Source organism: Crocodylus siamensis, chromosome 5 (assembly GCF_052110815.1).
Source record: "Crocodylus siamensis isolate JL-2025a chromosome 5, ASM5211081v1, whole genome shotgun sequence".
Classification (NCBI taxonomy): Eukaryota; Metazoa; Chordata; order Crocodylia; family Crocodylidae; genus Crocodylus; species Crocodylus siamensis.
This window is the reverse complement of record NC_143399.1, coordinates 82,135,985-82,208,073: the sequence shown is the minus strand read 5'-3', so window position 1 is coordinate 82,208,073 and position 72,089 is coordinate 82,135,985.

Genomic DNA, 72,089 nt, shown 5'->3' with positions numbered 1-72,089 from the left:
AGGGGGCAGGGCCTGGCCCTTTATAAGCAGTCAGGCTGAGGCCAGGAGGCAGGTCCATCTGGCAGCCTGAGCAGCAGGAAGCTCTGCTGCAGAGCAGAGCAGAGCAGTCGAGCGTCGGCATTATGATACGGGGTGGAGAGAACCCTGACAGGGAGATGGAGAATGGCCAGGGTGGTGCTGAACGTATGTTATAGCCAGGAGGCTTATTTTGAGTTACAGCCGGGTGGCTCATGGCTTTGAGTTGCTGTTGGGTTGTTTGTGTAAAACCGGAGGACCAGGTGAGGCTGTAGGGGAAGGAGAAGGCCTCAGGGGAGTGCCCCAGTTGCGTGGGGGTTCCTGGTGCCCTTGAAGGGCACGGCAATTTGGTGCCAAGGAGGGCACAGCAGGTGGTGCGCTGTAGGGTAGCGCTGTGTTGTGGGGTGTCCCGACCCCAGCCCAGTGGGGCGACATTGGGTGGAGTTAGTGGGGTGTCCTGACCCCAGCCCAGTGGGGCAACACTGGGTGGAGTTAGTGGGGTGTCCCGACCCCAGCCCAGCGGGGCGGCATCGGGCAGGGATAGTGGGGTATCCTGACCCCAGCCCAGTGGGGCAGTATTTGGGAGTAGAGCCCAAGCAGGGCATAGGACCCAGAAGTAGGGTCAGGGGGCCAGGCACAGCTACAGGCCACCTGAGCCCTGAGGGCAGGGGAACGCGAGTACAGGCCCGAGTGAGGGTAGGGGAGTGCGGTGAGAAGCCCTGGAGAGGGCGCGTGCATAAGAGCGAGACGACCCGAGAGGGGTCATTAAGACAAGTGTTGACACGAGAACGTCCGGCACCTGTGAGGCTTGGGGTGTGCTAAAGGGGAGGTTGGAGGCACGCGTAGCCCATAAGGCTGGGGTGCAACAGGTCACCCTTGACAGGATAGGGGCCAGTATAAGAGCACTGGGTCCAAGGGGCCAAGTAAGGCAGCCTCCCATTACTCCTATAGGAACAGCAAAGTCGTGGCAGGAGAGATTGAGGGTGCTAAACAGGCAACTTGGCACGGTAGGGGCGCCGGGGAGATCATGGCTGCTCCTGCGCCCCGCCCCATTACACACCCCAACCACCTACCCACCCCAAAGAAACCATATATAGAGCAAAAATAAAACACTTTATTAAAAATGATTTATTGAAAAAATGGGATCTTCCTCCCCAGCAGCTTCACAATATAAAATATATATTAAATGTAAAAAAAAAAAAATTTTTAAGTGCAAATATGAAGATAAAGTTATTTCTTTCACTCTCTCTTCATTCATTACTGGTTGCTACGAGTTCCACCCAAGAAAGTTTTATACAAGGAGGGGTAAAGAGGAAGAAGAGGAGGAGGATGGGGGTTTGGAGCAGAGTCGAAAAAATGTACTTTTGCCCCCCCCCACACAAGGTCGGTGGGACATATTACCTAAATATCACCCAGACACTGCATATCCTGGGCATCGGGTCTGGCAGGCAGTGTCCTGCCCTTGGACTTTTGGTCATGGTTCTGAAATGGAATGTGATGAAATTCAGAAGGTTTGCAATACTGAAGGAAGTCATTTCATCACTCACTCCAAAGTTTCAAACTACTTGCAAAAATGTACCATTATGATGATGCTACAGCTGTTGTCAGAAGCTATGGCCACTGTAGTGGCAGCACATGGCGGAGGGTGCGGGGGTGCAGGTGAAGGGTACATGGGGGTGGGGGCAGGAGGACAGGAGGGTACGTGAGTCGGGGCAGTAGGTAATACACTATAGGTAGCCGGGGGGGACAGAAGAATTATGAGGGGATAGTAAATTCAGTGATTATTGGCGTCCCCCATTTCTTTTTGTTAAAATAATAATAATAATTTTGCTGAGCAGATGGATGAACCTGTAGCTACTCCACTCCACTGCATGCTGTGAGGGAGGAGGGAAGGGTGAAAAGTGAGGAGTGAAGGAGGGTTAAAAAGAACACATAGTGGCACTTACTGGCTAAAGGCTGGAACACAGTGCCTCCTCATGGCAAAGGGATTAATTATAAGTCTTTAGAGTCTCTGGTTGTTTGCATGAACAAATGCACAGTTGGGGAGGCATAACTGGAGAGCACCACAAATTAACAGATCTCCAAGTAGTGTTAGTTTAAGTTGCTAAATGGACTTTTAGAGCAGCGGGAAATCTGGGTCATGCAAACACAAACACAGTTGTATCAGTGTAAATGGGAAATATTGTTTAGTTTACACATGCCCATAGTCACTGTGAGCAAAATTGCATTAGAAGTCCCTAACGGTGATTAGTGCAAGGGCTGAGGAAGGAACAGGGACAAAGTCTGTCAAGTGGTGAGATTTGTGCAAGGCCTTGAAGACAGAGAGAGGTGAGAGATGGTGGCTTCTGAAAACCAGTCCCTAAGTTTATGTTTGAAGGAGCTGTCTCTGTCACGTTTCTCATCAATATTTGCTCAAGGCAATGGGCTTTGTGAACACTTTGTAAATAAATTAAACTAAGAAAACACCTGACTCCATGTTTCCTATTTCTGCTCCAGATAAAAAACTGTATTGCCAAACCCTAAAATCTGCTGCCATTCAGCAAAAATGGCTGCAAAACACTTTCAGGGATGAATTTTTTCTAGAGGACTTTTACAGAGGTCAGACATCTGTCACTAGGCAAAGCAAATTCCTTGACAGAGTTCTTTAGGGTCATCTGAAAATTGAGAAGTCTAAAGGACTGACTCATAAACCCAGAAGACAGTTGTCAGCAACAAACTTCTAGTCCTTTCCCAAAATCTGATTGCTTATGCTTTTTTTTCTTTTTTCAGATAACCAAATATAGGCGGAAAATACCTACACCTTATTTTTCAGTTGGTTTTCTCCAGAGACCTGAACACTACATCAGGTTTCCATTACTTACCATTGTCTACTGAACAATCGGATCTTCAAATGTTCAGAGAAGAGGGTTGATCTATATAGAAGATAGAGGAGCTATCCCTTACTCCCCATCCACAGCCAGATACAATGGGATATTTTACCACAATCAGTCACTCAACCCATCTCAAAAACATGAGTTTAATATCCTGCTCTGTATAAAACTCTTAATTTCCTGCTTCCCCCTCCCCCCCGTACAGTTCACCCGTTTCACTGCACAGGGATCCTAAAAGACAACTGGCAGTTGGAAGAAGAGGACTGTTTCATCTGGTTATTTCCTAGCAGCAGGAAAGGTTACAAGCAGAAATGTCAGGTGCTCAGGTCCCACCACAGCCACTGACAGGCAGAAAGAAAGCAGATCTGCAAGACAGGCAAATACATCAGGGCATAGCAAAAGCATTCATTATTTGGGTGTGCTGCAGGGAATGACAAAGTCCCATGAAGAAAAAGTGCCACTAGCTGGCAAAGCAATGAGACAGAAGGGTCTGATGAGACCAGTCAGATTTAGCCAATTTAACAGTTATTAAAATCTCCATTTTTAAAAATCTGTTACTTGCAGAGAATCATAGAGAACCTCATGATTTATATTTAGCTCCATTAAATTCTTCATGGGCTAGACTGAACTGTGACTAAACCGCTTAGCCAAGGCCTTAATTTGTGTAATAGGACCTGGCAACATAAAATAAATGACTTTTACATGAAAAAAGATTCTAGAGCCTGGTACATCCACAGAATCTGCCAAATATACCATTAGTAGAGTCAGTTTTTTACAAGGGTTGGACAGGTTAGGAGGAAGAGCGATACTAAGTCATATAATAGCAATAGGTTATCTTATTTAAGATTCTGGGCAACCAGATAAGCAAGTAATTCCTTTATCTCTTCTATATGTGAGGAGAACATTGAGACAGTAATGGCAGCATCTACCTCGTAAAGTTTAGCTTCTCTACAGGATAGAAGTACCTTCTGAGGAATTCATACAATGGCTGAATGATAATCTGTAAAGGCATCCACAAGGTTTGGAAGATTTCCTACTTATTACCTCTGGTACAGACATGAGAAGATAATTACAAAAGGGGTGTGTGTGTGTGTGTGGGGGGGGGGTTAGTCCAAACAACCAATTTTCTTTCTTTCCCTCCCCCATTATTTATCTCTTTTGTTCTTCTCCATTTGGATTTTGATGATTTGACAATGAGGCTGAAAGAGAATGGGCCAAATTCTACTCTCAAGCTCACATAAACCTATATCTAGTATAATAAGACGGCCTGGAAAGAATTTAGTGGTATGCAAAGCATGAAGCATTTTAGTACCATTTCAATTATTATTATTATTTTGTTTCCTGTAGCATCCACAGTGTACTGTATACTAAAAAGAGGGCAGGGTACTCAACCCCAACAGCTCAGATGTTCACAGCTCAAAGTAGAGTTTAAAAGCATGCTAGGAAGTTCTTTTCCTGAAAAAGTATGCCATTTGGAAACTTATGTTTGAAAATGAATAGTGACTTGAGACTTATTTCCCATCCCCCTTCTTCCTTCAAGATGGAAGGAAGCTCATTTTTTCTTGTTCTAAGCATGACCTGTTCTGCCTCTTACACTTCTGCATTCTCATGTAATTCACAGATTCAAAAGGTTAAGATCCCTGCAGAGGTGCTGTGCTCTCAGAGTACAATGTAGGTGTATTTCTGTCCAACTTAGATTTCTTTCCAAGTTAACCACTTATCAATGTGTAATAGACTATCTGTATACGGTTTGACATTACATTCTTGATAAGTTACATGCAATTTATGCAATTTTCTGGGATTCTGTGACATAATGATGGTTTCCCGTGTGAATTAATAAATTAAGAAAACAAAAGTTTTTGTCTTATTTTAATGCAAGATTTTTAAAAGATTTTTTAAAGTTGTTGATGTAGTGTCTGCCTGAGAAAGTTATTTGCCTCTGTATTTTCTCCTCCGGGTGGATTATTTTATGTCAACATCCATTTCTGATGTGCGTGTTACAGAAGATAGCCTTCAATAAAAGCCAACTCATCTCATCTTGGACTTCTACAGAGAGATCTTGTATAGTGGAGAAGTTCTTAATTCATGGCCTGATCCAAGTGCAATGAAAAAACAGATTCTACAAGATTGCATAATGAAGTAGGAATGTATTTTAGCAAGCCTATCAACATGCAAGGAAAGTACCCTACAGACTCTGGTGTGCTTCAAAATTAAGAAAAGGGGAACCTAAGCAATTTCTCTTTGCCTTGATGCAAGGTAAAAAAAAAGAGGGATGCTCTGTTTCTTTTACCATCCAGCACCTTGTTATATTGCTTGAATGGCAGCATGAATTCAGTATGCTTCCCAACAGATTTTCCTTCTCTTTAGAGATTAATTTTTTTTTATTTTAGAGTCTTGATGCAGCAAATAATGAGATCATCAGAGCCACAGTCCCCTGAACCACTGTCAACAAAAGCAGAACTTGCTGTGTTATTATAAGCCATGTAAAATATCTTTTTTCTGACCAACTACCTTCTGCAGGTGTGGATTTTTGCATGGAGTTTTAGTCATAACTCTGCAAGGGCTGAAGACAAGGGCTGTGCAATTTTCACTCCCTTGTCAGACAATGGTTTTTCCATAAAAATAAAAGTGTCAGCATTGTGATGGCTCCTCTATAACTACAGCACAGAGTATACCTCAGCGAACCATTTTATAAACACAACTTCAGTTCTTTCTGTGTTTAATTTGGAAACTATTCAGTATTCCTCCCCATCCACCTTTGGCAGTTTTTGATTAAATATGTTGGGTTTTTTTACAATTCTAATCTGATAACTCAGTCCTGTCTCACACTGCAGCTTAGTTACTATTGCATCAAAGCTCATGCCCAGATACATACTCCTCTCCATCTTCCATCTGAAACATGTCACTATTGCATAAAATCTCTCTTTGGCAGCCAAGTCCTAAGGGTCTGGCACCCTTTTGAAGAGTCTTTCATTCAGCATGAGACTGTGAGCCCCTCACACAGTTACATGTGAAGAAGCTGGCTGGCTCAGCTTGGCACTTTTTAAAGGTCGCTGTAAAGATTAGTAATCAATCAGAGCAATCTTGTTAGCTAGAGCAACAGAAAAGGGTCTGTATTTGACCTTTTTTCAACAGGAAGAAAATTACGTTCCAGCAGCACGTTATTCAGATAGCCCTTTGCACTCCTTGTTTCTTTAAAAGAACAATAAATAGTAAAACTTAGTATTTCATAGTGACAAAACTGAACTTTCATAAGGCCCCTGCGTTACCTTCATTTTTACAGGTGAGAGAGACTATATGGCATGCTCAAAATCATTCAGGTAATGAATAGCAAAGTCAGGCTTAGAACCCAAGATTTCCTTCTATAGTTCCATTCTTGGTCACACTTTTATGGTGAACCTATGCATTTCCAAATTCCAGAATCTATATTAAATGTTATATATTAAATCTGAATTTTAATTGAATAAGTATTAAAGAGTTATCATTTCTGTCAGTTAACACAGTATGCAAAGTATATCCAGCCTCTACTCTTTTTTTTAGGTTTTCCCATCACTCGTGATAACAGTCATATTTATCAGGCTAATATACGAAGGCTAACACTGTCAAAAGGAAGTATCCAAAGTTAGGCAAATTAGTTCATGTGTGGCACTTAAACTCTGCCTTATTTTCAGAGGTGTTAAGAAAAAAACACTCTTACTGAATTTAGACCCCAAGGAGTAGATGAGACTTCAGCCGTAGGATAATCTTTCACTCAGTTAATTACTTCTCAAAATAATCAGGCCTTGCAGATTAAGTCATACAAGTGGAAATGACCTATTGAGCCAAAGTCATTCCTGGTATAAATTCAGACTCGAGTGGAATTACATCAGAAGTGATTTTGGTCTACTGTTTTGCCAAGTACAGTTTTTAAACATATTGAGTATGGGATGGCCGCAGCTTCCCATGACTGACTGTTCTACAGAGAAATAGATCTGAAAGCTACGGATGTTTTTGTTTTATCCCAACTAAGCATCCCAGTTCTTAAATCTTATCTCATTGCTCTTCATCATGTCCCACTTTCAAAACAATTAACGCTTCCTCTCTGATTGTTCCCTTCTTCACATATTTGAAGTGTTACCCCTTGCTTTTGAGAGAAATTATCCTCATGAATGTTATTCATTCACCTCTTTCTTGGAGGCTATAGTATTTTTATTGCTACCAAATTCAGTCTGAATAGTCAGAGGACTCTCTGTCCTTTAGCCCAAGTCCTTTGTGGCATGTCCTGCATGGATGAATGGAACATATAAACAAAATCCAGCTTAAATTCACAACACTCATTAGTTCTCATAACACATCTATTCTATCTATATGGTTTTCCATTCACAACTTTAGACAAACACAGCTGTAATTTTTCTCAGAATTTGGAGCTTCTTGACTTTAGGAGCATAGGGCCACAAGATTTCCCATTTACTGCATTTGTGTTTGCATGATTGAGATTTCCCGCTGCTTTAAAAGTCTTTTCAGCATGTTAAACTAAAGCTGCTTGGACATGTTTTAGGTTGCATTGCAGCCACTTACTGCCCTATCTACGGATTTGTGTCGTGCAAACACAAAAGCACTCAAAGATGTGTAATAAGCCTCTTTCTCCACCAGATGGTGCTTTGAACTGGTGTGACACCCAGCCCCAACCTAGGGTGGGGGTGCTACAAACCTCCCCAGCCTGTGCTGGGGTCACACACATGCTGCCGCTTGCAAGAAGCAGAGCCACCACGCTCTGGCCCAGTTAGGATAGGGACAGCTGGGGCCCCTCCAGTACAGCTTAGGGAGCAGGGGGCTGTGGCTTCAGGAGTGAGGGGAAGGGCTGGGTGGCAGGGGCTGTGGGTCAGGAGTCAGGGGCACCAGCAGAGCTGGGGTGCAGGGGGCTATGGGTCCCCTGTGCTGCATCCACATGGGTTTTTTAGATTTCCTCCCCCAGTTCATTTTCAACATGGCTGTTCCTAGGTAGAACTTCAGTTCCCAAAATACCTTGCAGTGATCATGTTGGTGCAGGGGACTGGGTCAAGAGTTTGGGAGCCTCCCGACACACGCACATGTACACATACACATGTTTTCCAAAGGGACACTGGCAGGGCTGGGGGCGGGGAGGGCAGGCGGCTGAGGATCAGAATTGTGTGTGTGTTTTCTTATAAATATCTCCAGTCTCTGAGTGTGATGGGGTGGGGGTGTTAGAAATATTATTAAAAATGCATTATGAATAGTGTTGTTAGAACAGCACAGCTGGCGGCTCTCCCTGGCGGGAGGAGGAGGTAGAGGAGAAGCTACCAAGGGCTCTTTGTATTAAGGTATTGCTCTCTTTGTTTTGCAAATTTACTATCTCTTTGTTACAGTAAAGCATATACTCCTTAGTTTTCTCATGTAGATAAGAGTAATTGCAATTTTTAATGATCCTGTCCTTGGGACAGAGAAAGTTTGAACTTTTGGTAACCTAAAGAGCTTTCTAAGCATGCGTAATCAGCTAATGCATATAAGCCTATCCGCCCCGCATACTTAAGTAGTTAATTATAATGCACATGGGACGTATGAAGTGACGTATTTACATATATGTTTGTATGAACCGGAAATGAGTTGTAAGAGTTCCTGCTTCTGCACACGTGCTCAGGAGAGAGGGGATAAAGCCTGCTGAGAAGTTTTCCCTGCGGGCAGAGTGTGGTCTTTTGTCTTCGCTCTGACCCTATTTGCAAATATACCTTTTGTGTTGCTAATAGCGTGTGTCTGAGAGTTCTTTGCCTCCCAAGAAAACGAACCGCAGCAATTTCTGCAACGGGGGGAGGGGGCAAAAATCTCTCAGCCTCTCTTGAGATGGAGCTCAGCTTGAGAATGGCAATAATTTCCCTCTTTGAAAAGTCTGAAGCAACTGTGACCACCGGAAACCTGAGATGACTCCTGCCTTTTGTTCAAGTTAATTTGCATCATCACAACCTCACAAGAGACCTGAGAGATTTTTATCACCTAAGGACTGCTTTTCCCAGAGGAGTTTTCCATCCACTGACTCCTCTGTGAAATCCTTTGAAATATGAACTACTTGTTGAAGCCCCGCAGAGTGATGGCTCCCTGCACTGGGCTGGAGAGGCACACAAAAGCCCATTCAGGAAGTGCAGCCATTGTGGGCCAACAATTAGCTCCACCCTGATGGATGAAGGGAAATTATTGGCAGGGCCTGGAAAGGCTGCGTGGGGGGAAGGAAGCAGAGCCTGGGAGAGACTGGATCCTTCCACCCTGTCCTATGCCTGCAGCACCCATGGTGCCAAGAGGTTGTCATCCCCGAGCCTCCCCTGAACTGTTAAAGGGTGGCAGCCCATGTCTGGGTGCATCCACTGCAGTGATATGCTGAGGGCACCTTTGCCCCCACTGCACTGACCTCAGCACCGCAGTGGGTGCTAGGTGCATGTAGGAGGCTTACTGGGCGCCCCTGTGAACCAGGCACCCCATTCCTCCTTGTCACTCTTTGCTGCTCTGCTCCAGAAGTAGCTGCATCACTGCAAATTTGGAGCCTTGCCCCACCCCACTAGCCATGCTATGGACCCCTCCAGCCAGCATGTGCCCCCCTCCCATGTTGTGGGGGGTGGTACAGGGGCTGTGGGGTCCAGGGAAGGCTTCACAGGGGCTGGGGGAGGCAGTGGGTGGCCGACAGGTGGTCCCATTTCTCAGTGCAGCTCAACGCCCCGCTGATGGATGAAAGTGACATAAATCCACTGCGGTCTCCAGGGGCATCTGAAGCCCAATCCTCTGGTGCGGGGGGGGCGGGGAGAGGGGGGCTGTGAAGCACGGCCCTCATTAGCACTGTGCCCCCTTTGCCAGCTCCCCATCTGGCCATGCTGGGCTCTGTGTGCATGTGTATGAAACCTGGGTATTTGGGGGCCCTGGCTGTGTGTCCCTGTCCTGGTGCATGTGTGCATGCTCAGGTCAGGGGATCACATTGTGTGTGTACATCCGTGTGTGTGTGTACATCTGTGCATGCACTGTGCTTGTACATCTGTGTGTGTGCACATGGGAGTCCCTTCCAGTGGGGAAATATAGCAGGCTGCAGATCCAGACGTGAAGCCAATCCAGCCACGCATGTCCTTGCCTCCCTCCCCCTGCACCAGCACCCAGCAACTGGTGATGGATGTGCTCCCTTCATCCTACCAGGACACAGGAGCCACACATAGTTGCCTGGTGGGGAGTGAGGGGCCATCACCCATGTCTGTGGTTTGTGACAAGATGATGGATGGATGATGGATGGAACTGGAGTTGTACACACACATGCACACACTGGTCCCCTGTACATAAACACTACATGCACATGGATGCATACTCTGCTCCCCCATGTACACACATGCACAAATGCATGTGCACACACACACTGATCCCCCATAGACACACACCACACACATGCACACACATGTACACCCTCTGCTGTCCCAGACTCACACATACACACATTCCTTCACATGCACAACACAATTTACACACAGGTGCATACACACCCACATCTACAACACTGAACACACACACATGCACACACTGGTCCCCCATCTACAAACACACACACACACACACACACACACACAGGTCCCCCATACACATAACACACACACACACACTCTGCTCTCCCATACACACATATACACACACCACACACACACATATACATATACCCCCTGCTCCCAACACACACATCACCCATACACACACACACACACACACGTTCTTTCACACGCACAACACAATTTACACACACACACACACACTGATCCCCCATATACACTAATATGCACAAGATAACAGATGGTATTTAAATAACACCCCCCCAACATGCCTACAACAACCACCCATGCACACGTGTGTGCGTGCACACACACACACACACACACACACACACACTATCTCATTTTCACAAACACGTGCACATTCTCTCACAGGCAAAGAAAAAATGGCAAAAGCCTGGACAACAGGCATGTACAGTCACCCCTGATCCATAGTCCCCTGCCACCCTCCCCCTACCCTTGCTGGTGCCCCAAACTCCTGACCCACAGCCCCCTGCCCCAACATGCTTGCCGCTATGTATTCTGAGAACCGTAGCTCTATCTAGTGGTGGCCATGTTGAAAACAAACCAGGAGAGGAAATTTTAAAAACCCACGTGGACACAGCACAGGGGACCCACAGCCCCCTGCCCCTCAGCTCTACTGGTGCCCCCTCCTGCCCCTGTAGTAGCCCCAGCCTCTGTCTCTGCCCCCCTTGCCCTGACCAAAAGTCAGGGATTTTGTTTTACTTGGCTGGTAGGAGCAGGGGCAGGGCAATCCAAGCTGGATTGGTATTTGGCTCACCCTGCTGGACTTTATGGGGAATTACACATGGGATTTAATTCAACTGAAAGCTCGTGGTGTGTAAACACAAACGCGACGCACCAAAATAACTCCGGTTAAAATTTTTAAGGCAAGGTAAATTAAAGAGGATCAAACCCTGTGGTGTGTACAAATGCCCATAGTTTCTTTCTATACTCCATGAGTGACACTGGATAACACATCAATCTGCATAAAATTCTCTCATGGCTGCATTTTAAGAGTCTATTCTCACCCCCTACTATTGGAATTGGACTCTTTATGAATGCAAAGGAATCACTTTCTTAATTTGTAGCTATTCGATATAATCTGCATTTGCCATCCATGTTCTAATTTTGCTGCTTAAAACATCTAAATACAGAATAACCATATTATTGTATTTTTCAGCAATCCTGATAATCTCTCTTCCCTTTGCTTCTTGACCATTGTTCAGTGACATGATGAAGCAGTAGATCCTGTGTAAAATGGATGTATATGGCTACTCAAACAGATGCTGAATTTCCCCCCTGGTTAGCACTGTATGTTGGTTGCAGTGTAGATAGTAATCTCTCCAGAAGAGGAGTTTAGGGCCCCTATGTGAAAGCCTATTCCTTCTGTTAGTGTCTCTCCCCATTGTAACTGTTTATCCCTCCTTTCCATTTTTAGTGTATCATCTTGCTGAACTGTATTCAAGCAACATTTCTGTTTCATGATGCAGCATTAAAGGCATCAGAAGGGGGTGAGTAACATTCCCACATCAAGAGGCCTCTGGCTACAAACTTGAACTCTCATTGCCCTATTGCTTGAAAAAGAGGGGGACATTCCTGTTGAGATGAGAGGGATTTCACCAAAGGGCAAATTACTTTTTCAGCTGGAAAACTTCCAGATGCTAAGAAAGAGTCTCTTATTTTGAAAAGCAAATAAATAAATAGACACTAACATCCATGTTATTCATACTGAAATAGCAGTCTTAAGGACTAATTGAAGACATTCCTAAATTCCTTTTGACTTGCCCAATCAGAAGGCCCCAAAATAGCTATACTGGGTTATTGGTGTGGTAAGAATTTGTAATGGAAATTTCATCCTAAAACCTTTGCAGATGTAGCAGTTCTAAAATACCATATTTCAGGCCTGCTGATAGGATTCTTTATATCGAGAATGTGAAATTACTGTGTATCATTATATTCGTGCTGGGACTGACAGAGGAGCAAGCTTTAGGAAATGGAAACAGTATGTAAAAATAATAAAAGTTCTATCATGTTAAAATTAAAACAGCCTAACTCAATGGATTTTTGGAGACATCATTGCTCCTACATATCCCCATCTCTTTGAAAGGGGATTAATTTCTTATTTGTTCAAGGGCATCATTAACCCCAATTAGCAATTTGCTCTCAGGAGACAGCTGCTGCCATACCCTTCATAAAATGGCCTTGATCCCTTGTGAACTGGGCTGGCTAGCTGCCTACCACTCTCCAGCTTTTATAGAGTGGTGGGGTCTCAGTAGTTTTGTCTCAACAGCTCTCCACCCTTCCACAGAATTTCTCCCACAGGGGCTCAGCATATATCACAGGTAATTTTGAACTAGTTTCCATGATGTCTTGCAGTCCAGCAAAAAAAATGAGCCCAAATCTAGTTGGATCTAAGAGACTAATGAATAAACCACTGATAAACTTACAGGTGGCTATCAGATCACCCCTGAGCCTGCGCTTTTCCAGGCTAAAGAGTCCCATGGCTCTCAGCCTGTCATCGTAAGGTCTGTTTTCCTGACCTCTGATTGTGTGCGTGGCTCTCCTCTGGACTCTCTCAAGCTTCTCCACATCCTTTTTGAATTGTGGAGCCCAAAACTGGACGCAGTACTCCAGCTGCAGCCTCACCAAGGCCAAGTACAAGGGGAGAATGACGTCCCGGGATTTGCTTGAGAAGCATCTATGGATGCAAGCCAGCATTTTTGTCGCTTCAGTAGCTGCAGCATCGCACTGAAGGTTCATGTTCATCTTGTGGTCAATGATGACTTCCAAGTCTCTTTCCTCCACAGCGCTAGCCAGCATAGCACTGCCGAGCCTGTAAGGATGCTGCAGGTTTTTCTTCCCAAGGTGGAGAACCTTGCATTTTTTGGTGTTAAACACCATCAGGTTCTCATCCAACCATTTGCTGAGCCTGTCCAGATCAGCCTGGATCACCCACCTGTCTTCTGGTGTGGATGCTTTTCCCCAAATGAAATTGGTTAGAACAGCTCTGTTCTACTGTATGGGTATAGGGGCACCTTACCAGTCCTTTCTTCAAACGTAGAAGTGGTCATGTTGCAACAGCAGGGTAGCACACTATATGCCCTTCTACATGAGACCCTTTACTGCGCATTAACCTAATAACACTGTGCAGTAGGCATCATGGCAAAAACCATGCTAATAGCCTACTTCACAGTGTTATTAGGCTAATGCACAATGGTATTTAGTGGTAACCATCACTAAATAACCATGTGCCAGTGCTACTAGTAACTCTAGGTACTGCACATTTAGTTAGTATTTTATTAAGGAAGTATCTAAAGTGAATTAATGAATGGGTATACATGCCCTATATATTGTTTTAAAACATATTGCAGCAAAATGTGGTGACAACTGACTTTTTCAGAACTTCAACTACTCATTTAGAAGTACAGTTGGACTGAGCCCTTCTATCCAGTCATTTTCCTTATTGCTATTGTACTGCCACGCCTAGACAAGCATTAGAGCACTATAGACCACACAGACCAGGTTTGTACCAGCAACAGGACATCCCCATACTGATGGGCAATAGGATTTTCTTAGCAGTTAGGGTTTGGGAAGTGCCTCTTAGCTCTAACTCAGGAGCATAAATGTTTTATTTTTTAACCTTTTCAAGTGCTCCAGGGACACCTGTAAAAAGAGTAATTGAAAAACCAAGGATTTTCCAAGTGGTCACACTGCAACACAAAAGGACTCTCTTGTGGACTCTCTCTTTGCCTTGCAGGGAAAAGTTGAGAGACAAGTAGAGTCAAGTATATGTCAAGGTTCATGTGAATTAACTGATGGAGTCAGGTACATGTATAACTTTGTCCTACATCTCACAAACATCCATCTGGTAAATCCCCAGCAGAGAGATCCATATAAAACCATTGTCTAAAGCAGTCCGTTCTCCTCAGCAAATCCAAACACTGCTGCTGAGATATATTCAGATAAAATATTCACTGATGCCTTGTCAATGTCAAGTGTTTCAGAAAAATAACAAGTTAGGGCTGAGACAATTACAAATTAGTGAAATTGTATCTATTGAGTTGAAAAAACCTTCCTCTTCCTCCCCCAAGCCCCAAACCCATTACCAAGGTTAGACTCTTTTCTCCCTTCCTGTCATGTTGTAAAAAAAAAAAGTACACTACTTGATGCCTCAATACCATGATGCAAGTGATCTGGAGAAAGATGTTAAATTAACAGTTCCTGCTAGCCCCTCCCTCTCTTCAATCTGTGCTCACTGAGACAGAAGTGCCTTGCATTCTCCCCATTAGAAATTGATTCTGATTTTAATTCCTGAAGGGGGTGGAGGAAGTGATTTTCCATTCTCAGTCAGAGAGCAAATATTAATCCAATAGCCATGTCGATTTAATTATTGCCTGTCAAGTGGTGGAATAGGCCATTCCAGTCCAACAGCAATCCTGTCCCAACCCTGCAGCCCCAAAAACTGGCACAAGAAGCAAGGGGGAGTTCCCACTTTTATACGGAAAATCACAGGGAAGGGATGGGCAAAATCTGACCCACAGGCTGCATCTGGCCTGTGGCAGACTTCATTTCTCAGAAGCCTCTGCAGCAGCTGCTCCTTCTGGCTGCTGCTGCAGGACCCAGCCCCACCACCTGGGCACCCAGGCCCATCCACCCCGCACCCACCACTAGGGGAGGGACCTGCGCAGGCAGGACACGCATATGGGCAGCTGGGATGGGGCCATGGCTAGGAGCGAGATGGGTGGGCGGCTCTGGGGAGACCTGGGGATCCTGGGGCAGTGACAGTGTGGAGCCAATGCCAGGGCAGGGGCAGAGCTGCAATCCACTGCCCATGTGCCCCTGTGACAAGCTGTCACAGCCCCTAAATCCCTCCCCGCCCTCCCCCCCTGCACTTCTGGAGGTGTCTACAAACAAGCTTTTAAATCATACAGTGCTCAAACAGCAGCCTGCAGCTGCCCCCAAGGCTGAGCTCAGCTCCTTCAGTTCACAGTCCTGGCTGACTGAGCCAGTGAGTTCTCCAGCTCCACTGTGCGTTCCTCTGTGTAGGGCTGACCAGGTCCCATGTGCATGCTGCTCTCTTCCCCTTACTCGAGTCTCAAGTGTCCTCTCCCTTTTTTCCTTTCCCCAAGCCCCTGGGAGTTTCTGGGACTTGTTGTCCAAATTAAGTCAGCACAGCCCTGCTGTTACACATATTTAGGGACCCACCAAAATAGCGATTTCACAATTTTCACGGAAACTGCGATCTTGGGTGGGACCTGCAAAAAAGCACAGGCTGTGCACTTCTGGAGGGCTGCCCCCTAAATAAAAACTTCTGAAAAATGAAATGCTGGCTCCCTCCTCATGGGCAGTGTGGCCTGGCCACATTGCCCACTGGGAAGGAGGAAGGGGGCTGCCAGCACAGTAAGATAGCTGCCATCGCTACCCCTTACCACTGATTGGCTGCGAGGGCTGTCCATCATATCCAGGGATCCAGGTTTTCTATTTCCAATGGAAAAACAGAAAACAAATGTGGATTTTCCCTTTCAACGGAGAAAAAACTCAAATTTTTCATTTTAACAGAGATACCTGCAGATTTTCCACTTTTGCAAAAAGCTCTCCACAGACTGGCTGAGTTCCAGCCTCAAGAGCTTCTTGAAAACAGGGCAGCAAATCCTAAACCCTGTCCCAATGGGCGGGACAGGAGGGGGAAGAGGCAGGTCCTGAGATTCTTAGTCAGCCAGGGCTTGGGTCAGGCTTGCTTTCCCTCCTGGAGCCTTTGAGGCAAATGAAGCTTGCAGGGGTCTGGTGGCTAGCTGGGGCCCCCCTCTGGCAGGGCTGGAGGGTCGGGGGCTGCAGATCAGGGGTGGGGGGCACTGGCAGAGCTGGGAGGAGGCCCTGTGGGGTGGGTGTGGGTGTAGGTGCAGCTGGAGCTCTAATTTTCCATGATGAAAAACTGAAAGTCAAATGCCAAAATATATAGGTATTTAGAATGTATTTTATTATATTTATTGAGGCACTAGTAATCTTCTACATTGCTTTAAAACTGTAAATATATCAATAAACCATTGTGTTCAACTGATACCTATATACAGGTTGTTTATAAAGTCCTTGTGCAACTTTAAACTTTAATAACTTTGTATATACATATGATAGAAGTAAACTGTAAATGGTGATTGAAAGCATAATTCATTAAGTCTTTTAACATAGTGTAAGCTATGTATAGGGTGAGGATCCCAAATGCAATTCATGAAATCACTTGGCAGCAACTGGAAAATATTTACTACGAGTTGGAAAATTGGATTGAATGATGTTTCACGAAACATGGCAATTATGTTGAAGTCTAGAAATTTAATCTGTATTGTGTTCAAACTTAATGAATTATGCTTTCAATCACCATTTACAGTTTGCTTCTATCATGTGTACATCCGAACTTATTAAAGTTTAAAGTTGCACAAGGAATTTATAAACACTCTGTATGTAGTGGCCTTTCATTTAAATCACAGATTTGGGGGTTTTAATTAGAGAATTTACGAGTTTTTTATCAAAGAATTTGGGGTTTTTTTATTGGCGAAAACCAGGATCTCTGGTCATATGGTCCTATTCTTCTCCACCAATCAGTGGTGAGGTGTGGGGCCGAATGAGAGATATCCCTCGCAGCCAATCAGTAGCAAGGGGTAGGGCCACGGGGGCCTACACATATTATATTCACATTACAATCCTTTACAATAAGGTTTTGGTCTCTATTCCAAGTGTTCACCCATATGAATAGTACAGCAACTGAATATATCAACATTCGTATGTACCTCAAACAGAAAACTCATTTCTGACTCTTGCCCAGCACTTTAGCATTTTGTGGCTCTCAGGGAGAAGTTCCCTCAGTTAACATGGAGCTTTGAGTTAATTGCTACTTTTCCTGCCTATTCCCCACTTCTGCTGCAGAAGATGAGACTGAAAATTAATTCTTCCTATTCCATGGCTCAGACAGAATAGCAAAGAACAGAATGCCAGAAGCTCTGTGAGATACAACTCTGCTGTAAAACCATTTTCCAGTGATAGAGAATTATTAGCCACTGACAAAAGTCTCCTAAAGAACTTTCACCCTCACAGATACAAATCATTTCTACAAGAAAAAGGAAGGTTTAGACTCAGCAAGGCAACTACTGCAACACTAGCTGCATTTGATTCATAAATGAGCAATGGGATGGTGATGCTTAAAAATGTATGAACTGACATAGGTTAGAGAGAAGGGGCAAACATTTGGATTAGCTCAGATAAGACAGAAAAAGCGTTAGAGTACATAAATAATGGGGCTACACATTAATACCGAACATGGGGAAATGCCACTATAGGCATAAATGATATACAATCAAACTAAAATGAAGGACACTAACCTCTTCAAGCAAAAAAAAAAAAAAAAAGTCAGGGAGGAAAAAAATTCCAGAGACTAGTGACCAAAAAATACAGGAAAGGAAGCAGTGCAAAGATCAGGGTTAATGCTCATTAAATTAGCTATTAGCTGAAGGCGCTCTGGAGCAGAGCATGTTAGGGAACTTTTGTTCAAGTTCCCTGTGAGGGTTAAGAGCCATCCGGTTCTGCCTGCATCCCATGCGTCTTGTCAGGCTGTCACAGAGAGAACAGAGTCTCCTTCCTGTGTAGGAGGGGAGGGAGGGAAAAGGGGTGGGGGGAATGTATCTCTGCTGGGATCTTGGAGGGAGCTAGCCTGGGCCTGCAAAGTGAGCGAGCTCCTTTACCCCCTCCTCCGCCCTAGCTCCAGCCATGGTGAAGCTGAGCTAGTAGCTGCATGCTGCCGCTGTCAAGAGACTTTGGTAGGGAGTAGGAGGACTGGAGCCTCCATCTCACAGGCCTAGAACAGTTCCCCCCAGTACCCCAGCCATGGCTTCCCCAACCCCCACACCAGCTTCTTGATAGGGGAAGCACACAGCTTCCAGCTTAGCTTTCCCATGGCCAGAGCTGGGGTGGGAGGGCAGGGCTGGGGCTATTTGGTAGCCTCCTAGGAGGCTGCTGGAGTGCCCCTACCTGCTGTCTAGGGCTGGTGAAGGCAGGCTCAAGTTCCCCCTACCCAAGAGAAGAACACCCGTTGGGTTCAGTGGTGCTGTACCTCATGGCATTTTGTGTAAAGTGCCATGAGTTAGAGTGCCTCCCCAGCTAGCTGCCTAAACATCTGTAGGCTACCTGTGTCTGTGCTCTGATTCACCATCTATCCCAAAAAAAGAACCAAGGGAAGGCTATTCAAACTGAAGACAACAAGTGTCACAGTGAGGAAAGGCAACACTGTTTTAAATGCATTAGCTGTGGAAATATCAGCCACATGAGAAGGCTGGTGGGAACTCAGCAGGACTCTTCAGATGATTAGATGTTTAGATAAATCCACAGTTACCAGAGATGAAGAATGTAAGACTTTATGATTTCGTAATGTAAATCAATCACTGAGCTAGTGTTTGGGAAGAAATGCCTCACATAAGCAGGTTGTGCCAGGGTTATTGCCTTCCTCTACAACATTTGATGTTAGCCACTGTTGGAAAACAGGATTATTTGGACCATCTGATATAGCAGTTCTTCAGTTCCTACATAAAGTAAAAATGGCACTGCTGAAGTCTCACACCAGGGGATATTGAGAAATTATCTTATTGAAAACTTGTAATTAAGTAATCTTATTCCATATAATCATGAGGTAGAGTCTGGCAGTTATGGGCATTCAACATCTTTTAAAAAGACACATCTGAGTGGTTATAGCAGTGACATATATTACCCATTAAAATCCAAAGCCTTGAAGGCACAGACAAAAACAACTTCTCTGTACAAGTGAGTTTTACACATAAGAAGGAGGCTATGATCACTGCCCCAAGTCTGAAACCCATCAAGGGAAGGTAGAAGTGGGTTGAGCTGCCAGTTACCATAAAAGACAAAGTAGTCACCATAATTAGATTTTTAACTTAAGAATATGGATGGCAAGAAAAGCAAGGAATTTAATCAACCATATGTTTTATTGATTGTTAAAAAGCTTTGGACTAAGTCATATGCAAAAACAGGATATTAAACCCTTGTTATGGATTTCTGCTGCTCATCTAATTGCAACAGCAAGAAAGCTCAGCAGTAGTTAGAAGGTTTGCACATCAACAAGAGAGAAAAATACAAAGATGGATGAAGAGCCTGGGGAAAGAAAATGTGCAGTTTTGTACTTAGAACCATGTTCCAAGTCAGCTGAGTGGGCCCCAAGCCAAAGTCCAAACCTGGAAAAGCTCACTGCCAAAAGAACTGACCTTGCTTTTGCCTTGGGTAGATAACCATGCACCAGTTCAGATCTGACAGTCTGATACTACAAAATTGTGCTATAAAAGGAATAGGGCAGTATCCCTTAAAAAAGGCTGGGGAGCCTCACTTATCTTTTATTGCAGTAGCCACTAGGAAGGACCCTGCCAGAGGAGCAATATGAATATGTGTAGTTAAGACTTTCATCTTTTTACACAGTTCCTCAACAAGTATTGAAAACCTAACAGCACCTGTATTCTTTTCTCATATTCTCAGAAGTGTACACAAGGTAGATGTGTAACACAACACCCTAAATTACTTGGTGAGTCTGCTACCCCATGCATTTGATCCTTTCCTGCCACCTGATTTAGATTCCCGGAGAGTGAGTGTTACCAGACTGGCCTTATGATGCAACTCATTGCACATGCCCAGTGCCACACATAATTAGCTACATTTCGAATTTGATAGTTTGTGACTAAAATCCAGTAGTTTCCCTGCATATCACTGCGCTTCATTTTCAGTAATACTGCATTCTTGTTCTGCCCTTCCCCCATACCTATAATAGGCAAGTTGAGTGCTGAACACAGAAACAGATCTGAAGAAAATAAGAGTAAAGTATGAAGCCTGGCAAGAGCTTGACAGGTAATGAAATTTGCGGACTATGATTTTCACCACAGAAAACAGTCCGGACACCTGAAGCGAGATCAATCAATGTTATTTTCCAGTCTCCAACTACCCTTCACACACACACTTGCACAGGAGCAAAAGAATAAAGTAAGAGTCCCTCTTTTCTTTCAGCAGCTCCTTACAATGAAAGGTTACAACTTTAAATAATAATAGTAATGAAAATTAGGAGGTGTGAAGCTATCCAATATTTATAGAAGCAGTTTTTCTGACAGCATGCATTCCCATAATCTCTAGATCAAGACATACTGATCTGTGCTACTGTAACTACAGGTTAGGGTTCCAATATACTTTAGCTCTTAGGAGTTTTAGCCCTTTTGCATTTATGATTTAGTTCTGAAAAGAGATCATATGATACAAGGCACTAAAGAAAATATATCTACACTTCTAATATTCATTGTAATGGATAAAATCCATAATTGCAACCTGCTTGCTCTATTGCATGTGCATCCAAAGCACATAAACAGAGGATGGTTCTAGTTTTTATATAGTCAAATGTCTATGGACAGTATTTGTGTCATAGCACATATATATATTGGTTGGCAGTGGTGGTGATCTCTCATGGTCAAGGATGATCACTCCCACGGGTCAAGTAAAGGATTGTAGATGAGTCTCTGGATGGCTAAGAAGACTGAACCTTGAGCGGCAGACTCTCTGGATGATGCCACAGGTAGTGGTTAAAGGGAGGGTTGAACTGCAGCTTTCTTGGTCTTGTTTCCTTTCCTTCCACTTCTGTTGTTTTTCTGCCTTCAGGATGAGACAGTTTTCCTCAAAGTAAGATGTACCTTTTCTAGCAAGGTATTGCTAAGTATCCCTGTGTCAGGCTAGTTTTTCCCAGTTTGTGATGTCAATGCCACACTTCTTAATATTCACCTTGAGGGTATCCTTGAAGCATTTTTTCTGACCTCCACGTGTCCTTTGTTCTTGACCGAGTTGGAAGCAGCTGTTTTGGTAAATATACATCAGGAATCCACACACAATGCCCTATCCACTCAGCTGATATTGAATAATCAACACTTCTGTGCTGGTGGTGTAAGTAAGGACACTGGCATAGGTGATGCGTAGGGAAGGCACGTGAGGGGGAGGCATGGTGCGGGGGACACGTGCAGGGGATACTGGCATAGGGAAGACACACACCCCACCCTGTGACTGGCCACTGCGGAAGGCACTGCCTTCTCCTGTGGGCAGTTGCTGCTTGCACCCGCCCCCCCTCACCGCCAATGTGGTGTCTGCAGGCGGTCCCCGCTCACTGCCGACACCGCCTGTGGCGGCTGTGGACAGTCCCTGCTCACTGCCATGGTGCCTCCCCAGTCGTGGGAGGCACCAGTCTTTAATGGACACTGGTGATGCTCCTCCCACTTTATGCCAAGGATCTTCTGGAGGTAGCACTGAAGAAGGAATTCCAGGCTTTTCAGGTAGTTCCTATAGTCACCCAAGCTTCACAGCCATAGAGAAGAGTTAGGATTAACACAGCCTTATATAATAGAAGTTTTGTTTAAGTCTTGATGTGATTGTTGAACACAGGATGATTCAGTCCTCCAAAAGCAGAGCTGGCACATCAGAACCTATACTGTATCTCCTAGTTAATATCTGCCTTCTTTGAGAGATGGCTGAAAAGGTATGCAAAGTATTCAACTTTCTCCAGCTCCCGTCCATCAATGAGGATCTTTGCTGGGGGAGTTAACTGGCCTGGAGCAGGCTGGTGAAGCACCTTTGTTTTTCCAATGTTAAGGGTCAGACTCAGGCATTGGTATGCTTGGAAAGAAGCAGTTAAAGGTCATTTGTATGTCCTTCTCAGTAGGTGCAACAACAGCACAATTATTGGTGTCCTGCAGTTCCACAATTGAGGCTGATATAATTTTGGTTTTGGCACAGAAAAGATTGAAAAGGTTCCCATCCATCCTGTACTCCAGGTCAATGCCATGTGGCAGATGGTCATGGATGAGCATCTTGATGATGGAAAAACGGAAAACAAAACTGGTGTGATCACATAGCCCTGCTTGATGCCAGTTTGAATGGCAGAGGGCTGCATAGTGGAGCCATTGCATAGGATGGAGGAAGTCATGTGGTCATGAAGGAATCTTAGGATGGTGATAAATTTTCCTGGGCAGCCAAAGATTGATATCTTCCATAGAGCTTCATGGTTAACAGAGTCAAAGGCTTTGGTCAAATCGATAAAGGCCACATACAGTTCCTGGTGTTGTTCTCAGAATTTTTCCTGAATCTACCAGGCCAGAAAATTGTATCTGTGGTACCTCTTGATGGTCTGAAGCCACCTTGAGACTCAAGAAGGATTTCCTTGGCAAAAAGGAGCAGTCAGTTCAGCAGAATTTGAGTGAGGATCTTCCCAGTGATGGAGAGAAGGGCAATATCTTGATAGTTTTCAGTTAGACTTATCTCCCTGTTTAAAAATGGTGACAATATTGGCATTCTTTAGGCCATCAGGAATTTCCTCAGTGTTTCAGTTTTTGAAAAACAGTGTGTGAAGCTTGTTGGTCATAGTTTCCCCACCAACTTTGAAGACCTCAGCTAGTATGCCATCAGGGTCAGATGCTTTGTTGTTCTTCATCTGTTTTATCACCTGGTGGACTTCTTCACAGGTTTGTGGATTGGCAAGTGCTTCCTTAACGGATGCTGTGGGATGGATTCAATAGTTTCATCAGTCACCATTGATTCTCAGTTCACAAACTTTTGCTAGTGCTCCTTCCAATGGTTTTTGATAGATTCATTGTCTTTGAGGAGAGTACTGCTGTCTTCAGATCTAAGTGGGCAGAGTGTGCAAGAATTTGGTCTGTATGTAGCCTTGATTGCACTGAAGAATCTCTGCATGTCATGACTGTCAACAAATTGTTGGATTTCTTTCACCTACTCTTCCCAACATTTGTTCTTGACTTCTTGTATCTTCCTTTGGGATTCAGCTTTAAGCTGTTGAAAAGTTCCTTGCTTCTGACTGGATGTAAGATGGTTTTGCCAGTCACAGAATGCTTTTCTTTTCTGACTGAGAAGGACTTTGATTTCAACATTGTTTTCATCAAACAAGTCCTGGCATCAGGTGATAAAGCCAGTTGATTGTGAGCAAGCTTCATGGTTGTTTGTGGCCATTGTTTTTAGTCACCCCGAAGGGGACCCTGGTAAACACTGTATCCCCTATTTCCTGAAGTCCCTGCTGATGAGTTTGTAGATGGTCACGAGATCACCTCTCAGCCTTCTCTTGTAGAGGCTGAAGAGATTCAGGTCCCTCAATTGGTCCTTGTAGGTGTCGGGGTACACCGAACAGAATGAATCGGGCCCCAAAGTCACGGTGGGCCGGGGTGGCAATCAGATATGGACAGGTGGGATTATTGGTGTGGAGTCAGGAGATATGGACCCATAGTGGATTTGAACAAAGATTAATTTATTTAACTTACACTTTAGGCGTAGGCAGCGATGTCTTCAGTTACAGTATTAACAACAGAGAACAACGAAGGGGTCTGTTGGCCCACGAGGTTCCCCGACAGGGCAAACCTGTCGGATAAGTCCCAGGGCTGGTCAACAGCTCATAAACGGGGTAAACAGACAAACAGAACTGTAACACGTAGTTGAATAACCGGGGTCGTGACGCCAGTCCAATGGACAAACGGATGGTCGATGATGAAAGCTGAGGTCGAAAGCCAGGTAAGTAGAGTCATGTCGAGGTACCGAGGGTGATCCGGAGGTGAAGTCAAGGCCAAAGCGAAAACAGTCCAGTAACTGGAGAATTGTCAGTATAAGGAGAATCCAAATCGCAGTCAAGGATGGTGAGAAGTCAATCGAAAGCCGAATAATCAAAGCCGCAATCACTATCAGTTAAGGACACAGAGTGCCAAATCGAGGGAGGAGATCAATAGGCCTGAGGGCCTGACTTACAGACAGTCCCTGGAGCACCAGCCTCTGTCTCCAGCTAACGCGATCTCCCCCCGAGAGAACTTTTATCTGACTTTAGTGGCCAATCAGAACGCTCTCCGCAGAGAAATTTCTAGTCAGATTACCTCATGTCAGGTTCTGACTGAGCATGCTCTCAGTCAGAAGCTGACACAATCTGAGCATGGGTGTGTGGGGAAAGTAGGTCAACAATGATTGACAGGTCTGCAGTTCACCCAGGGGGCAAGGGCTGGGTGAGCCTTGGAACTTTCCATTCACAGAGTCCAATATGCATGTCAGTCTCAATCTTCTGTGTTGGCAGCATCTAATCAAAATTTTGCTCTGACAGTAGGGTTTACCCTGTAGGCCTTTAACCAGATGGGTTGCTCTCCTCTGAACCCTTTCCAGGTTATCTACATCCCTCTTGAAGTGCGGCGCCCAAAACTGGATGCATTAACTCAAGCTGCAGCCTGACCAGTGCTGCATAGAGGGGAAGTATCACTTACTTAGACCTGATTGTGATGAACCTACTTATGCAAAAAAGAGTGCAGTTAGCCTTCCTTATTACTTCATCACACTGGGGACTCATGTTCATTTTGGAGTCAACTATGACTCTGAGATCCCTTTCTGTAGTTGTGCTACTTAGAATGGTGCCTCCCAGGCTATAGGTGTGTTGATGATTTTTCCTCCCTAGGTGCAACACATGGCACTTATCTTTGTTAAACTGCATCCTATTCTATTCTGCCCACTTCCCCAGCCTCTCCAAATCTGGATTCACTCCCTGCCCTCTAGTTTATTTATCTCACACCATAGTTTAGTGTCGTCTGCAAACTTGGACAGAGTACTTTCTACTCCGTCATCCAAGTCACTAATGACGATATTGAATAGTACCAGTCCCAGGACAGAGCCTTGGGGGACTCCACTGCCCACATTTCTCCAGGTAGAGACCTACTCATCCACCATCACTCTCTGGGTGCATCCCATAAGCCAGTTTTCTACCCACTGAGCTGTGTAATAATCTTCATTGCAACTGTTTAGTTTATTTATAAAAATCGTATGTGACACTGTGTCAAAGGCCTTTTTTAAATCTAAGTAAATATGGTTCTGACGGCATTTGATGTTGTACTGTCTTTGGGCTGATTTGGGTTACTTTTGGTATTTCAACATAACCCTCATGGACATGATTGATCTCACTAAATGATGATTGGTCCAGCAGTCATTGGCTCTTGTCATGATATCCATGATATGGAGATCTTTTAGATCATATGCTCTTATGATGATGTAGTTGAGGAGCTGCCACTGTTTCAAGAGGGGGTGTTGTCATGTTGTTTTGTACCTGTCATCTGAAGATAGTCTTAGTAATGACAAGATCATGCACTGCACATTTACTGTTTAAAAGGATGCTGTTGGAATTGGCTTTGCCCACTTCTTCCTTCCCAGGGTTCCCCTCCACTTCCAGGGTTCTGGCCAACTCTCACACTGAAGTTTCTAAGGTGGATGATCTTATCCTCTTTTGGGATGCTAGTCAAGATTTCATAAAGATCAGCATAAAAAAACTGTTCTTTCAGTTCTGCCTCAGTATCAAGTGTTGGTGCATATGCACTGATGATAGTAGCAAATGAATTGTTGGTCAGTTGGAGGCAGAGAATCTTCAGGCACTCATTAATGGCAACAGGGAATTTGGTTATTTGGCTGACTATCTGGTTCTTAATGGTGAAACCAATACCATTGCCAGTGCCATGCAGGGTAGGGCTGCTGTGCTCTGCACCCTGTGGGACTGTGCCATGGGGGAGCAGACTCACCAAGTTTGTACAGTCAACAGAAGTTAACTGTATGATTCCTGCCTCCCATGTCTTGCTGTTTGATTTGTTTAGGTGATCTACTTCCACTGTGTGCAATCTCAGATGAGTTGGGTCCAGTTCCTCTTTGGGGCTCCACCCTTTCCTACACGCTGTCCTAGTGCCACCCAGTCGTTATTGCATCTGTTATTTCTTAAGGGTTGTTTCTCTTCTGTTTTTTACTCTGTGGGACTATGTCTGTCCCAACCCTGGTTCACGATTGAGCTAATCCTCTGATCACTTGGTCATGGCTTATGTCACATAGAAGGAATGTCAGACAACTTGTCTTGGGAGAAAACTCAGGTAATTCCCAATCAAGAGTGGCTATTGTGACTGGACATGTCCCTGAGCCTTGAGCCTCCAGTTTCCCTAGAGTGTTGGCTAAACATGGGCCAGCAGCCCTCCCCAAAGAAAAGAGAAAATCAAAGAAAAAGTACTGGGTGAGCCTTCCCAGCCCCCGTCATCCCAGCTGGGAAATTGTTGCTCCTGAGGCACTTTAGCATCTCACAGTTGAAACCCTCACAACACCTGCTGCTTTCCTGGCATGGTGGGCATGTCCACCTGCACCTTTCACTGTACCCTAGCTGGCCCTTTAAAGCCGGTTCCCTTGCCAGCTCACCTGGGCTGGCTCCAGCTGCTTTCTCTTTCTCCCCTCCTTGGGGCTACAGCCCTGCTTTCTGAGCTGTTTATCAAGGAAAAGAAGAAAAAAAAGAAACGTGAAAGTAACTAAAGTATAGCAGCAGCACAATGTTGGCTCTCTAGGTCACACCTTCCCCTGGCATGTCTCCCAGCCGGCTTTACCTGCAGTCCCCGCTCCACCAGCGTGTGATGCAGTGAGCCTCAACAGCAGAGCCGCACCAGACTCTCAAGGGACATCTCCACTGGCTCCTCGAGATTGGAGGGTCCTACTCCCGTGTCCCAGTGCTCCCCACTCTCCTCATTCATCCAGCCCTGGTCCTGTCTCCCCCCCTGGGTCTGGCAGCCATCCAGAAATAGCTGCACTGCCATGGGCAGGGCTGATCTTAATTGAGCAGCTGCTGACGAAGTGTTGCAGCTGCTGGTGTTTTCCTGGCGTCGGCTCTAGCAGTGGGACTGGTGAGTCCGCCCCTGCTAAGATCTCAGGAGAGCTTTTCTCTACTCTTTTACAATCATGTCACCTGTCATTTGCACGTTTCCCTTTCCAAAAGAACATGGCCTTTGTCTGCACATCTGGTCTTGTTGACAGCAGTGATATTGATGTTGTATTATGATAGTTCTCGGGTGACAATTGCTGTTCTGTGTTCACGTCTGTTACTGTTCAAATCATCTAATAGGGTTCTTTCATTCCAGGATGCATTTCAACTGCAATTAGAGTGATCTCTCTGGAAGTGGCTATCCAGTCGGGTATAGTAAAGTGGGACAGCCTATGTTTGGGACACCTTTTCTAGCCCCCTGCCTGTGTGGGAGGAGCAGAGTGGATCCTAAAAAGGAGTTAAGGATACTCCACCACACCTTAGCCCACCTATATCAATATTGAATATTGGCAAATTTTTTTTAAAAAATCTTCATAATTTTCCAAGCAGGAAGCAACTTTGACCACCTGAAACCTGAAATACTACTCCTGCCTTTGTTTAAGGCAATTTGCATCATAACAGAGCCTCACAGGACAGCTGAGAGACTCCTTACCAGTTAAACTGCCTGGTCAGAGGAGTTTTCCATCTACTGATTCCTCTGTGAAATCCTATGAAATATGAACTTTCATTTCTACCCAAGAAAACTTTTACAGACTTTTCTCTGATGCCTACTAAAGGGTGTTTGTACCTGAAAGCTTGCAAATCAAGACTATTTTTTGCAAAAATCTTGTTGGTTTAATAAAAGATATCCCCTCTACCATAAGCCCTGACTGCTTTTTCTTTTAGACCAATACGACTACAACCTGGATACCTTATCCAACCCAGGCCTTCTGTGCTGTTGAGTTCCTGTGATACTATAGATAGTCTTGCAGTACCTGGCATTTTCCTTAAAGCCTCAGCTGTTGCCATGGAGAGATTACAGGGGATCTTGGTTTCATTAGCATTAGAACCCTCATGCCTTAAAAAAAGGGAGGGGGGTGGTAGTGCTGAGGAGGGGGTTTGGAAATGTAGAAAAAGTTCATCCAAAAGTCTTAGATAACAAAAGAGAATAAAAGGTACCTAAGATGGTCTTTAAAAGTCTCATGATTTTAAAGCCACTCAAAGGATCAGAAAGAAAAGGAACCTCACATGGGAGGCTTTAGTTACAATGCTTAATAAAAGACTGAATGGGGATCAGGCATCACACGAATGAGAAAAAGTATGGAACAGAATCTCATTTGGAGCTGCTAGGGGGCAGAGAGGGCTGGCAATTCTTCTTCACGATACAGCTAATATCACAGTCTCCTGAGAGGCTTTTTGGTAAATGCACCCCATGAATACTCAGCACACACCAGATCCACACTCTTACCTAGGAAGTGGTCACTCCTCTGCCTCTACCTGTTTCTAAAATAGTCTGATTGCAGCACTCATGGAGGAAGAAAGGAGGCACAGGCTTCTACATAGGTGATTGGTATGGGGGAGGGGCACGTGCCACCCAGACATGGTTGTCCCCATTGCCAGCACTGGCGGTGGTTTCTGTGGGCCCCACTGCCGCTGCCGATGCCAGCATCTGCAGGTGCCCACCCAGACTCAAGAGGCACCAGGCACCCATGGGTTTTTATCTCCCTTTTCCCAGAGAAACATTTATTACCAGGCAACAAGTGAAAGAAGGCATTCTACCTCCTGTGAGCACTGGGCCACTGCGCAGAAGAGATTGCTATGCTCATGCAGCCAAGCAGAACGTACAAGGTCACTGGGGCCTAGTAGTTAGGGAAGAGGCTGAACTGAGAGAAGATCCAGGTTCTGGTCTCAGAACTGCTTTTGTATTTTATCCAGAAAATTAATTGAATGAAAGATGACAAAATATTTTAGTTCAAAAGAACTGAAGAAATTAGGAAGCATCTGAAAATAGGTTATTGTGAAAATTTGATAAAAGCTGTCATAATAGGAACCAGCAAATCCCTGCTCTAATTCAGGCAAAATACATCATGAAAGTAAAGCTAGTCAAAGCCATCACCATTCCAGCCCCAAATAATCAGGGGGGAAAATGGAAATGCTATCTCCTCATTCCAACATCACAACCCTTCTCTCTGCCACATGACTACAGCATAATTTAAATTCTAATCCCCTTGGAATGTCTATATCCTGCGTCCTCTAGAAAGCAGATGAGCTCTGACCATAATGAATTAAACTCATCTAATTTATGTACCAGATATTCATGTGAGGCCACTTCAGTCATTCAAGACTGGCATCTGGAAATCACTGGAACACTGACGTGCTCTCTTCCCCCTCCTTCTCCAGCCCACAGAATCAATCTCTTTTCACAGAAAGAGCAGCAGCAAGCCATTTCTAAAATATTTTGGTTGTACCCTGATGCACAAAAAACTATTTAGAAGATACAGTTGCAGCAAAAGGAGCAATTTATAGTGCTAGACTCTGTGTACCATATTGACCATCTCCCACTAGACTCTTAATTTTAGGATCTGCCTAAATAACATGGGGAAACTGCATCTTCATTTATCACATCTCTAAAGATGTACCACATCTTTCACACCCTTTTAAGATAAGTGTATGGAATCAAAACATATCCGGTATAATACTTTAAATTGTATCATCTCCATTTCTGTCACATTTGCCATTCAACTAGTGAGGTCTAAGATCTACACTCTGATTGCTATCAGAAACCCAGAATGAAATCACATTCCCCTCTGAAATCAAGCAGTTGATTTTTAATTTTTTAAAACATAATCTTAGCAATGCTGAGGCTTTTGAGACTAAGGGACACCAGCAAGGACATTTGCCTGGGCAGGCTTCATAGTGGGAATAAGTTAGGGCTTTTTCCAATCACAGGCTTGCCTCTCTCTGACAGTTCTTCCCTGTAAAGCAGTTATTGGGCTTGATTAGTGTATACTGACTATAATGGAAAAAAGGTATGGCTTGAGATCCATAAGACTTCAGGTAAAGTCAGATTAACCAGCAGTCGTAAAACCCTTAAGTAACAGAATCTTACCTAAATCCAGCATCAGAAATCCAGCATCCAGCAATGCTTCAGTTTCTCACTCCTTGGCTTTCCAATCACTGCACCCACAGCTTTCACTCTCCCTGAGATTTCCTTTAACAAAACAATATAGTACTTGAATTTCAATTTGAGTAAAGCAAGTACTTTTCCCTGACATTCCAGTTTTTCATCTCCATGCTGAGCTCAATTTTCCATGCTCAAATCCTACTGGTTTTAGAAAACTGTGGGGTGTTTCTCTTAACCTGCAATGAAGGGCAGAAGGCTTTTGAACACCAAGCCTTTTCTTATAACTACTACAAAGAAATTCTCTAGCTTCTTTACTGTTAGAACAGTGAGGGAATGGAATAGACTGCCTAGAGAAGCTTAGGATCTGCGTCATTGGATGTGCTCAAGAAGTTGAATAAGCATTGATCACAGATGATCTAGGAGAAGTTAAACCTATGTGACACTGGGTATTTCTCATGTTTCTTCTGGGGTTTGCTAGTTGCTGCACAGGTCTGGGAAGGAATTTTTCCCCCTTCCTGTTGCTACACATACCAGGGGTTGTTTTTTTCACCTTCCTCAGAAGCACTGAGTTGCCTTCAGCCAAGCCTGGAGATTTTGACTTGGATGTATCAGTGTTCCTATTGAGACTACAATCTGGAGGTTGCTGGCTAGAAGGTCTGCCTCTCTGCTCAGGGTCAGACTGATTGCCATATTTGGGGTCAGGAAAGAATTTTATCCCATGTCAGATTTGCATGGATTGTGGAGGGTTTTGCCTTCCTCTGTAGTAGGGAGGGTGGGGGATGGCCCTCTTCTTTGGATCTCTTGAGTGCATTTTAACAACCCTTGCAGCAAAAGAACACCAACTGTTGTTGCTCCCCTGCTTTATGTGTGTTAGGTTAGGGTGCTATGCCTTGTGGCTGTGTGTAGGGTTAGCTGTGTACTTTTAGTAATAGGTTAGCTAGGGATTTGTATGCAATGGTTTGGCTCTGAGAGATCCTGGCTCACGTATGGTGTTGGCCTAGACCTCTGAAGGTCCCTTCCAGCCTTATTTTCCTATGAGTCTATGAATTCTCTCTCAGCAAGCTCAGCCGACTCCTTGTTTTCAGCCTGGAAGATCATCACCTGGGTGAGCAGTTAACACAACGTGCTGGACTCTACTGCTGTAATGGGCCATCCTCTGATACTTTAGTGACAATTTCTGTCTTGCCTTCTGTCTGTCCTCACCTCTTCCCCAGTAAAATATTTTCTTTTTTTTAAGATTTGCATTTTGCTTTGAACAGGATTGAGGAGATTAATATACTCTGCTTGCAAGGGAATTCAGATGTCATTTATATTTCCATATTGTGCTGTAATATTGAGTCTTCCAAGAGTCTTATGGGGAGAATTTAACTCCTTTGAAGGGAAAAAGGTATCAATGCATCATATTAATTCTGTGACCATGGAGTCTGAACTAAAGTATATTGAAATCAACAGCAATTCTCTTGTTCAGCTCCTACTGGGGGCTTAGCCTCATCCTCAGACTGACACGCAGAGCAGGGCCCCATAGCAGGGAGCGCCACAATCACTTGTTTTAGTTGACAGTCTTACTTGGTTTTTAAAAATCCTCAGTGAAGTCTGTAATTATATTTTCTAGGTTAATTGTCATTTTTGCTGCTTCAAGGTCATTTATTCCATCTGCTCATTGACAGCAGTGCAGAGAGCTTATTGTTTTAAAAATTTGAACTGAACCCAGATGCAACACAAGAAGCAGCTGATGTATCTTCATCTCTGAACAGACAAAAGGGGGAAAGAGTTTTGTTTAGGGAAAATGGACTTCCTATCCCTGCTTCGCTTCTCACTAGCAATTATTTACACAGTCCTCCCAGGACAGCACATGATATCTCTTCCTTTCATCTTCATAGCCTAAAGCAAGATACTCTAACTGCATGCAACAGTCCTGGGTAGTCAGAAGTCTGTCCTGTTCAGCCTGCCAATGGGATGTGGAAAGCAATCTCCTGCCAGAATGGCAGCAAACAAGTGGGTGGGATGGGAATTTGGAAATGCATCTTGCAAGATACACTTGTGAGAAGTCTTATGATGTTTGTTGGCTTTCTTCAAGACCAGGTTCCTGGAAATGTTTGATTGAGCAAAAACCTCAATTTTCATTTAACAATGAAAGTATTTGTCTTGACATCATGGTTGTGGAGGAATGCTTTATAATATCATCCAAGGGTAGCCTTCAAAAGGAGGGAAACTAAGACTGAAACTTGTATTACATCATAAAAATATGATTATATAAAAAAAACTCATGGTTTTTTTTTAATAAAGGCTTAGGGCTGGCAATACCAGGTATTTAAATATATGGTCTAATTTTCAAAAGTGCTGAGCCCGCACTGGAGAGAAGAAACCAGTGTTTTAAAATACACCTTGGTCCTATGCTGCAATGTGTTGTATATTAACTAATTCTCGAGGCATGCATATGAAGGTAAGAAAGTAAATGGCACCTCCATGGCACAGAAGAAAGAATCAGAGTGGTGAAATGATGTGTTCACAGAGGCGAATTAAGTGAGTAGGCACAGTTAGGGCATCAATATTCTTAGCACAAAATTCTGTGCTTCGACCACTATATTCTACCCCCTTTCTCTCTTGTTCCGGGGCAGATTTAAGGATACAATGTACATGACAAATTGGTTGGAAGATTCAGCAATAGAACTGAGCTGGGCTTTTGTAAGATTTTGTATCATATAATGTTTGATGAAGAAGAAAGCATAGATACTTGGCTGAATTTAAGCCTATGTTGATGCCTCTTGTTAAAGAAAGGTGGATTTACATGATGAATAAAATATCTGCTGGAGTTTGTGTAAACAGGCTGCCATGCCTGATAAAAGAATATAGATTTAAAACTACTCATTTCATTTATGTTTTCCAAATGTAACATGAAAAAAATATAGCTAAACATCAATTCACAGTTGCCAAAGGTATGTCATTAATCCCAGTGGCAATGAGTACGAGATTCAAGTTCTTGAAACAAGACACTCCTCAGAAAATGACAGGCCTTAGTTATCATTCAGTTTTGGCCTACAGAAGAAATAACAGTGCAATTCTTCTGTTGCAAAGAACCTAGAAAGACAATGGGTCAGGCTATTTTTAATGCTAAGGATTCCTACTTGAAATATCTGGGTTTATCTTGTGAATCCTTTGTAGCTGCTAAATGCCACCCTTAAAAGGATCTTGTTATGTCATCCTTATTGAGACTCACTGTAAACCCTACAGTACGATGTCATAAAATACCCTCCATATGTATTGTTATTACCCAATAGGCCTGAGTTCAGCTGAACCTAGTTCTTGCAAATATAATGATCCAATACAGACTTCTTAAAACATAGTATTGCTTATCTTAACAGTCAGGACATAGCAAAACGAGGATTTTTTTTAAAACCATAGGCTATACATATATCTTTCTTACCTACAGGCCAGTACTGTAACTAAGGTGGGGGAGGGGGTAGCAAACAGAGCAATAGCTCTGAGTACCCACTTTGCAGAGTGGGGGAAGGGGCACAAAAATAACAGCTGCTGCAGTGGCTGGTTAATCATGCTGCTGCCATCAGTAGCCCAGCTGCCACCACTGCCCAGGGCACTGCCATTACCATGTTATGCCTTTGTTAAAAGCTAAGGTAGGCCTATTTTACCCCACAGCTCTCCCTCTAACCTCTGGAGCATGGGTATTAGACCTCTCCTGAATGATTTCTGTTTCAGCTTTCCTCTTAATCTTCTGAACCCTCAGGGGAACATCTGTGTCTTTAAAGCCCTCTGAGACCTATGTTCTTCCCCACTACTAGGAGGCCAGGGTACAACTTGCCTTGTAGCTCCTGCACAGTAGCAAATCGACGTAATAGAGTGACTGCCTCTTCATTATTCCCTCACATTGAAAATTAGTACTTTAGATGAGGCCATGAGAACTTGTGATTAGAGCAAGGAACTCAGAGGCAAGGCCTTCAAATTCTAATCCCTATCAGCCATTCATTTCCCCTTGAAGTGTGCATTTAAAGCATATAATACAATACACCAAGACAAAATATACTCATCTAAAATAAAAGGTAGAATACCATCATGTATCTAACATATACATTTCACATATTCACTTCAAAGATAGATAAATTAATATCAAGGATTTTGACATCCTTAGCAGTACACATAGTATTGTACTATTATTAGTAGAGCCAAATCAATGAGAAATAAAACACAAAAAAAATGAATTTTTTTGCAGGAAGAGATTTCACCATTCTGGGAAGATTTGGACATTCCTTGCAATATGCTCAAGGAATGCCCAAAGTTTCTATATGCTAATACTTTTATTTTAATAATTTTTAATTTTAATAAAAATAATTTGAATATTTTTAATTTTTTTAAAGAACTTTTATTGAAGCAATGCAGGTTTTCAAGTAAATTGATAATAGTCTTGCATACATGAGGAAAGATCCTAGATTATATTACTAGTCAGTGGCCAAATCAAATCTAAATTTGCTGTCAGGGTCATGTTCAATTTAGAAACTCTTTGCTCAGCTCGACTAGAGAAAACTTGGAAATCATCAGTCATTTCTTTTCTTGAGGACATGGTAAGCAGCACCATGCAGGGAATAACTCTGTCTATCTGCCAAAGTTGTCAGCAACCCAAAACCAACATGTTTCAGCTGGTTGGCAGTACTCTGCCACATGCCCTAAAGCAAGGGAAAGGGAGGTGATAGCAGTAGCCTTGTAGTTGATGGGAGATGGTGACAGGGTGATGATGAATAATAATTAGCATGTTGAAACAGATGTTGGGGGAGGCTTGTGGTTTAGCTTGGATATCCAGCCTCTACAAGAAAAAAAATGACACAAGCAGCTGGCATAAGAGCAAATACATACTCAGGACAGATGAGATTTCCTTACAACAAACACCTATTATCTTACTGAGCACCATGTATGTTTAAGTCTGCCACTGCCAGATTTTATTTGCAAAACCATCAATATAAACGTCCCAAAACAGTAGGTCAGTAGAATTTTGTGTATACATAATGGATATATCAAATTTTCCACTACTTGACATTGCAGGGGAGAGGGGGGAGTGTCAGATTTCATAACTACAATGTGACCAGAAAGCAACATATCACAGCTGTGAAGTCATAATAATAAGCCTTACTACATATACTATCTAGTAAGTCTGTGTGAAGCAGCTAGTATTCTCTTCGGATTCAGATTTGGCCGATTTGGGGAACAGCGATTCCATTTGATGACTCAAATCGCTGTCCTGAATTGATTCGGCTGAATCACACAGGCCCATCCCCTACCCACTCTCCCAGCCCTGCCAATGGCTGCCCCACCCACCCCAGCTCTTGGCTCTTTGAAAAAAAAGCCCCAACTCACCGGGTGCTGCTGGGTGTGGGGGGATGATCCCCACTGCCCCCCACTGTCCCAGGCTGCATGGGGAGCGATTCCATGGGCCCCTGCCCTACCCCCCACTGTCCCAGGTCCCCCCATGGCTGCCCCACCTGCCCCAGTTCTGGCCCTTTAAGAACCTCCCCCCCCCAAAGCTCCAAACTCACTGGTTCCTGCTGAGCCCCCCAAAGCCCTGAGGCCTGGTGAGCCTGGGGGGGGGTTGGGAGGGGGTTCCTTAAAGAGCCAGAGCTGGCGCAGATGGGGAAGCCATGGGGAGGACTGGGGGAGTGGGTGGGGGTCGGTGGGGCTGGGGAAGGAGGCAGGGATGGGGCCTGGCAGGGGTCCGCCCAGGGTCTCCCCCACACTTCTACTTACCAAGTCCAAGTCCAGGTCCAGCTCCCTGCTGCAGCGGGTGAGGACTGCCCAAATCTCCAAAGCTCTCTGAATCTTTTCCAGACTAATTTGGAGAGCTTTGAATCAATTCAGCCCATTTAATTGGTCCCCTGATTCAGTTCGGATTTAGAGATTCAGCCACCAAATCAGTCCGAATCTCCTCCAGATTGGATCACCACCCAAAGCTTCGCACAGCCCTACTACCTAGCTCATATATGGAAGTTTCCAATGAAAGAGCTTGGTGTGCTTTTCCAAGGAGGTCAGAACTCAGTTTGGGCTTTTTCTGCTCTTTATATGATGATAGTTCTGAAAATTTTCCATTTCTAAGATTACTTAAACTGCCACCCTTCCAGGGGAGGAGTTCACGTGTCCATTTGTTACTACTGGTTCATCCAGTTTAGCTAGATGACCCAAGCAAGGTGTCTCTCCACAAGGGGTCTTCCTGTCTTTGGAAATTATCCTACCAATTACATTTTGCACTTCTAGAGATCTCACAGAAGGACTGTCACATTCACCCATTGCACCAAGGAATTTTCTAGGAAGTATTTTCCCATTTCCCTTGTAAACGTCACCAAATTCTATTTCCCTCCCTCAACGAGCCCTGTCATGTACTAGAACATTTCCTTTAGAAATTTACAATTACCCCCTGTGATCTTTGTAGAGATATTTGTAGAAATATCTTTGTAGAGATATTTACAAGAAACTCTTGCACCTCCCCATCAGAAACCACTGTTGTGCTCTTACAGTTGTTTGAAGTGCTCTGGTATTGTTATGCACCATTTATATTGTGGTAGTGCCTAAAGGCCACCACAGTTTACATGAAGTATGTGGTTCCTGTTCCCCAGGTAGTCTGAGCATCTCATAATCCTAAATTTATCCTCATCACACACCTGCAAGGATGTTTCACAGATATTACAGCCATGTCTAGACCACAAACTTTCTCTGTTAGGATTTGGCATTCTGAAACACAGCAAGCTCCTCTGTACGAGATATCTTCTGAACCAGAAGTAGCATAGTCACATTCACAGAGTTCTGTAGATGTGCTAATTAGCACTGCTGAAAGTCAACTCCAATAAGTCCATCTCTGGTTCAGGAGGTAGCTCAATAGCCAAATTTCATACTAGTGCAATATCATACTGGAGGTCTATGGCAGAGCAAGAACCTGATCTTGGGTTTATCAAGTCCAGTGCCAACACCCTAACCATCTGGCCTGTCTCAGAATTCGTGTCCCTTTGTGCTGGCATTGCAGAAACATTTAATACTCAACAACCACTGCGACAAACAGCTAAGCAGTTTCCCAAACCCCCCTCCCCGCTCAAATTATGTTCACTTGTTTGTTTGGGAGATAACTGGCATGAACCCCACCAAATTTTGAGGTGCTCATGGGGTCTGATGTAGGTTTTCTTACATTTATTTTACTGATGTGTGCATGGTCTCATGGAAAAGACAATGTTATGGTGTGTTCACTTACGTTATTTTTATCTCTGTATATATTAGGTTATGATATCTATATCTGTCTTTGTGATTTTGGACATAGTTTAGTCAAAGGAACATGGGCAGGAATACTTAAAGAAAGATAGGCAGAACTGCTACATCTCTCATGTCATTGTGTTACTAGGGCAAAAACAACTGCCACTCCTAGAGACAGAAGGGACTGCTCTTGGGATGGGAACCCAAGATATTGTCTGCCTGTAGAGGGAAAAATTAACCCCTCAATAGCAAAGGTATCTTAGAATAAGGGGCCACTAGTAGGGACCTACCAAATTCACAGGTCCCAGAAGCTGATTACGCGGCTGTAACACATTCAGGGCCCCTGATTTCATGGCCATATTATGGCCTCCCCCCACCCTGCTTTTTGCCTGCTTTTTGAACATAACCAGCTCCCCGTGCTTTTTCATGGGGAACCAGCTATTTCACAGAAGACTACCAGTTACATGATTTCTGTGAAATCTGTGAAATTGTATATTTGGTAGGCCCCTAGGCATTAGCTAGAGGAATTCCAGATGCCACAGGGAAGACAGAAATTTCTAGAGGATTGAGGACAATGTGGTAGGAGTGTGGCCTTGGATGTATTTAGGGGTTATCCAGAAGATAGCATGGGTATTTGGCTTATTCCAGGCTTGGAGAGAGTCCAAGCTCCCAGCAGTCAGGGCTGGCAGAATTGGCAAGAAGGTTGAACCCTGGAAATACTGGCAGGACAATTACAGGGGCTAGGGTAAAAAAAACCCAAACATTTGTTATGTCTTCAAATTTATGGTCAGTTTTGTTTATATAATCCTTTTCCCCTATATAATAAATCCTTCTATTGTTCTTTATTTATTGCCTGTCATAAAGAGTGATCTAGGGAGAGTGCAATTCCAGGTAAGCCCATTCTACGGTAAGGGGGACATGACATTTTTTCACAACCTAAGGTAAAGTCACCTGAAGCTAGCAGAGATTTCCCTGATGCAGCTTTGAGGTCTGACATAAGGGCAGAGGAGCTCAGGCTTGTAGGGATAAGGAATTATCCATGGGCATACCTTGGTCTGTCCCTCAGGACAAGGAGCAAGGCAGAGAGGAGAAACTTGGGGTACCAGGGATGTCCTGCAGATGTCTTTGTGACAATAATGTATATTCCTACTCTGTTTGGTCTGTGGAGTCCCCCCCTTTACCATGTGGCGAATTCTTATCCATCTTAATTTTTTATCTCTGAACTTGTTTCATTAACAATGAACAACACTGTCACAGAGGGACAGGCTCAGGGGCTGGAAACCCCTATGCCGAGGACAAAGGTGCATCCAAAAAGCACCAGAGGCCACAGCAAGTGGCCTGGGGAGGGCCAAAGACAGAGGAAACTTACCTGCCACAGATGTAGCACCCGGCACTGCCCTCACAGTTTGTGAGCATGCTGTTGGTACAGCTGAGGGGAAACTAGTCTGTGATGTCATCAGCCGGCACTGGAGACCAGCTACAAGAGGTTAGGGAGACAGGGGGCAGTGGCACAGCAGCTGCAGGCTCCTGGATGGCACATCTGGGTGGGCAAGCCCCCAGTTGCATGGATGGGACACCCACCATAATAATGACGCCGGTTTTGAGAAGGACAGGCTGAGGATCAGAGGACCCCAGCAAATCCAAAGGGACACATGAATGGGAAGGTGGAAGCCTTCTCCCAGTTTTGTGTTTCCTTTTTCTTTCTGCTTGGCTCCCTATTTTAGGAGACATCCATCTCGTAAACCTAGAGCTGCCAAGGCAGGGAAGCCGGGAGTGTCCAGAGAGCCCACAGGGGAGACCCCAGCTCGTTGCAAGGCCAGGTGCAGGTCTTGCTAGGCTGGGAAGTCCCAAGGGATGGACTGTGATCTAAGGACTGACACAGTGCACATGGAGGGTTTAAATTTGTGTATAATTTCAGTTGTGGAGCAGGGCCAAGGAGACACCTTCTCTGCATCCCAAGAGTCCAGGAGCTGCACAGTCAGCCAACTGGCCCCATCCTGGGAAGGCAGTCCATGCAGCCGGAGTCATGGGGTGGGACTAGCTGAATACAAGACCAGTCCAGTGGATGCACTGCTATACATCTGAAGATTGGCATATGAAAAGGGTGTAGGGGAGGAGGATCCCTGAGAAGAACCTGTACAGAACATGCCCAAGGGTTTTTATGACATGTGAGAACCTCCCTCATCTCCTCTTTAGACCAAGGCATGGTGGACAAGTGATGGGAGGTTCCCTGGCATGAAAGCATCCACTGGGAAGTTGTGCCAAGAGCCACAAGTGTCTGAGTGTGGGTCATGAGGCCACACGTAGCTCAGAAGCAACTGTTTGGGTTTAGACAGGCACAGACACCATTTCATTAACAATCAGCATGTCTTTTCATACCGTCTGACAAAGTGAGCTTACAAGAGTTTATTCAGCTCTGATTCAGCTAGTCTAGAAGGTGCAACTCTACCAAGGTGCAACTCTACCTTGCTTTGTGCATTAATAATGTGATTTAATTTAATTATTATGCTTACTGAAGCAAAAAGCATTTGGCCCTGTTTCCCTTGGGACTGGGGGAATTGGAGATGCAGTTATATCTCCAACTTAGACTAATTTATTTTTATGAAGCTGAAAGAGCAGAGGGAGGCAACACAAGGTATGAAGTGAGGCATTACTATGCAATTTCCATTTTATGCTAAACTCTATTGCTATGCCTGGCACAGTTATGCTACAAGAGTCTGGATTCACAATGTGGCCTGTCCACTGCTTATCTGCCAAAAACAAATACCTACAATCATCAAATCTCTGAAACTTGAGGAGTGAAAAGCAACTGAAGATGACTGGAGGAAGCCTGAGGGACCATTAAATGTGCACAAACAAACAATTAGAAGTTTCAGTTTTTCACGATCTGTTTTAGGCACAAACTATGCCTTTCTGTGTATTTGTTCAATACCAGACATAGCGAGGATCCAATCATGACAGAAATTAGAATAGAAACAGCAATATCACCTGTCAGGGTAACAACCTGAGACTATTTTGCTATCCACCCAGCAAGTTGTTCCTCTCTAGAGATACAGAACACAGAGAGAGCTACTGATTATTTTGATTTTTAACTCTTTCTGACATTGGATTGTGGTGAAACTGTAGCCGCATGCCCCTTTTAGTTTAAAGCCCCATTTCCAGAGAATATCCCTAGCTACACATCACCTTCCTCTTCTTAGGACTTCTGGCACAGACTGGTGGCATGCTGGAGGTGGCAGCAGGCAAAGTGACCGGAAAAAATGCAGCTGCATCAGTCCTATTCCAGAGCTGCCCAGAGCCGCTGTAGGATTCATGGCATGTTAGGGCAACTGCAAATAGCTCAAAATTAGGACAAAGGTGCAAGCCATTTGTTTTTGGCCCACTGGTCTCTGTACCAAAGCAAGGAACAATCAGTGGTGAGGCTAATCCTGCCTTCAGCTATATCAATGCAAATCTGAAACAACTCCATTCTACTGGCTTCTCTGGTAGTTTTGTGCATTTACAATGATATAATCAAGCATATGACATTGCTCTGGGTTTGTAAACATTCTAATGGTCCTAGACAAAAACCCACCCTTACCATTTACCTCTGAAGTTAAATCTGTGATTAAATTTTCAGTAGCCATGAATATTTATAACAGGCTATCAACATGTTTTCAACCACATCACTTAAATCATTTGTTATGCTACTTGCATTTTCAAGGTGATTTCTCACTTGCAAAACAGGGTTAGAAATGTTCCTTAATGCCACATCTAAAGAAGAGCTTGGCATGCATGGAATGGATATCGCTGACCACAGACACTAGTCTCATAAAATGTATTTCTGAATTACAAGGGAAAGTATGAGGTATTAATTTTAATTATGTTAGATCAGATGTGTAGACAATGTAACTTGACCAGACAAAATATTTGAAAAATAAACAAGATAAACAGGGTAACCACAGGAAAGGAACCTCTCCCATCACTTTTGTTACAGACATAATATTCTGCTCCATTTATCTTGTTCAAATGTTTAACGTGTTAATTATTCTCCTGTTGTTTGGGAGTAATGAAAAAAAGTCAGTCTCATGTTACCTTTCTGGCTTTTTTTAGAGCACAAATCCCAGTATAACCAAAATTAAACACAGGCTATTGTTAATATTAAAAAGCTGAGGATTTTCCAAGTTACTTAACACTGAGAAGGGATCAAGAAAGCGATATTACAACATATTATGATCCATATATTTCACTGGTTTCATTAGTTTATGATATCACCATTTCACTCCATTTTATACATACATGCATTTCTATTCCAATAACTTTGTGCTTTAAATATATACAACAGATAAAGGAGCAGATTTGGGAGAGTGAGGGAGGTGCAGTGGTGCAGTTGCACTACCTTTGATTCCTGTTCCACCCAAATTTTAAAACCAACTGCTTGGGAGGGGCAGTGGCATTTCTATTCAGACTTCATGACTAATTGAAGGGTAACTCCCTGATTCCTGCTAATCTCTCCATGCCACAGGTGTTAATGCCTCTGTCCTGTGTAATGGTCTTGATATTTCACTTTTCAAACTATCCTTTCTTGTGTAATTTTGCTCTGTTAGCTATTCTTGGTAAGGTGTGCATTCTGAGTCAAAGCCCTGCAAACGGTTTTTAGCATTAGTTAAAAACTTTAACTTAGGTGTGACAATACTAACTCAGGTGTAGAAATGACTGACAGTGAAGAAATGGAGGGACTGTCAAAGTGCTTAAGAAGGCTAGAGGAATTGGAACTCTTTTTCTTTATTTTCTTTATTTAAGAATTTCTTTTTTATTTAATTTCCTTTAAGAATTTATTTAAGAAGGGTACAGTTTGTTTCATGAATCTGAATAAGAGACGTACATTTAACTATAAGGACTAATGATTCAATATCTTTTGACTATATTTTGATTTGTTGTGTTCTTTTTAAACTTTATATCTAATCTGGCCAAATATTGATATGATTATATATAATCTAGTGCGCATTCCAGTAGTTTTTTTCTTTGATCTTAAACTGAATTTATAGTGCTTGCCCCCTAGCATATTAGTAAAGCATCCAATATCATCATGTGCCACACCATCTACACCCCCCCCTTTTCTAAATCCTAGATCTGCCCATGAACAATTAAATACTGTAATGTCTACTGAACTATTTATGTGAACAAAGAATGGATACAGTAAATATATGGCAAGAAGGTTACTTCAGTATCTTTTCATTTTTTTATGACCACAGTACCAAAAGTGCTTAAATCATGTGTGAAACTGTATTAATAAACTTTATCCTATTATTACTATTTTGTCCACACTGTAAAATTACCATTTGGATTTACACATTTAACTGAAAAAGAGACCCAGCCTGAACTACCAACAAAGACAGTGGCAGCTGGGTTAAGGTTAGAGCTAACTGAAACATTTCTGATGAAACATTTTTTTCTGTCAGAAATGGAACTGTTTCTCGTTCAATCTTATAAGAACAGAATATTTTGATTTTTCATTTCAAAGTGAGCCTTTGTGTTATATTTTATTTTATATTACAATTTTAGAAATGTTAATATCTAAATCAGGCATTTTGATTTTATTGAAAGGGAAAACTATGATTGATCTGAAATAATTTTTCCCTTTATTTCCAAGGGAGAGTTCCAATCTTTAAATTATATTCTGGACTTAGAAAGAAAATGGTTTTCTTGGAGTTGCAGTTATAATGTCTTGACAAGGCCATGAGGAGAAGCTTACCAGCTGCTTAACTATCTCCAGGTATATGGTAATGGATTAACTACAGTATTATGCCAAAAACATTGCAAAAATAATCTATATTTCATTTTACCTCTTATCAGTTAATCAGTTGTTTTTAGTTATCAAGATGAGATGAGTCAGGGGTGAGGTGTATGAGATGTGTTTGTCTCTTGGCAAGAACTGGTCAAACTCTTTTGTGCATAGATAAGTAAGTTTTTGCAGTGGGGTGGTACCACCACTGCCCACTGCTGCCAGGTACAGGCTCTGGCTGAGCTGCAGCCCTATGCCAGGCTGTTGGCACAGAAATCTGGGGGCACATGCCCCACTCCACATGTTCCTTATATTTTTGTGCATACAGTTCCACACCAGAAAACAAAGAAGTTGTGTTTAAATCATATTTTTCTTGTGGAAAATTTTCAATACTACACTGAAATTCCACTTTAGCCATAGGCAATTATAAAGTGATAAAATTATTTGCAGTCACATTTCAAAATGACATGAAAAGATACTTGTTTCAAATCCATTTAACATGTCCCATGGGAACCTTTTCTGTTCAATTCTTTTTTAAAAAAAACTAATGTTGTTTTATAAAACCAGGTCTGTTCAAGATTTATAGAGCTAAAAGACAACTAAATTCCTGAAAACAAAGAACTCTGTTTTTTGTGGCCATTTTCACTAGATACATGCTGCTATGGGTTGATACACATTGAGGTAGGGGGCCTGATCTGTGGCCCATTAAATCTGTGAGTTTGGGGGAGCATACAGGGTCCCTCCTTGGCTGATCGATCACCGAGCCGGGGGGAAATGGGGGGAGGAAGTCCCTTGTGCACTCAGTGGCGGACCTGGAAGTGGACTAGAAGTATTTCTGGTCCAGTTCTGGATCTGCTGCCAAGCATGTGGGCCCTTTCCCCCCCCCGTGGTCCTGTGGGATGCTCCATCCACCCCACCATCTCAGCATTCATGTGCTGAGGTTGGTACCTTGAGGTATGTATAAAAAACATATAAAGCTGTGTGTAGCAGGGGGCCTGCTAGAGGGCCGATCTCGCTGTGGCCCTCCCACCTGTTCCTGGGCTAACCGCCTGCATTCTCGCCTGCCACACCTTGTTGTTCATTAGTTAAATAGATGTAATTAAGCGTGAGGCTGCCCATTTTCTGCCCCGATGCCAGGGGGCGCTGTCTGCTGCTCCTTTCCTCCCCTACACTGCAGCCCAAGCCTTGCAGATGGCATCTATAGTTCTCATAATCACCGGCCCCCAGAATCCTACTATAGAACCCCACCTGGATTCCTGTCCTCAGGCGGTCTCTTCCACCTCCATTCCTGGCAACATAGCTCCCTGATCTGGTTCCCCTTCAGGTGTGATCCCCCCACCAGTACCTTTGGCTCACTAGCCCTGGCCCACCTTCAGGCCAGTCAGAACCCCAGGCCCTTAAAGTGGCAGGCACACAGTGCCCTGCCACACTGTGTCTATGCTGAATCACTGATCCTCCTAATCTGAATCGAATCTTCAGATTTGGATTCAGCTGAATTGATTCAGGACAGTGATTCAAATCAGCGAATTGAATCACTGTCCCCCAAATTGGGACAAAGTCGAATCTGAATTGAATATGGTCCACTTCGTACAGCCCTAATGATTAGCCCAAATGTGCTGTATTTGGTTTCTACTTAGCTGTGTTTATAATCTGATAAAAAGTGCATGTGGAATGATCAGCTTGCTAAAGCAACATTATGGTCTCATATGACCATGGTGTGCACTATAGTTTAAAGGAAAAGGCAGAGCAAGGTGGCACTTGTATGACATCCAGTTATGCTAATCCATGGTTAAAATAAGACTTCAAAAGGCAACTCAGGAAGAACAGGACTCACTGACCTCTGAATGACTTGATGAGAGATACAGAAAAATAAAAACACACTAATGAGCAGGGAGATTGGTAGTAGGTGCAAAAAAAAAAAAATCAATGAAGGTAACAGTTTAGGTAAGTAAAGAACTGAAGGGGCCAGGTATGAATTTGGAAGAGACAAGTAGAAATGGGTATGCTGGCAGAACAGATAAATATTGGTGCAAAAACTTAGGTTTTTTGGATATAAATATAAGTGCTGCATTACTTGCTTCTTTGTAGCAACCTAGGTGAGCATCATTTACACAAAATATTGCTACCATTGGCCTGGCCAGTTCTACTGAGTTGGGCTGAGTGCTAAACAGACCATCCAGTATACTGTCTAAGTGACAATAAACCTCTCTGAACTTTTTGCCATCAAACACAGATTTGAGTTATTCTTTTTGTGTTGCGCTTGGATTTCAGAAGGCAGTTTGGTAACACTTGCCTCTCAGAGCCCTCAAACCCCAGCAGCCTGAACACTGAAAGCAATTGCAAACAAGAGAAGACCAGCACACATGCCCTAAGAACTCATAAGCGTTTGTAGGCGACAGCCTACTTAATCAGATGTTATGATGCAATCCTATTCATAGCATCTTCCAAAATACACTGTCACCTGTGAAAGCTTATACATTTTTGAATGAGGTGGTCTAAGGGAACACCCTGCCTTGTCTTCTGCTTGACTTCAGACTAACACAGCTAACTACCTCTCTCAACTATTATTGTTTAAGACATACTTCTCATTCTTCTTTGAGGACTAGAGACCAAGGACATTATTCTAGTAAGGACTGCTTTAGTGTGTTTCCATGGATATAAATATAATACCGTGCTATGATTATTTAAATATTATTTAAATATATTAGTATAACTAATGACAAGGGAGAACCCTTTTATGCCAAATCAGTTTTTAAGCAAATGGACACAGATACATTTTTAATTTGGCATGTGCTAACAAGAATCAAAATATAGCCCCATTTATTTTCTGTTTGCCTATATTCTCAGTGGTACTTTTCTTTTTTTTAGTGCAACTGATGTAACCCTAGTGCCTCTAAAGTCTCAACCATTTTTGAAAAAGGGTATTTACCAAAGGGGCATGTAATTTCATATTCACCAAGAGGATATTTCCTGTATTGCAAAATATCTTGCATATTTTTGTAACAATTAAAAAGCAATTTAAAAATTTATTTTGGACTTTTATTAAGTTACAACTGAAAGCATAGGGAAAAGATAAAGGTATGCTCAGCTAACTATGAGCATTATGTGTTCCCAACTGCTGGGTGTCCCTCCTTGTCTCACTGAAACTGCAAAGCTCATTCAGCTCTGGACTCCTGCTTTCTAAACCCAATTTAGCCTTGAGATGAACTGGTGTAAGTGCATCTCCCTCAGTTAAGTTTTCTCCTTATGCCCTAGACCTAGGGACTGAACCTGGCTCTGTGGTACAGTTATTTGCATGCTGAAGTGAAGCTTTTCCTGGTGTAGGGAATCTTTCCCAGTATGATCTTGAAGGCCCCTTTCCTCTGAATGTAATTGCACTTCGCCCATATATTTTTTATACAATTATAAAGTTGTAGTCTACAGTTAATACTATTTCAAGGAGTGTCCATCTCCCCTTCCTGATAAGTTCTATTATCCATGATACTCCCCAGTACTTCTCTGTCACAGTCTGGCTTGACTTGAATTTTGTTATCCACTACTAGTTAGACCCCATTTTAGATCCATCACTCATTGGCAGCTAGTCACTATTTTCTAGTCTTTGGGAGTTTTGAAATTCGAAGTTGATCATCCTTTATTAAGTATTTAACTCAGTCAAACAAATTGCCAAGTCTCAGGAAGGAAAAAAATTAACATAAAATATGACTTTCACTAATATTTTACACATTGGATTAGGTACAATATACAGAGACACTTAAGGAGATTTGCATTGAGAACTGTCAACATAACATCCAATCATCCAAGGCCATGAGCAACTTTAGCTAATGGGAAAGTCACATTGCCTAATGTTAGAATTCTTGCAACCCTATTAGCAGTATGGAAATATTCAGATATGGAGTTGGCATGGTTCTCGCATTCTCCCAATACTATCACTTCTTTTCTCATACACAGTAGCTGTGGGCTCCAAAGAGTTCCTGCTCTGGCAGGAATTTTATTTACAGAAAACTGTGCTAACTATTTAATAATAGTGCTTCCTAAACAGTGGATCAAATTCAATTGTAAAATGATTTTCTTAAAAATAGGCCCAGACCACCCAATGCCTCCTTGTTTCACTAATTAGATTACTCTTGGCAATGAAATGACTGAACTATGCAGACTCAGCATGGAAAACAAAACTCATAACCATGCCAGGCAGCACAGTACTTTTTGTATTTATACTAGCAACCCCCTGCTCATCTTTCCAATATTTATCCAATCATACTGTGATGGAATATACCTTTTCTAGTCTTTACCAATAATGAAGTTTCTGACAGAAGTTCTGCTTGGCCTCATTTTCTTTTGGGAAGCCTCTGTGGATTGGAAAGAAATGAAACCGATTCCCATGTTGAGGACAGAAAATCTCCTTAAACCAGATTACACTGAGGCTGCCATCTTCTGTCAGAAGGAGTAATTAGGGACGTGATAAAGTGGATATTACTTCAGAGATGAGGGAAAACCCATCAGCTTGCATCTATTTTTAACACCTTTCTTTTCATCAAGTATTATTGCGATCCAGTAGAATAATTTAAACCCCCAGATAACACATGATACAGAATTTCTGTAGTACTCCCTCCTAAGCAGGTTCCAGACATCTTCATAAGTTAATATACAAAACAAAGAGAAAGATCACTTCTAATACCATGCCAGCACTACAAGCACTAACACGTTAGGTCAGCACATTAAGGACAGTATCTGGAAAGCCCTCAACAGATGTGACGTCTTGATGTGGCTCCCTGGAACAGATGTGTTTGTCAGGAGTGGGGGCGCTGAGAATTTCATGGACAAAAGGCATTTTTTTTTCTAACAGAGCACACAATTTAGGAAGAAGCCTGATGGGCAGGGGGAGCTAGGTGAGTTGGGTTTTGGACCCAACTTGGGCACAGACCTGCTGGGAGATTTTGAACATGCCTATTTATTTCTCTGTGCACATATCTTCTCTCCTACCCTTCACCCTTGGGATAAGGACTGCCTCTTACTATGTGTTTGTACAGCACCCAGAACGAAGGGGCATTTAGTCCTTACTATACTACAAACAACATGACCTACGGAATAGGATTCCACCACAACTCTGATCAACCCCAGGTATCAGTGCTCCGAGAACAAAAATGATTTCCCTCCAAAAATGAAGACCAACCACTTTGCACTTGCCTTCCTCCAATAACAATGTGAAAGCTTCAGTTGCACCCCATAAAGAAACTAAAATTCATATAACTTTTTGCTATATCATTAGGCTGGGTGACAGTTTAGAGAGACAGGTTAGACAAATTATATTAACCATTTGGAATTGCAGTGAAGAGATAGACAGTTATAATGCATTATCTAGGACAGTATTTAGGTAAGACACTGTGGATCTTTGGAATTGTCCAATAATTAATAAGCTTAATAACACACAAGCAAACAAACTTCTTTTGACTTCAGTGGTTATTGGTTTGGGCCATTAGGGTCAGATCTCTCCTACTTCCTTGGTGAGTTTGGAACTGCCTGCCAGGGAAACGGGCTGTGCTTACACACTCATGTTCTACATACGCCCAAGTTCAACCATTAGGCGGTATAGGTAACTTAGAGAGTCATCTTGAGCTACTGTCTTGACACTGCTCTCTGATTCTCAGAAGAACCTGAGAGCCACATTGGAGCACTCACAACTGCTCTACATTGTAAATGCTGCCAAGTTGCTGCATCTAGGTGCACATGGAGAGGAGTATATGGACATGGCTTATTTTCTTGGTGATGGTCCCAGCTTGGCAGGGAGGATGTGCATCAGGTTGGAAAGGGACTGAAGGGCTACCTTCATGACCTTTGTTATCAGTACTATGATGGTGTCCCAACAGACAATACAGCTGCCATATTTGGCAGTCTGGCTTTTTTTCTTCTTAATATTACCGTGAGAAATAGCATTTTCGTGTCACCACCAAACTGCTAATAGTGCAAAAGAGAAAACTGAACTCTGATGCACAACAGGCAGTTGGTCAGAGAAATAGGTTCTCATGATTCATGTATATGTGCTTCATCACTGCTGTCACAATGGCCACATTACAATGGACTATCTAGCTAGATGCATGTTGCTCCTTTCCAAGTGAATTCAAATCAGAGGCCCCTCATATACACTGATTTTTAAATACAGGCCATCCAGTCACAGCATTAGACAACATGAAATACATGCTATCCTCACATGAAAGGCAACATCAACAGGAACAGATCAGATAGGAAAGTGTAGGAATCCAGTTTCTTCATCTCTTTGAGCAGCACTGTTCAAAAGAAACACAAATGCCTCTCAAACTTGTGGGCTTCTGTACAAAATGAATCTACTTGTCGTACTGTTGTTTCAACAAGCAGGTGAGGCATCAGCTTTATCTCTCATCTGAAAACCACAACCCCCAACAGCTTCAGTTCTTGACAGCGATTCCATTCTGAGTCAAAGGGAAGAGTGATATGCAGTAAATTATGTTTGCAGTAGCCAACTCCATCGAACGACAGAAGCAAGTTGATGCTAAGGCACTACGATTAATTCCTACAGTAACACTAGGCTGTTGATTGATTTGCTAGGGTCTGGAATGGCGGGGGAAAAAGCTAGAGCAAAACAGAAAATGAACAGATGGGACACAGAAAAAATCAGGGAGAAAGAGAGATTAAGGTCATGGACATAGCTATCTGGGACTCAATTAAGACTAGCTGGCCTGCATCCAGTCTGGGTATGTTACTAATGAGCCTAATGCTGGATCTCAACATGGGTGTTATTTGATCTGAAACTCATAACCTCACATAGAAAACTATTTGGCTTATACTCATAGAAATGGGTGCCAATTGACATTTAACTGCAACACAGCAGATATGCTGTTGTACAAAATGGGCAACATTAAAAAATGAAGCAATACAAGAGCAGTGATGATGTCTAGTGATTTAAGGTGGCGTGTCCATCACCCTCAGATTAAAAGCTGCTGTTAGGAAGAAGAGAGATTCTGACACCTGCCCATGCAAACCAGCCTGCACATGAATAAGAACATTGTAGTTAGTGGCATGCGTTAGTCTGTGGCTCAAATCTTATAGAGACCTTGCATCATTTAAGCGGAAGTGACTCAGCATGTGGAGTGTAAAATATCTCCCATAATTCAGTGGGACAGAAGCTCAATGGGAATGGCAAAACTTGAATTACACCTCCAGGCTTCTGTCAGATCACTTACTCGACAGGAACAAGATTCCTGCAGCTGGCAGGGGATGATCACTGGCAAGAGGGTAACGTACGCACAGAGAGGTAGCGGAAGCCTAGTCACAGGAAAGATGAAGAGATGAAGGTCTGAATATTACTCCCTGCAGGGTGCCACATAACACCTTGCCAGTCCTAAATTTAGGACATTGCTGTCAAAACAACAGGGAGAAAAATAAACTAAAAATGTCATGCATTTTGATGTTGAAAGGTAGTGATGCTTTCTACCAAGTGCATGTTTTTTAAAAATAATCACAGGTTCTGTTAAAGACAAAGATGTACTAGGCAGTCTTTGCATCTCAATAAAAGATCAAATTAAGCCTATTATATAAAGCAAGACACCTACAAACAATGAAAACTACTGCCCAGTGTCTGTGATACACAGCAAAATCTAGTATCTAAGCTGTATTGTTACAAAAGCAGAGACTATGATACTGACTGCAGCTGTATGCAGTAGGCTAAAAATAAACATCACATTTCTCCTGGGGTAAATTAATTTATCTCAGGACAAAGTGCAATTGTTCAGACATCCAAGTCTGTCATCCCAGAATAAATCTTAAAAAATGTTCACAGTATAAGAAGTACTAACAGTTTATCCCAGGTCATCACTTTAAGAGATCAGCACACAGGCTGTCTAGCCTAATGGTAGAGCCCACAGATGGGAATAGTAGGGAGAGTGAGCTATCAGTAGCCAATCATGAAACCAGCCAGTTAACTAGCTGGGGTAGAGTTTGTCAGCTAGAGACCTAAGTGTAGGCAATTAGCTCAGGCTGGGCTGCCTGCTAGGGTCCCTGACAGTTGCAAAGTACATCTGAATAGTTATTCCAGAAATGCATAATTGAATCAATGGCAGACAAGCAGTAGTGCATTCAGTCACTAACTAAACCCTGATTAGAAGGTGATGTGTGTACATATCAACCTCAGGATATTTCTGTTCCATGGCATACACTGGCATAACTTATCCAGGAACAAACGCATTATCTGTTCCTAGCCTTAGAGGAAAAAAGCATGGAGAAGCAGAAGTGAGCCTATCTTAGCATGTGGACAGGAATTACATTTCCCAGTGGGAAAAATGCTCATCTGCACAAAAACACCTGTACACTTGCAGTTTCTCATGGAGGAAACCTGGTCAATCTGCAAGATTTTCCACTTTTGAGAAGGAAGATATCACCTGTGTGAGAGTTTTTAACAACATAACAAATGCCTATACATTTTGCTTGATTTCTCCTGGGGTGTGACCCAAGTCTGGGAAAGTGCAAGGAGCATTTGTCCATGCCTGGAGTGACCAGAGCTCAGCTGGAGTTCAGCCCCAGTTTACCCACAGCTGGACTGCCTGTATGCTCCCCCTTTCACTAGGATTTCCAGCACTTCATGTTTCCAAGAAATCTGCAGCTCTAGAAATGAATGCTTGCCCATACCCTTAGGGATAAAGCAGAAAGACAAAGCTTCTTAGGCACAAGGCTTGTTATAGGAATATACTTCAGAATTGTTGCTGTTGCTTTTTTCCGCTGTGTTCAGGAAAAGATTGTGTGTACATTTTTTTAATACATTACATGTAGTTAACCACTCAAGCCAAAGGAACAATTGTGGTTATATGCAGATAAATACATACATAAACACAGGTTTAAAAAATATTAAAAATTAAAAAATATTGCAATTGAGTCTCAATTACAAAAAAAGTTTCACATTCTCAGGAATAGGTGTGCTTTTTGATATTTAATTTTCCTAATTGTATCCTAAGAGATAATACTTTTAAACAAGTACCCCAAGACACTTTTGTAGATGAAAAATTAAAAAGGATATAGAATGAGCATGAAAAGTAACTAATCCTGACATTGTTAAAATATTGAGATCTGCTACATTCCTTGCAAATTTTTATCTTATCTTTAAGTAAAGAGAATCAGAGTTAGATCTTGTATATATTATGCTACTTAGCAAAAGAATTGTGAATGAAAAAGTGCCAGTAGCTTTTAGGAATGCTATTATATCTTTTTGTTCTGAAGGCAGAGAGAGAGAGATGGGAAACTTCAACAATTACAAGCTTATTTCATTGACTCATGACAAATGGAAATTATCAAAAGTATTGGCATTGAGGCTCAAATGCATTTTACCTAATAATTTTCCTGTCAAAATTAGGGTTTTCAAAATGAGACACTTCATATAACAATTCCAGACTCCTTATCAGCTTAATAAATTCTGCTTAAAAACATATACATTTTAAAATGATCAAATACCTGTCAACTGTAAGGCAGTTTACATTAGGATTTCTTCCATGTAGTCAGTAACTTGGGATTTAGAAACAGATTCACCAGATGACTACAATGTTAAGACTTTGATTATTACTAAAGGTCTCCTAACGTAACATTTTTGGTTCGTAAAGGCTTCTGCTACGGATGCCCTTATGTCCCCTACTGTTTGACAGTACTATAAAAAAACATTTCTGTGCCAAAATTATGAGACTAATCAACTAGTGTCATGAAAAAGGAACTAATGTACACAGATGGTACTGTACATAGACAGTACAGCAAATAATATCAGGGAGCAGGAACATAAGGTTCCATATTAATATTACCACTATTTGCATTACATAGATACTATCAGCAACACGATGGGCACTTAATGGAGAAGCATGAAGGCAAAATCTTGGATACAAACAAGTCAGACACCTGGTTGCTGGGTTGTAATAAAGCATAGTTACGGTGCTGAGATTTTAAATAGGGCCACAAACAGAGACTAAACATTTGGATAAATACCACTAGTAATCTGAAAGATTGTATGAAGGTAGGAACTAGAAAAAAATTCTTGAAAGGGTGTTTAGCTTATGGGGGGGCAACTTCAGTGTCGCTGGAATGAACATAATATCAAACTATGCTCCTTCATACTATATATACTGAATATTTTTTCAGTGACTGATCACCTATTATTTAGGAGAAAAAATTGAGTACGATTTTGCAGAGCTTCGTTTTAAAAATTTCAAGGATCCCTATATAATATATTACAGATGTTTGCAATATCTCACTCACTGAATGACATTTAATTTCCAGGATTCTGTTAAGCTAGAAGCTTGAAGTTCAGTACATTCATTTATTATGGGTCAATAAGTATAGAAAAAATCCCAAGCTCAACTTTTTTTTATAACAGACCAAATGATCTTCTCTTCACACTCTGATAGCAATTTATAAAAGTTGTATTTATTTCTTTGATGAGTGACTAATGGTGAATATGATGCCTTCAATTTGGGAAAGAAAGGTTTCTTGGCAAGAACTTAGTAAATTCTGAAAGTTACATTTCTCAAATAAAAACACAAAAGCCGCAGATCAGTCACACACTTGTACAGTATGTTTTCTCTACAAAGAGGGGGATCTGAGAAATTATGGGTTGACAGCAACTATTCTAAGATCTGATATTTAAAAGTCAGTTCCTTTTGGGCCTCACAAAAAACCTGATGAATAACTCTTCAGCAGGTACTTTCTTCTGTCCTTGGTCATCTTCATCCTCTTCTCCCAAATCTATTTCTACTCTTCCCACCTTTCATAATTTCTGTGGTTTCTGATTACTGTGATATCTGCTTGAAACCTTGTATCTGTACACTTGAGCCTTGCCTTCTTTTCCCAGTTATCCTCACTCTTCTCTTAATCTCAAGAAATGTATATTGGCGTGGGTGGAGAGCCATGTTAACATGCAGGTTCTACTTCTGGTACCTGAGTTAGCTTGTACAGAACTAGTCTGGGTATATCTGCAATGACTCAAAAAGACATGCCCATAGTTGTATGAGTACAGTGATGGTTAGCAGCTACCTAATTGCAGCTGCCTCTTAGTGTTAAAACAGTCCTACAAATCTTGCTTAGCCAAATGCCACTTCCATTCTTATAGCCATATCTCTTATGTATCCTTCCTGAAGGGTTTTTTTTTTTACTACTAATAATACTGCTCCTGCCTTTAGTTGAAAGATTGTCCATATTGTGCCAGACTGGAAAAGGAACCATGCCTTTATGTGTGTCTGGCAAAGCAGCATGTGTAAGTATGTTACTGCACAACAATACTTAAAATAATAGAATCTCAACAAAACATGTTATATTTTTCCTTTTTTTTTGGTTGGTTCTATGAAAAAGCATGGTGGAATTACCATTCTATGGATTTGTATTTCTCTAGGTAGCCTGGGACTGACAATGTTACCCCAAGAGAAGATCCAAAACAAGGCATGCCCCTGACTAATGGAGTACCGCAAGCAGTTAAAAGACAGAAAATGAATAACTATAGGCCAGTTAGTCTTACCTCGATCCTGAGTAAGCTTTTTGAGAGAATTATTCTGGCATATGTCCACAAGGGGCCAGCAGGGGAAATTATGCTTAGGGGCAACCAACACGGGTTCATTAGAGGCAGGTCCTGTCAGACCAACCTGGTGGCCTTCTATGACCAGGTCACCAAATCCTTAGATGCAGGGGTAGCAGTGGAGATAGTCTTTCTGGACTTTTGGAAGGCCTTCAACACTGTCTCTCACCCCATTCTCATTAAAAAACTGGGGGATTGTGGTGTCGACACCTACACAGTCAAATGGGTCACTAAGTGGCTGAAGGGCTGCACCCAGAGAGTGGTAGTGGATGGGTCATTTTCGACCTGGAGGAGTGTGGGCAGTAGGGTCCCCCAGGGCTTGGTCCTCGGGCCTGCACTGCTTAACATCTTCATCAGTGACTTGGACAAGGGGGTAAAAAACACCCTGTTCAAATTTGCTGATGACACTAAGATGTGGGGGGATGTGGGCACGCTAGAAGGAAGGAATAGGCTACAATCGGACCTAGACAGGTTACAGGGGTGGGCGGATGAGAATAGGATGGGATTCAACATTGACAAGTGCAAGGTGATGCACCTGGGGAGGAAGAACCAGCAGCATACCTACAGGCTGGGGAACTCCCTTCTCGTCAGTGCAGAGGCAGAAAAGGATCTTGGAGTCATCATTGATGCCAAGGTGAACATGGGCCGGCAGTGTGGGGATGCAGTCAGGAAGGCCAACCACACCTTTCCATGCATCCACAGATGCATCTCGAGCAGGTCCAAGGAGATGATCCTCCCCCTCTATGCAGCACTGGTCAGGCCGCAGCTGGAGTACTGCCTCCAGTTCTGGGCACCGCACTTCAAAAGGGATGTGGACAACATGGAGAGGGTCCAGAGGAGGGCAACTCACATGATCGGGGGCAGCAGGGCAGGCCCTACGAGGAGAGGCTATGGGACCTGAACCTATTCAGCCTCCACAGGAGAAGGCTGAGGGGGGATCTAGTGGCCTGTTACAAACTAGTCAGAGGGGACCAGCAGGCACTGGGGGAGTCCCTGTTCCCCCGAGCACTACCAGGAGTGACCAGGAATAATGGTCACAAGCTGGCAGAGGGTAAAATCAGATTAGATATCAGGAGGCGCTACTCCACAGTCAGGGCGGCTAGGATCTGGAACCAACTTCCAAGCGAAGTGGTGCTGGCTCCTACCCTGGGGGTCTTTAAGACAAGGCTTGACAATCACCTTGCTGGGGTCGTTTGACCCCAGTACTCTTTCCTGCCATTGCAGGGGGTTGGACTTGATGATCTGCTCAGGTCCCTTCTGACCCTACAAACTATGAAACTATCTTCAGCAGGTACTTTCCTCTGTCATTGGTCAACTTCATCCTCTTCTCCCAAATCTATTTCTACTCTTCCCATCTGCAATACAGTTACATTGTAAATTACCTGATTTTTCCTATACTGCACAATACAGTTTCCTTAAACTCCGTCAAAAAAAAAAATCACTTTTAGAATTTTCCCAAGTAATGAGTCTCATTCACAAAACAAAGTCAAAGGCATCAAGATCTTTTGGGGACTTATGACCATAAGTGAACAGCAATATGTGCTGTGAAAGGGGACATCAGGATTAATGAATACTGTTCCTCTTGGCAGTAAAATGATTTGCAGGATGGGTTGCTTCAGAGAAAAATAGAATTTTATGCCAGGGTTCTCTAGGTGATATGTTTGCACACCGAAACACATTTCAAAAGAAGCTCAGAAAAGGTTTGCCAGCTGTTAGATTATATGTCCTGAAAACTCCTGTATTGCTGTAAACTTGTTTATGAAGTCATTTGCTGCATGCAATATGTATGTGCTATGTAGATATAACATTCTGATTGTAGTGTGTATTATCATTTAAAGTACATTTTCCATGCCTATTTTATAAATGAATTAGAGGATGACCCATAAAATATTTTACTTGCAGCTCATTGTCTACGATTTCATTGTGATTCAAACAATTCCAGAGGATGGCCACTCGCATGATCAGGGGACAGCAGGGCAGGCCCTATGAGGAGAGGCTACGGGACCTAAACCTGTTCAGCCTCCACAAGAGAAGGCTGAGGGGGGATCTAGTGGCCTGTTACAAACTAGTCAGAGGAGACCAGCAGGCACTGGGGGAGTCCCTGTTCCCCTGAGCACTACTAGGAGTGACCAGGAATAACGGTCGCAAGCTGGCGGAGGGTAGGTTTAGGTTGGATATCAGGAGGCGCTACTTCACGGTCAGGGTGGCTAGGATCTGGAACCAACTGCCAAGAGAAGTGGTGCAGGCTCCTACCCTGGGGGTTTTTAAAAGGAGGTTGGGTGAACACCTTGCTGGGGTCGTTTGACCCCAGTACTCTTTCCTGCCATGGCAGGGGGTCAAACTAGATGATCTACTCAGGTCCCTTCCAACACTAGAAACTATGAAACTGTGAATTCAGCTTTAATTATAGTAATAGGCAAAACTAGGCTGCTTCACTGGAGGACTCAAATATGTGATGAACTGTCACTAAAAATTTAGCGTAAAGCTTGGGTTTTTAAATATCTAATGTAAATACACCTACAGCTGTGTAACAGGATGCTACAAAAAAGGAAAATAAAATGGTTATGATCCAGGTATTGATAATCAGTAGATGAGTTACAGTGGTATGTTTTTCAGGTTACTAAAATTGTTTTTAAAATTTTTGATTTGGAAAGACCAAAAAGAGCTTAAGCAATTGAGTGACAAAAAAGAAGGGAAGGCATGCCTCTTAGACTAATTCCTGGGTTTCTAATAGTTGGGATTTTGCCCATCTGTTTTAGAATTCTTGAAAAGCAACATGCACTCAAAATAGTGATATGTGTAAAACCAGAACCTTAATGAATATTTTAATTGTAAATGCAAACATTAATTAAAATAGTTCTGCTTAGTGATACGCACCAGATCTTGTTTCCACAGTTTACTGAAACTAAGCTCATAGGGCATGTCCTGATGAGCCCGCATGTGCCTCTTGTGGCATCTCAAAGGAGTTTGAGATGCCATAAGATTCATGCCAAGAACAAAAAATGTTCCCCGCGTTGTATATTTGCAGCACGGGCTCAAAATTTGTTACGTGGAAATCCAGGTACCAAACTAAAACCCGGATGAAAAGAGCGGGGCAGGGCACGAGGTAATCCAGGAGTCAGTCCTCCATAGAGATGCTCTGGTTTATGGCCAGAGTGTCTCTATGGTGCTCTTGCTGCCCCAGGCACTGTCATGGGTAAGTTAGGGACATGGGGGTGGAGGGGTATTTATGGGTGTGGGTGGGTGTGAGGAGTGGCAGGGGGATGAGGGAGTGTGAGGAGTGGCAGGGGAAGTCAGGGAGTATAGGAAGTGGTGGGTAGTGTCGGGGGCGTACAGGTGATGGCAGGGGAATGTCAGCAGCATGGGGAGTGGTGGTGGGACATGTGTGATCTGTGGGTGGGTTTGTGGAGGGGCTCAAGCAGGGGCTGTCACGTCTTCTCCACCCCCAGCCCCCCTGCCCGTGGTGCCAGAGGCACAGCCAACGGCAATGTGGTGCTGTGTGACCCAGGCACTGGACATGCTGAACGGAGCTGGCTTGGCCTTAGGCATGGCTCCTGGACACATGGCTCTTGTGCAGAGGCAAACTAGCTGTATGTTGGGCTGGCAGGGCATGTTTTCCGTAAGGCTCAGGTGGGTAGTGATGCAAGTGCCCCCGGGTGTGGCACTGGAAGCACCGCAGGTCCCCCAGCATATAAAATACCTTTTCCAGGGCCCCCTGAAAAGGAATCACAAGGCACCCCCCTTTCTCCAGGTGCACTCCTGCCACCAGTTGGATCATGACCTAGTGACAGAATAAGTGTACGTGGCAGAGGCTGGGGTCCCCCAGCAAGAGGGCCTCCTGCTTCTCATGCCTGCTTTTTTGTTTGAATCCTGTGACCTGCAATAGATAAAAGTTTACTTGACAGCACTGAGAAGTTTCCTTTTCAGGAAATCCAGGTACCAAAATAAAACTTGGGGGAAAAAATTATGGCAGGGCATGGTTCCTGACTGTGCCCTTAGGCAACCCGGAAGTCAGTCCAAGAAAGACACTCTGGTTTCTGACCAGAGCATCTTTATGGTGCTCCTACTGCCCTGGGTGCTATCATGGGTAATTTAGGGACATAGGTGGAGGTTATGGATGTGGATGGGTGTGAGGAGTGGTGGGAGATGTCAAGGGGTGAAAGGAGTGGCAGGGGGATGTTGCGGGGTGTCAGGAGTGGAGGGGGATTTTAGAGTTCATGAGGAGTGGGGGGGGATGGGGGCTATGGGGAGTGGCAGGAGGATGTCAGGGGAGTGAGGAGTGGCAGGAGGGATATCCCATCTGTGGGTGGGCTTGTCAAAGCTTTGGACAGGACCGAGGCTTTGGATAGCACTGCTGGGGGGTGGGGGTGGGGGCTGGCAGCAGTGGTCCCTGAGTGCTCTAGGGCTGCTGCTGCTGCAGGAGTGAGTTGTGATCATATACAGGGCCCACTTGTCCAGGGCCAGGAGGAGGACACTGTCAAAATCTCACCAGCAGTGCAAGACAAGCTGCACCTTGCTGGCAGAATGCCGGGTATACTGACAGTCAAGGAATGCAAGTAGCTCACCCCTGGGAACTGCTGGGACCAAGAGATCTTCAGGCTCCATGGAGACCACCAGTTCTTCAGCATCTTCCTCCTGGTCCTTAGGCACCATCTGAACCCCTCAGTCCACTAAGACCCTGGACTCTGGTTGGGATTGGGAGAGCTCTACAGCCCCTTGGGATGGGGGTGGGGGTGAGGGGGGTGGGTGGGACTCCCTCACCAGATAGCAGGGCAGTGCTGGAATCCCAGGGGGTTTGCTTGGGTTCCCCAACAAGATCAGCCTGTTGGTCAGGGGACCCCACCTCAACCTCCTATGGTGTGGGATCATAGGGCGGACTAGTAGCAAGGTTTTTCCTGGGGTGGGGGAGGAGACCTGTCAGACATTGGAGTGGTGTCGGTGCCTGCCTCAGGGTCCTGGAAGGGAGCACTTCTCCCTTCAGGACTCACCAGAGTGAGCCCCAGGGTCCCCATCTCCCACAGATTATCAGAGGGGGAAGGCTTCACTGTTGGACCTACCATTCGGTCAGCTCAGGCCTCAGTCTCAGTGCCTGGGGTCTCAGGGGCTAGGCCCTGGCCAGTAGACTGAGGGGTTTCATTCATGGGCTCCTACTCAGGACTGTCGAGCAGCCCCAAAGCCTTCTCCACTAGGATTACTCATTTTATCTTTCTTGGGGGTGGAGCATCAGGCACAGCAGATGAAGCCCCAGGAAACTGGGCTGCTCCCTCCCATACACATGGTGGTCCTGGGAGGTGGGGGTAGGGGGTTCCTCTACTTCAGAGGGCTCTAGTTGCATCTGGGCCTTCCACTTGGCTTTGCACCCAGAGGGAACACACTCAGTCATGGAGTGGTCTTTCGGCGGACAAGCTCCTATAGGAGAAGGTGGGGGGTAGGAGGTGGGGTAGTTACAATGCTAGGGGTGGGAGGGGGCCCACTCCCTCTCTCCCCTTGGCTGCTACCCCCCTGGGACTGCACCAAACTTGGTTGAGGGGTGGGGTCCCCTGAGCTCATGGGGGGGCTGGGTGTTGTAGGGTGCTGGGGGGCCAGCAGGGGGAAGGGGCAGGGGCACCCCTCTCACCATTGGGACCTACTGTGCCTGGCCCATGGGGCACTCATGATGCAAGTGCCCCAGGGTGCAGCACCAGAAGCACCGCAGGTCCCCCAGCGTATAGAACACCCTCACCAGGGCCCCCTGAAAAGGAATCACAGGGTATCCCTTAGCCTTCAACTGCGCTCCCACCACCAGCTGGATCATGACCTGATGATGGAATGAGTGCACGTGGCGGAGGCTGGGATTTTGGCACCCCAGGAGCAGGGCACAATTAGGGATGCAGGGCTGAGAACCACCCAGGTCCCCAACTCTTTTAGGGACTCAAGGGGAATGTACTCATCCTCCACCATAAGCTCCTTCTCCATTACCTTTTGTGTGGTGGCCTCCAAGGCAAGGAGAAAAAATCCCTAGTCATGAAAGCAGGAGGCCACCATGATCTTGCGGGGGGCCCACCACTCGAGCCAGGGCCTGCACCCAGGTCTCAAAGTGCAGGTTCTCCTGCTTAGGTATTTGGCACTTCACCCGGGATGCCTGGGTTCTAGCATGGCCTGGGCCCAGACAACATGGTGATCACTGGACAGGACACTGGGCATGTCCAAAGTCTAGAGTTTCAAGAGATGCTAAAAATGTTTGTATAATTTATGCATATTGAATTTGGAATAGTAAGTAGAAAGGTCTTATGATTAATACAAATGACAGAAAGTTGGGTCCTAAGGGGTTCCATTCCAAGGGTTCACTTCCAGCAGTGTCTCTAAGATTAGGTGCAAGACAGTGAACCAGAGTTACAGGTTCCTTATTTTTACTCACCTGTGGGAATACATGAATCAAGATTGACAAGTACTTGGATGGAAGGTATTAGCACTTTCAAAATATCACCATTATATTCTGATTGTTAACCAGGATGGTCTGAGGGAAATTATGTTTCTCTTTTAAATACTATGAATTACGTAGGAGCAGACTACTTTGCCAGGCTATTTGTTTTTGTTAAATTTTGCTAGAAGTAGAGAAGGGAGATGAACAGCTGAACAGAAGATACATTAATTCATGCAGTTAAATATTTTAAAAAATTGAACCAAACAGATTATATTTGGTTAAGGAGGCAGCATTGTGTTTAACAAGCATACTGCAGAACTCAGGCCTCAAACACATTCATACCTTATACTTTGCAAATGGTATGACACCCTCTCAAACGTCCCCCAAGCAGTCATTTAATCATGCCAAGTAATATTTAATTCAGATGCAAACTTCCATTTATACATTATATTATGCTTTATAATATGAGACGCTCGTAACAAGAAAGAGTCACGTAGACATGAGATACTTTCTGCAGCAGGTCATGCTAAAATTGTCACTATTAAGTAGAGTATTGCACCATGTTCAAACCTGTTCCCAAGAGATCTGATTTATCAAACATGACACAAGAAGATCTAATATTTCGGTAGTTCTAAGATACTGTAGCCTTTAATCCTATTCTTAGGCAGGCTGCTGAACCTGTAATATGGAATCGCACCGACTGTTTGGTGTATTAAGTCAAGCCTTATATCTCATAATGACCTTATCATGGTCTGACATGTCCTCTGCCAATTTATATTATCAATTTGATAGCCTTTGCCTCTATAATGCTTTACTCTCCATTAATCCATTCAATGCATGGTAGAGACTCCTTTTTTAGGTAGCAGCAGAAAATAAATCCACACATGGACATTTGGTTAGAATTTATTTCCACCTCTTTAGTCAATCACTTCAACATTCTTATGTACAGGTATTTCAAGTTACATGGTTCAGTCAAATTGAAAGTCACACCAAGCTTCATGAGCAAGAGAAACTAAAAAACTGATAAGGGATATGTATTTCCTTTCTCAGATAGGTTACCTTGTAAGAGGGTTTTCTTTCCTCTAGACTAAGGGTCAAGTTATTTTACCTTGCTGCAACCCAAAGCATTACACTGAGTGATCTCTGACAGCTTAGCTTCTCCAAACCTGTTTACAGTTAACAAGCTGTAATTTTTATTACATAATAATTGGCTACACAGAACTCCAGGCAGAGCCTTCTTTCAAGCCAACTGTAATGACTCTAAATGAAACAAGATTTCTCCAGGGCTTACCTGAAATCATGAAGTGTTATTGAGAATTAGCATTTCATTGGGATCTGCATGTTAAATACAATTTTATACATATTGTTTCTGACCTACTATCATAAGACCTGATCCAACATACACAGAAGGTGATGGAAAGACTCTCGGTTTGGTTTAAAATTTCACCAAGGTTAAGGCCAGAAGGAGCCACATATGAAAGAGCCAGAAGTGCATACAATTACTTTCTAAGGAGGACTGTGATTTCCCTGTTTAGCCAGGAGGGCTTCCCAGCCCTTCTGCTGTCCTTTCTCTGCACGGGAATGGACTTCCTTTGTGCTTCAAGGATCCTGTCCTTAAGAAGCAACCACTCTTCATGCACATCTCAGGTGCCTGTACACCAATGCCAGGAGCATGGGGAACAAGCAGGAGAAGCTAGCCCTCCTTCTCTCCAATGGGCAGTATGACCTAATAGGGATTAGAGAGACCTGGTGGCACTCATTACATGATTGGAGCATAGCCATGGAGGGCTATGCCCTACATAGAAGGGACTGGGTAGGGAAGAAAGAAGGAGGTGCAGCCCTCTATGTAAAGCAGCTTATATTTTGCTACTTTACACAATAAACCCAAAAGCACTGTCAACACACACTATTTCTCTACAGACGAGGAGCTGGTTTATGAGAATTTCTATGGAGATTTTGGACCTTTAAACTTGGCGATGTTATACAGATACTGCTGCAAACTAAACAAGAAATTAAAGTCTTTCAGTCTTTCAAGAAAGGCCCTAAGGAGGACAATACAACAATGGCCCGCACTTGTAGGGAACAAATTAGAAAGGCTAAGATGGCAACTGAACTTAGATTAGCTGTGGGAATCAAGGACAACAGGAAGTCCTTCTTTAGGTATATAGGGAACAGGAGAAAAACAAATGGGAGTATGGGGCCATTTCTCAACAACTCAGGACAGCTGGTTACCAGCACTCAGGAGAAAACTGAACTCCTGAATGACTACCTTGCCTTGATGTTTCACTGGGTCATGGGAAAAATCATGCCAAATAAGGTACAGAATGAGCAGGACAGAAATGACTGCAATCCCTACTGCTGCTGTAGAACTGGTGTGTGATCAGTTAAAGAAATTAGACATACATAAGTCAGCAGGACCAGATGAAATCCATCCGAGTGTGCTACAGGAGCTGGCAGACATCATTGCAGAACTCTTGGCAAAACTCTTCCAAAACTCATGGCGCTCCAGAGAGGACCCTGAGGACCGGAAGAGGGCCAATGTTGTGCCCATTTTCAAGAAGAGGAGGAGAAGGAAGGACCCAGGTAACTATAAGCCAATTAACTGAACTTCTATCCCAGGGAAAATCCTGGAAAAATTCATTAAGAAGTCTATGGGCGATAGGCCTGAAGAAGGTAGGATTCTGAATGACAGCAAGCATAGCTTCACTGTGGGCAGGTCTTGTCTAACCAACCTCATCTCCTTTTACAATCGGGTGACTTGCCACCTGGATAAGAGAGAAGTGGTGGATATTGTATACTTTGACTTCCAAAAGGCCTTTGATCTGGCATCCCATGATGTCCTCATGAGAAAATAGGAAAATAGCGGGCTTAACTATGAAGTGGTTGGATGGGTATGAACCTGGCTACGGGTTGGGACCTAGAGAGTCCTAATGAATGGATCTGTGTCATTTTGGCGAGAAGTGGGCAGTGATCCCACAAGGGTCAGTGCTTGGTCCTGTACTTTTCAACATCATCATCAATGATTTGGATGAGGGGGTGAAGAGCTCACTGACCAAGTTTGCAGATGACACCAAGTTATTAGGAAGTGTGGTCACTCTTGAAGATAGGCTACAGATACAGGTGGATATAGACAGGCTAGCAAGTTGGGCGAGTGGGAACCAGATGAAGTTCAACATCACGAAATGTAAAGTACTCCACCTGGGGACAAAGAATCCCCTGCACACATACAGGCTTGGCAACGCCAACCTGACCAGCACAAAGAGTGAAAGAGACCTGGTGGTAATAATAGACACAGCATGAATATGAACTGGCAAAGTGACTCTGTTGCCAGCAGGGCAAATAATACTCTGTCATGCATCAATCAATGCATCTCCAGCAAGACCAAGGAGGCGATTCTATCACTCTACTCAGCACGGGTGAGACCCCAGCTGGAGTACTGCGTCCAGTTCCAGGTGCCACACTTTAACAGGGACATGGTGTTATACACAGACTTTTTGCCTATTGCTTTTAATCTTATGTATTTTCTTGAGTTTTGCCTTGCCTTAAACTTCATTTTGTATTGCTCTGTAGCTTGACCTAAGTGTTCAAACTTTGTATGCAGTATGTGTGAGAGAATGGGTAAGAGTGTGTCCATGAAAAAGAAAAACATCAGCTGGTGACTGGCTGAAGAATGCAGACAGATAAAAGACCAAAACAAGAAAAATCCACCCCAGAACAGTGAGAGAGCAACAGCAATCCACCTTCAAGGAAGAACACAGTGATAACACAGCAAAATCCCAGAGGACTGGGTGAACTGACAAGGCTATAAAAGATGGGGTGAGACATATTGATTTTGCGTCTTGTTCTGCATGTCATCCTGGAGCATTGGTTTGTCTAATGAGATGGACTGGCAGGAGCCCAGCTCCCTACTCATGATCAAGCTGGCTGGCCACCAAGTTGGTCTGAGTATTGATAAGACTGGTGATGTATACCAACACAGAACAGAAATTGGGGTATGAATGTGGTGTGTGTGTGTATTAAACACTTAATCAATAAACACAGTATTTTGCCTTATCCTCCCTTATAAAGTCTTGCTCATGATTTGGGCAATTGGCAATTTGTGTAACAATGGTACAACTAGAGAGAGTCCAGAGAAGGGCCTCTTGTATAATTAAAAGCTTGCATGGCAACCCATACGAGAAAAGGCTGAGGGACCTAGGACTCTTTAGCCGGAAGAAGAGAAGACTGAGAGGGGACTTGGGAGCAGTTTACCGCTACATCAGGGGAGTACATCAGCGGCTCGGTGAACAACTGTTCTCCCTTGGGGAGAACCAGATGTAATGGCCACAAATTCCTGGAAGACTGCTTCAAGCTCAACATTAGGAAAAACCTCTTCTCAGTTAGGGTGTCCAGACTGTGAAATAAGCTCCCTCCAGAGGTGGTGCAATCGCCTACCCTGGAAATCTTCAGGAGAAGACTTTACAGTCACCTTGCTGGGCTCACTTGACCTCAGTCATCTTTCCTGCTTGGTGCACAGGGCTAGACTTGATGAGCTTCTGAGGTCCCTTCCAGCCTAACAATCTATGAATCTGCGAGTCTGGTCTTCTACATAATACCCTATGGCATAGAATTTCATCCAAAAATCTTTGCATTGTGCCCTTTTTTTCTGTTGGACCTTGAGCACACCTTTTAGGACAACTGTTTAGTCTTGGTTTAAAAATTTAACAGGGTAGAGAATCCACCTGTTTCCTAAGTAAATTGTTCCAAGGGCTCATTACCCTCCACAGGCATTAAACACTTTCCTGTTTAGTTTATAGATTAATGCAAGTGTGTGAAATTGACTTTTTTTAAATGAAAGAAAGTGAGACAGTACAGATACGGCATTTGGTGTCTATGCATAAGCAGAACTGGACTATGCTGACATCATCTTATCTTGGTCAAAATAATACATTCAGGTTTATTATTTTATTGGTAATCTCTCAGAAACAAGAAGCTCCCACTTAAAGAATTGCCCCAACATGCTAGGTACAATCAAGGTACAAGAACTTACAATCTAAATATAGGAGGCGAGCAAAGGACTGGATAAGAAACAGGGATATGCTTTGAATTAACCCTTCTTCCAGTTAGATCATACTGTTCTTTTTCCCTCACTCCTGCTTCCTTTTCTCCTGACATTAAAGGGATGGGATGTGGTCCATCAGTGACAGCTGCTTAGACTGTGGGCTAGGCACATTTTACTATTCACAATAGTATAGTATAGTGATAAAGTTATTGAGACATACAAAGTTATAATACATTAAAATGAACCACATTAAGTTAAAAAGAGTGCTATGAAAAATTGACATAGTTTTGTGAGGACACAACCCTGCAGAGGAAAGGGAATATCACGCTTCCTGCTTTTCTTTTTAGAAGATGTTTGCTATCACTGTTAGTTGACCACAGCTTCCTTCTCTCTTCCCCTGGGACTCATAAGTTTCACATTACAATGCAAAGAATCAAGTGCATATGGTTGTATGTGTCTGTGTAATCTCATATTCTACTCTTCTTCTCAAACGTATTATTCTAATTTTAAGCACTGCTTTTGCTTGTTTTGTAAACTCAGAAGTTCAAGTAGAAGTAGTTCTTTACACTCTCTGTTGCACAAAATAACAAGCCTTCATCCCTAAATCACCTGAAACAGAATGCCAAATGTCGTGAAATCACTCTCCTCATCTATATATGGCTCTATTGTAAACATGAAGTAGGTATACACAAACTTCTCTTTATGAACTCAAACTTCTCTTCAATAACAATTAAAAACATGAAGGCTGAAATTACATGCATATAGTAAAGGTTCAATGATTTTAAAAGTGTCCTAAAACATGTACCTATTATAGGCTGATAAAAGAAATGTTTGTATTTAATGACTTGGTTAACACAAAATCAAAGCAATTATATTGTGATCAACATTAAAAGGAAGATTAAGGTGCTGGAAAGGTTTAGATGAATATTAATATCAAGGATGTGGTACTATATGCTATGAAATAAAGCCATAAAATACATTGACATGAGCTGCCAGCCCTCCTTTACAGTTTCAGTAATCACAGAATAATTAAATGAAGACCCATCAATGTCAATCTTCATTTCTTTTGCCACGAGAAATAAAAAGAAGGTATTATGGGGAAAAATCTTTCACAGCAGTGCAGGCTTCAAGAAAATTATCCAGTATGTGAGAATATTTCATTATTGAAGGAATATTTGAAAATGATGATATATATTCCTTTTTCAATAAAAAATTTATCAGCCAGAGACAATCTCCATGTTAAAGAGACAATCTCCATGTTAATGATCTAGTCATGAATTGTAGATAAAATGAAGTGAGCCTAATACTTAATTCTTTAACAATAAAAACCATCAAGCCTTTTATGCACTGCAGCATCTCAGGCCATGAGTTTTTGTTTGTCACTGGCCACATTGCAGTGAGGTTGCAACCACAGAGCCTGACCTCTCACTGCCTTACGGTTTGAAGTGCAAGCTGGGCTTCATCACCTATGATAGTATGAATATGAAGCACAAACATTTTAATTTAAAAAAAATACACATTAAGCCACAGCCAAAACCCCACACTGCAGTGTACATGTACAATTTTCCCTTGAGGAAAAGATGGAAAAAAGACTGAATCTCAAATGGCAGATGTGAATCATGTTGCTTAATGCATGACTGTGAGGTGCTTAGATACCACAATGATAAAGCCTGTAGACTAAAACTAAGATGCTGCTTTTTAGGTGTTTCCAAAAGACAAAAGGTTGTGGAAATATTTAATTCTTATGAAGTTTAAAAGAAAAAAAAAATAGCTGGATGTGAAGTAAGCTGTCCTTACGAGAATTATGTAGTTTTGGCAGTTACCCAGATATTGACACATACTTGCCAGGCCCTCATTAAACTGATTAATTTTAACTTTAATTTTAAAATTATTAATTTTAACGAGTGCAAATAACAATGAATACTTAACCATATTGTTAATTTATCATAGGGGTGGGAAATTATTTTGGGCGGAGGGCCGCTTACCAAGTTTGGGCAAGCTGTCGAAGACCTCATAGGTAGCCCCACCCCTTGACAGGTGCCCCTCCCCCTGGTTGCCATCTTGTGACTGGAAGTCCCACTCCCTAATCCCTAACCTTTGCTGCCAGGAGTTCCTTCCCTTGTCCCTGGAAGTACTCCTTTCAGCAAGGGGTTTTGCTATCTGGAAACCAGAAAAATATCAAATTATATTCTAAAAGAAAACATCTACAACAGTCATTTATTTGATTTTAAAAAATATATTTGTCCTGATTTACATGCGTTTGTGTAGTGTACATAAAGGTGATTGCACAATAGCTTATAATGAAGTCTTACTCTGGTATGTTGTGGGGGATGGGTATAGGTTTGTAGGGGGCTGTGGGTGTGTGAGTATGTGGGGGAGGGTGTGGGTGTGTCTGTGGGGGTGGATAGATGTGGGGTGAGGGAGCATGTGAGTGTGTGGATATGTGGGGTGTGGGTGGGTATGGGATTTTTGTGTGGGAGGCGGGTGGCTGGGGTGTGTGAAGGGGTGTGGGGGTCTGTGTGTATGGTAGTGCAAGGGGGGGTGTGGGTGCATGTGTATGGTGGGGTGTGCATGTGGGACTCACCACCCAAACACACACGTGCGTGTGCATACCCCCTGCCCCTGCCTACATACACATCCCTCCCACTCCTGGCCCCAGGATACCAGCATGGCCCGTGCTCCCCAGTCCAGCAATGCAACCTGGGGCCACATGGTGCTGGAGCAGTGTGGGGGCAGAAAATCAGGGAAATGGCTGGGGGTGGAACAGGGCTGAACTGCTCAGTCCTGCGGGCTCCCTCTGGGCCCTACTGCCCTGGCTCCTGTCATCTTTGACAGGCAGCCAGGAGCAAATAAATATTAATTTACTGATTTTTTTAGGGCCCTGCAGGCAAGATAGAATGCCCCGGTGGGCTGGGTCTGTCTCACGGGCCATATTTTGCTCACCCCTGATTTATCTGATTAATTTCTATATCACCTGTTGCCACAGCACTCTATTAGGGAGATTAACATAATTTATCAAAAACACACTGAACTAACAACAACAAAATATACAATTAGAAACAAAACAAAGAAAGAATCCAATGGCAAACTGATTGACTTAGCCTCACAGCATATCCTGAAAGTCTCTATAATCAACAGGCTTCCAAAGGGGGATAATTCCCCAAGTATGAACACAAATATGGGAACACAAACTCAAGACTAACTCTACTGAAACAGTAACCTACTTCACCTAGCAAAATAGGCTGTTGCCTATGAAAGCTTGTGCCGCTCTGAACCAGTTAGACTCTAAGGTGTCACACTGCCTTGACTTTTGTCTAACTTCAGTCTAACATGGCTACCTCTCCACTGAAGCCTTATTCACACAAAAAGGCAGTTTTCCCCATGGTAGTCATCAGAGGCTATGAGCTGTGTGTGCTTAAGATTTGTCTCAACTAAGCATCTGTCAATTTCTTATACTATTTCCTCAGTGTCTTCTGTCCATGTGTTGGGATCAACACTTCCCAGCTGAGCTGCTTTTGCTAAGCTCTCCTCCTCTGACCCCCTCTTCAGGGCCTGGATCTATCCATGCTTCTAGTGAAGGCTAAATAGAAGGACAGGCAGGAGTTGCTCATATTGACCTTCCTTTTAAAATAATACTGGATAAAGCAAAATAAGAGCCCAGAGAATTAAATGGGCAGGGCATAGCATAAGTCCTTAAAGACACGGTTCTTGAAGCAAAAAAGGAAGTCCATTTGCATGTGGACAAAAAGAAACAGAAGGACTGGGAAGCCCTCTTAGCTAAATAGGGAAATCATGGTCCTCTTAAGAAAGAAGAAAGAGACATGTAAACTATGGAAGCTTGGTGCAGGTCCCAAGAAGGACTATACAACAATGGCCTGCACTTGTAGGAAACAGATAAGAAAGTCTAAAGCGGCAACTGAACTCAGATTAGCAATGGGAATCAAGGACAACAAGAAGTCCTTCTTTAGGACAGGAGAAAAACAAATGGGAGTGGGGGCCATTGTTTAACAACTCAGAATAGCTCGTTACCAGCACTCAGGAGAAAACTGAACTCCTAAATAACTATTTTGCCTCAGTATTTCACCAGGCCAAGGGGAAAGTCACGCCACATAGGGTGCAGAATGAGCAGGGTAGGAATGACTGCCTTCCTACTATTGCTGTAGAATTGGTGTGTGATCAATTAATAAAATTAGACATATATAAGTCAGCAAGACTGGACAAACTTCATCGAAGAGTGCTGATGGAGCTGGCTGAAGTCATCGCAGAACCCCTGGCAAAACTCTTCCAAAACTCGTGAAGCTCTGGGTAGGCCCTTGAGGACTGGAAAAGGGCCAAGGTTGTACCTATTCACAAGAAGGGCAGGAGGGAGGACCTGGGTAACTATGAGCCAATTAGCCTAACTTCTGTTCCGGGGAAAATCCTAGAAAAATTTATTAAGGAGTCTATCTGTGATAAGCTTGCAGAAGGTAGGATTCTGAATGACAGCCAGCATGGCTTCATTGTGGGCAGGTATTGACTTACTAACCTCATCATCTCCTTTTATGATGAGGTAACTCACCACCTGGACAAGAGAGAGGAGCTTGACATTGTATATCTTGACTTCCAAAAAACCGTTTATCTGGAATCCCACTATGTCCTTGTGAGAACATTGGACGATTGTTGGCTTGACTCCAAGACAGTGAACTGGCTGCAAGATAGGACCCAGATAGTCCTAATGAATGGATCTGAGTTGCCCTAGCAAGAAGTGGCCAGTGTTGTCCCATAGCGGTTGGTGCTTGGTCCAGTATTCTTCAACATCTTTATCAATGGTTTGGGTGTGGAGGTGAAGAGCTCACTGGCCAAGTTCACAGACAACACCAAGTTATGGGGAAGCATGGTCACACTTGAAGATAAGCTACAGATGCAGGTGGATCTGGACAGGCAAGCAAGCTGGGAGGATCAGAACCAGGTGAAGTTCAACACTGAGAAATGTAACATGCTCCATTTGGGGACAAACAACTCCCTGTACACTGAAAGGTTTGGTGGTGCCAAACTGACCAGCACCATGAATGAAAAGGATTGGGGGTTATAATAGACCACAGAATGAATATGAGCCAGCAGTGTGACACTGTAGGGCAGATAATATATTGGCATGCATCAATCAATGCATCTCCAGCAAAACCAAGGAAGTGATTCTTCCATTCTACTCAGCACTCATGATACCGCAGTTGGCGTACTGCGTCCAGTTCTGGGCACCACACAAGGACATGAACAAACTTGAAGACAGTCCACAGAAGAGCCACCTGTATGATCAGAGACTTGAATGGCAAGCCATATGAAGAAAGGTTGAGGGACTGGGGACTCTTCAGCCTGAAAAGGGAAAACTGAGAGGGGACTTGGCAGCACTTTACCGCTACATTAGGAAAGTACATCAAGGGCTCAGTGAACAGCTGTTCACCAGGGCACAATTGCGGATAACCAGGAGTAATGGCCACAAACTCCTGGAAGACCATTTCAGATTCAACATTAGGTTTCACAGTTAGGGTGTCCAAACTGTGGAATAAGCTCCCTCCAGAGGTGGTGCAATCACTTACTCTGGAAATCTTCAAGAGGAGACTGGACAGTCACCTTGCTGGGGTCACTTCACCTCAGTTGTCTTTCCTGCTTGGTGTAGGGGGCTGTACCCGATGATCTTCCAAGGTCCCTTTCCAGTCTTACAATCTATGAATCTAAGAGAAAAAGCATGTGAGGCAGATTTTGGAAGGTGAGGTGGAGGGCATCAGACTCTGAGATATCTTCCCATTGTTGGCTGAGTCTAACTGATCTGGAAGGGATAGGCAAAGGTGCAACAAGATGGAAGGAGACTGCTCAAGACAGG